Source organism: Uloborus diversus, chromosome 9 (assembly GCF_026930045.1).
Source record: "Uloborus diversus isolate 005 chromosome 9, Udiv.v.3.1, whole genome shotgun sequence".
In the NCBI taxonomy this organism is placed as follows: domain Eukaryota; kingdom Metazoa; phylum Arthropoda; class Arachnida; order Araneae; family Uloboridae; genus Uloborus; species Uloborus diversus.
In genome coordinates, this window is record NC_072739.1 from 51232639 (window position 1) to 51304727 (window position 72089).

General features: G+C 33.6%; 1 long non-coding RNA gene across 1 annotated transcript; it reads left to right on the top strand.

The window, feature by feature from the left end:
* The first annotated feature begins 29028 nt into the window (after positions 1-29028).
* On the top strand, positions 29029-50436 carry LOC129229609 (uncharacterized). The gene is made up of 3 exons (XR_008581109.1): positions 29029-29150; positions 36917-37004; positions 50321-50436. It is a non-coding gene; the product is annotated as an uncharacterized LOC129229609 (long non-coding RNA).
* The last annotated feature ends 21653 nt before the right edge of the window (positions 50437-72089 follow it).

Genomic DNA, 72089 nt, shown 5'->3' on the forward strand with positions numbered 1-72089 from the left:
TAAAACTCCAAATTGTGTGGCATTTTGTGCGCAACAGATGCCTATGCTCTTCGCCACCTAATATTGGTGAGGAGCATAACTTATGAATTAGGACTGCAAATGTCTGAAGTTGAAGCTGTCTCTTAATTGCTTTCTGGTAAATAATATATTTTATAACTTTATCAAATCTGATCTTCCATGTCTGATACAATTTAGAGGCTAAATTAAAATTTCAAAAGTTCTGTTTTGATTATGATAGTAAAAGTATAGTAGCGCTAACTATGCTTTTGAGTAAGAATCCCAGACAACTTTTTTAATTTAAAGATTAGAAAGACCTCCCTAAAAGCACCTGTCCTCTAGCAACATGGCAAAAAATAACCTTTTTTGCATGTATGAAATACTATATCAACAGTTTAATTGCTTATAATATTCTATACTTCAAACTGTGTGTTAAGAGACTGCAGAATGGAGAATTTAAAAATATGTTAAAGTTTAAAATTAAAAATAATAATAATAATAATAAATAAATATTATGAAAGAATAAAACCCTCGCAAATTTCTTTTCTTCAGATTATAAAGTATTTTCTAGAGATGTTTTAACAAAATGTTTAAATTACCCGATCCCATTTTAAAATATCCCTCATAACATGAAAAGTATTTTTTGTTTCTAAAAAACCTTAATTTAATAATTTTCCCCCCACAAAGTTGTTGAATTCTTAGCATAATACATTTATTGTTTTATAGATTTTCCATATTTTAATTGCCTTACACGCAAATATTCATTCAACATTGACTGATAAATAAAAAAAGATAAATTTATTTTCTCACAACATGCGACTAGCATTTTTTATTATCGCAGAAATGAAAATTGTCACTTTGAAAAATTTCATCAGGATGTAAAATCCGAATGGAATAAGATACTGAAATACAGTCGAACCTTCATTTATCGAACTTCCACATATCAAAATTTTCTATACATCGAAATCCCAGCAAATTTCTATGTTCATTACATAGAAAAATTGTGTCTGTATATCGAAATTTTTTTCGAGACATTCGTAGATTTTTTTTCAATTTTAGGCTGTTTGTCTCAAAAAAAAAAAATTAAAAATTAGGGAAGAATATTATGTTCACTGAAGGTTGCTACGGAACTGGAGTTGAGGGCTGTGTAAATAGGTCGCTGTTCCATTCTGGAGTTCTTAAATTCCCTCAAGTTTATTTCAAATCTAAGTCGTAACCAGTAACACTATAAAATCAGTTTCAAGTTATCCCTTTAATCTGTTGATTATCATTCCTCGTCTTTTTGGTTTCAGTACAAATCATCCAAGTTAAGTAGATTGATTTTTTACTTTCCTCTCGATTACACTGTCAAAATGAAACCCCCCTAATGTTGCGAATTAATTGCCGAAAAATGAAGATGTATGACGGCGCAAAAATGTATTTTCTGTTAATTTTTTAATTATCAACTTGCATTTAATCTGATGCTCGTATAAATTAGAAATTAGGTTTCATACACGAAAATTAACTTTAATTTTAGTGTTATAGGAGATTTGTACGACAAAATAAGATTGTTTCTATGTATCGAAATTTCTATATATCGAATTTTTTTCCGGCAATTTGCTACTTCGATATATGGAGGTCCGACTGTATATATATGGTTAGTTACAATAAAAGCATGGTTTTAAAAAATATGGCACTGTGGGTCACCTTTTTTATGTCATGCTGCAATTTGTTGATGGAAGATTATTTTAATAATTTAAATCTTAATACTCCTATTTGAATGTACTACTAAGAATTATAAGATCTTATTTTCGTTTCTTTTGTAACAGTTAAGTAAGCCTCTGTCTCTGACTAGTTCAAGAAATTAATTTAGGAAAGTAACAACAATTGATTTCCGAGGGTTACTACAGACATTTTGAGTTACTTTGTGATAACTGTCTGTTCCTGAAGAGATTACATGAGCACAATTTTCACTAGTGGAAATAAACTATACAGAATAATACATGAAAGCTATCTTACACATTAAAGCTTCCATTATCTTTGTTGCACATATGGGCTTCTTTCCTTTATTTCCAAGCCAGAAAAAATCTCTTGCAACTTCATCTGTAAGTAGTTTTCGCAATATGCGTCTAATAAAATTATCGTAGTTGGCACCACCAACACCTCCAAGTATTTTGATCTGAAAAATAAATATTGCATGAAATAAATACACTGCCTGAATATATGCTATAGTTATAGTTTACTAATGAGAAACTGAATACATTGAAAATAAAAATCTTTCTATGACGAGACTACAGAAAAATGCAGTAAATAAAAGTTTTACTTTAAATGAAAACAAAACAGCTGCAGTATTATCCCTACTGCAGCTGTATTTTGTCAATCTTGGCGATTTTATGCTTTTTCATTTTGTCAGCAAAACTTTTCATGATAACTGCTGTGCATGTATTTTTCTATGAGGGAGGAGTGGTTATGGATGGAACTATACAATGCTGATTAATAAAAATAATACGAATAAATATGGATGCCGCATGGGTTTCTTTCTGCTAGGATGGACAGCAGATGACAAAAAACATAGTATCTATGAATTTTGTGCAAATAAAATAAAAATAATAATATTTATTCATATGAAAACATCGGACTATATGTATTCAGTTATCGCATTAGTTATAAAAACTTCCGTGGTTCACCTGAAGCTCAGCTGCAAACTTATGGTTTTCAGTTCTAGAATCTCGCCTTTGAACTGTCGGTTCTCAATCTTGCACGCTGAACCATCGATACAAATATAGTTATATTAATAGTCAATTCATACATAGTCCACATAAGCATTGCTCATAACAACACCTCTGAATGCATGTCACATAACACCCTCTGCATGAATCTCAAAAACAGCAATCACTAGTCAGAATAGATTTTATAAATTTAGATTCTAGATGCTTATATTTGTAAACACTTTAATAACTTCAGAGCAGGGTTAGAAATAAGGATTCTTTTTTAAATAGGGCTTTCTATCTTTTTTCCCTAATTTTCTCTACTTCAGAGCCTTGATTTATATTCTATTATTTCCTATTCCTTTAGTTTTGTTCCAGTTTTTAAATTATTATATTATAACAACTTTTAAAATATTTTATTCCAACAATTGCATATTTTTATATAGTTTTACTACTTTCCAAATATTTTGTTCGAAATACTAGGATTTTGTATTCACGAGCGTTGCATGCTAAATATAGGTATGTGCGGGCTGAAATAGTATTTTGGAGAAGCAGTATACTAATTTTGCTTCAGAATAAAACATATTTGGTAATAGATTTAAAACTAGTGAAAAGATCGATAATCAGTACTTATTAAAAAAACTTGCTCAAAATTATGAACTAATGTAGACTTTTTAAACACAGCATGCATTCTTTTTTTAAAAAATACACAACATTACATGAACAAGTCACAAAAACTATTTATCAAGATAGTAACATTCTAAATTGGTCACAGTCAGCAATTTTTTTTTCTTTGGGGGTGGGGGGGGGAGGCAAATTAGAATTGCAAAATAGTTTTGGGAATAAGAAAACAAGGAGTGCCATTTATATAGTATATTTTAAAATAACTTACTAAATCTTCCATAGCATTTTTATCCTCTATTTTTTTTTCAATATCATCAATCGTTGACATGAGCAAAGAGAAACTGGTAGAACCATTATTTTCAAAATGACACTCGTCAAAAGTTGTATCTATATGAAATATGAAAAATGGTTTTATATTAAGTTACATACACACAAAATGTTGAAAATGATCAAAAGTTTGAAAACTAGAAACTTGAAAGTTTTTTTTTTTTTAAAGAAATTAGCAGCAAAAGTTATAATGGTAGAATTATTGAAAGTTAAATAGCGAACAACTTGACTTTTGATCATTTCTAAACAAATTCTTCTGTAAACAAAATAAATTTACATTAGAAATAAAAATATGCCTTTGATAGAAGGCAATCCAAAGAAAACATTAATACAAATTTCTTCTTAAAACAATATTTGATTTATGAAATAATGAAACACATTTTAAGTACCTACACAGGTATATTTTAACTATACATATATTCCTCATGTAACACGGTTAATTCGTTCCGTGTAGTATCGAAACCGTGTTATAAGACTTTTTTATAAATGGTTTTTTTACTCCTTTTTAAACCTAATTAATCATGTACATACTATAAATCATGTCGCGTGTTATACCGAAACTGTGTTATAAGAGACCTTAAAATTATGTAAATCAAGGAATGTGTATCGTGTTGTATCGAAACCAAATCATAAGGTGCAAATTTTATAATAGCTAAAATTTTGGATCAATACAATATACAAACGAACATTGGCAACCAGAACATACAAAGACCCACTGATTTAAAAATAAGAGTTGTTATAAACGATAAAACTTCATCCGCTTTTTTTTTTCTATACTAAGAACAAAATTTCTATAAGAAAAAAAAATCCGAGCTCTTCTGTAGCAATAAAGTTCGTCTGAGCAGCAACAGCAAAACAAAGTTTAAAATAAATAGAATTCGCAACTCCAGAGCTCAAATACGGTACCTTGCGGTGATTAATAATACTAAAGAAAAAGTTAAAACATTCCATTCCAAGTGTTTTCTTTGGGGAAAATTACTGGCTTCAGACAGTTTGTGGTGCAATGTAATTTCAGTGGAATAGAAAAGAAAGTTACCCACAAATACGATGAAAAATTACTGTCAGCCATTAAGCTTCAAAGCAAGTTATAAGTTACGGTATGCGTTTGTTTTACCTTTTTCATCCGCCAGTAGACAGTGGCTGCAGCGCTCCCTATAGTTCATTGGAGTTGCGAATCATTCGATTTATTTTATTTTTTATTTTGTTTCGGCTACATTTTTTATTTATCGTTTGCTAAATTAAGCTTTTTAATCCTGATGTTATTCGCAACTCCAATAAACTATAGGGGGCGCTGCAGCCTCTGTCTAATGGCGGATGAAAAAGGTAAAACAAACGCATGCTTAGGCGTAGAAAATGCTAATAAGCCTAGTAATTTCGTTCGTGTGTAAGATATTTTTGTTCCATTAAAAGACAAAACAATTTCTGTTGCTGAAAGCAATCTAAGACACATCAAATGCGTTGATAAATACTCATAACAAACTGCCTATGTTTACCAACAGACACACGTGGAACGCAATATGTTTTACCTTTTTCTTTAATTTTATAAATCACCGCAAAGTAGCTTATTCGAGCGCTGGAGTTGCGAATTTTCTTACAATGCATTGGAAACAAAATAATATTAACCTCTTTGCTTTTAGAACACTGATGAGAAAAATCAAGTATGTATTTAAAAGTTAGTGTTATACGGGGAAACCAAATTTTTCGTAAAAGTTTCATAAAAACAAAGTAAGAACTTATTACAGTTGTTATCATACATTTTTTAACAATGTAATGAACCAAAATTAAATTCCTTCTTTCAAAATTCGACATCAAAACCGTGTTGTAGAAGTACCGTGTTGTACAAGGGACACCTGTATAGCACAGAACCAATTACCCGTAAACAGTTAACTAGAATATTAAACCAATTACATTACAGGTATGATTCACATTGGCCCTGTTTATGCACACTCCGGCTTCACACCGGGTTGAAGCGAAAGGGGGATTGCAGCCGGATTGATGGGAAGACCCGTTTTTGTCAAATCGTGGATTCTCGCTTACATTCCCATCACTCCATGTGCGAATATCCTTTTTTTTTTGTGTGTGTGTCTTTTTTATAGTTAAATTGAGCATTAAAAAACACATTGCAGAACTTTTCTGAAAATAATTTGGGGCATAATCAGTTAATTACTTATCACAGCTACACTGTGAATAATATTATATTTCAATATGAATCCTATTATTTCATTCTTTTAATTACTTGAATTTCATAAATTTAATCAAAAATAGCTTGACAAATGCAACAGCTTTTACTAATTTCGACTGAGGATCAGCATTGTGAGAACTAGCATTAATCAGTCAATTGTGTAAAAATATGTCTGGATCTTCTAAATCCATTTCTAAATTAAAATTTTTGCCTTTTGTGATTGTCAATATCATGGCCTGTACTTAAAGGGTGTGTTTTTAGGAACCCTACACCCCAACATCCTCCAAAATTTTCACAACTATTCCGAAATATGCTTTTAATATACTTTTTTCTAAAAAAAATTGTTTCAAATTTATTTATTTTTATTAATTTATTTTATTTTGGTTTTCAATTTCATTTAAAAATAGAATTTTTATTGACGAAACACATGTACAGAACTTTATCACCAGGAATTACTTTTAATTGTACTTCTTGTGGGAAAAATCCGCCAATAATCCTTCAATGTAGGTGGAGGGAATTCGCTCCTGCATTGAACGCCGCTTGAAGCCGGGTTGGACGCATAAAACAGCCTTATTTCGCGAAACCGGGTTGACGCCGGGATGAATCTAGCTGCATAAACAAGCACTATAGCATGTGATGTGTGCCAAATATATATTTCAAATTTAGTCATTAAGTGCTATGTCAAGGAGTAACCAATTGTTTAGAATATGTTATAACATGACTATTTCCGATGGTTCAATACTGTAAAGATTTAAAAAAAACTATTACATACCATGAAAAGCATTCTTTTTACTTAGTAAGCTTTCTAGCAATTCACTATTTTCCCAGGCTAGGGCCTTTAGTATTTGAATCTCTCTCATAATAATCTTGAATTCTAAAAATAATTAAGCAATTTTAATAAAATTAAAATATTTAGACCTAGATTATAATTCTTCAGCTCTACCTGAAAATATCCACTGCTCACATAGTTAGTATACAAATAAAAGTGGCTAGTACAAAAAAGAAAAAACTGGCCACTTATTAATCAATATAATTTCCAATTCCATTACAATTTCTTTTTTCTTCCCCCACAACACACTTAGATGCCAACATGCCATCTTCAAAAAATCTTTCAATGGTGGCTATATTTCTACACTTTTTTGACCATTATAAAGCAAAGTATCAAAATTTGTAGTATTATAACATTTTCGAATGTTGATTCGAATGAAAGAGGAGACGAGTAGCACAGGGAGTAACAGAAGAGAATTTTTGCGCTTTACAGTGTCGTTCACATCACGCCTTTAGGGATTGCTCTCAAAAGTGCTGGAAGTAAAAGGAATTTCAACCGTTCGCACAATTCATCGTAAAATTAAAACCAAAAACAATCTTACAAGTTGGCAGCTATGCCACATTTTTCGCCGGAAAAAAAGAAGAAATCATAGCACAATTAATTACTAAGTTATATCAATCAACTTATTATAAGGATTTGAATTTAATAATGAAACTGAGTTACTGTATTATTCAATTCATTTTCATGTTGAATGTAAAATATAACTACATCATAAAATTGAATATTTTACTTGATAAAATGTTTTTCGCAGAAATAAATGCATAACACAAAAATAAGTTTCAAAAAATGAGGACCCAATAAATAATGAAATGTCTTTTATAACTCATTAAAAAGATAAATCAGAAGTTAATAATTTACTCATGTGAAAATTTCGTTTAAGGTAGGGATAAAATTATTCTTCCCTATTTAAATTAATATCTAACTTTTAGTTCACATTTCTGTTATTTTTTAGATGAGCCATTTTAACAAAAAGTGGCTAGTAGACAAACGGGTTAGTTAGCCATTGGGTCGACATTTATTTTACCTTTGCTAGCAGATGTATTTTGGTTTACTGCATTAGAAGAGCAGGTAGGCTGGTTAACAACATTGGAAAAAGAGGCAGGCATTTGCCCTGAAAAAAGGAATGGAGGTGGTGGTTTTGGTGGTGGCAGTTGTTGATTAATTTCATTTTGAGCTTCATCATCATCATCACTAGATGACTGTGGCACAGTGTGCATGGCATGTCGCTTTCTTTTTCCACGACCTTTTTCAACATCTAAATTAAGGTCAGATGTATTTTCCGCCTTGTTAATGTATTTTCTTGCTTGCTCAATTGTTGCTAAAAAATATTAAGAACTTTTAATTTAAATGCATGAAATGTTCAGTAACTAAATACAAAAAACCTGTCTGCAACGATCCTGTTGGGACCTAAAAAAAATATCGTAACAGACAGGTTATCGTTATAGACAGTTTGATTATTCATGCTAACATTTTGCTGGAGCCAAAAAAAAATTGTTATAGACAGATTATCGTTATAGACAGTATCGTTATACACAGGTTTCACTGTAGTCAGTGTTGTAATTAAGATACAGATAACAGGGTTTCCACTATTTTGAGAAAGAGTTTAGATTATTTAATGTCTTCCAGAGAAATCTAAAAAAATTTAGACCCTTACTTTTACTTGAGATGTAGTGCACACTATTTCAAGTAAAACCATCATTTTGAAATTGATAAGATGTCATTTAAAACCTGTCATATTAGAGATTTTAAAAGTATAAAATGTAGATACAAATTCAAACAGTTCACTGCTTCAGATTTTTTTTCTTATTTTAATTTATTAACAGTTAAAGTACATAGCAACATATTTTAACTTTTTATATGTGTCATACCTTATATCCCAGTGATCTACAAAACATATACAAGCAAAACCAAAAATAACTTAGCAATAAGCAAGGATCAAAAGGTCTAATCCTCCTAGAGGCATAGCATAACAGACTTTGCTAGCAGTGTCTTGGCTTCGGCTAATCTATTCTACTTAATTAAACAATTCCAAACCATTTTTTGATTTTGAGCTGCAAGACTTCTTGGAAACCCTGTGATATATTAAATGAATCACCATATGCAAAATAAAGTAAATTTAGGTTTACTGAATAACTAGAAAGCCGTCCGTCAAGGTATGACGGGTGAAATTTTGCTTCTATGTTCATTTGAACAGATTGATTGCCTGTTTGATGATTTTTTGGTAGTTTAAGTTAAATTCGCCTGTTTAACCCTAATTCTAGTGGATTATCCATTAACTCCAGTAGATAGCGGTCACTGTTGACCAATTTTTACGTTTCTTTATTGTCCCAAAACAGGGTTGGCTTTCTGCCGGCAGAAACTAGTTTTTGCCGTGCCAGTGGCAGAAACTAGTTATAACCGGTTAAAACCGGCAGAAACTGGCAAAAACTTAAAATTGTCTTAAAAAACTAAAGAAATTACTAAATGATATTTGTTTAGGTAAGCTAAAAATGAAACTTCATTTCATCATTGTAAAAAAATAAAATGTTATGCTAGTGCCCTTGATTTATTTCAGAAAGGGAACTTTTCGATTGCTAATGCTCGTAATATTTGGATTAATCTAACAAAGGACGAAAATCATATGGGTTCTTAGGATGGAAGAGTGACATACAGAATTAAACAGGCTGTTCGTAATTTGCTCGCAAATATGCTTCATCTAAATTGCTTGTGTTTGAAATTATTATGTGCTTCAAGAAGAAAGTGTCAAATTTTAATTGCCAATATTAATCTAGATTTTGTACCTAATATCACAGCTTTGCAAAACAAACTGGCCCAACTTCTTGAAACTCATTTTTCCAATCGAATTTTTACCACTACCCTAGTTACTACATGATAGACCAGTTGAATAAAGTATACAATTTGAAAGTTGCATGAATATTGCTTGTTTCTTGATGCATTGCCTGCTAGCTCTTCTGTTGAAAGAATATTCTAAAGTTTCTCATTCGTGCATAATAAATTGAGAAACTATTTAGATTTCTGCAACCAACTTTTCCAAAAAGCAACTGTAGGGTGAAAAAAAAAATTGATTTTGAACTGGGTTAATATTGTAAATTAAACTGTGCTTTTGTTAGCAATTATTTTTTTCCATGCATTTTCTACTGTCTGTCAATGGTGTTTTTTTTTTTTTTTCATTTTGATAGTTTTTGCCAGTTTCTGCCGAAAATGTGGCAGAAAGTGGTTTTTGCCATGCCGGTTTTAACCGGTTTCTACCAGTGATTTTAACCGCCCCGGCAGAAACTTGCCAACCCTGTTCCAAAATGATAGTCTGACCAGTAAAATAGTTAAGTCTCCGGATCGAGTTCAGCCCAGTGGCGGATACACCCGGCGGGCAACCGGGAATTTGCCCGGTGGGCCGGTCATGTTTCGGGCCGATCAGTTGCCCTGTCTACAAACAGTAATATGTAAATACCGCTACGTAAATTCTCTAGCTTCACTTCCTCTTTACGCATGGGCTCAAGCCCGCGGATGGAGGGTTCAAGGCCGTCGCTAAGGGGGCAGTGGGGGTGCTACATCAGCCCATGTTTTCAGAAATGGGGCCGCCAATTTCATTTTAGTAATGCAATAAAAAACAGATAAACAAGGGCAGTATTTAAAAGTTAAAATACTTTTGTCCATTTTTCAATTTCATGTATGAATTGCAATTCACATTTACTTTACTTATGAATGGCAATGTTATGAATTGTAGTTCATAACAATTGCGATTTAAAGTGACAAAAAGTATTTTTTCAATAAAACTTTAACAGAAAATGCAATCTTTAAACACAATTTGAAGCATTAAAAATTCTGTATTATAAAGATTATTTAAGTAAAAACCTCTTAAATGTGCGTTTCTAACTTTTTTTTTTTTTTTTTTTGCGAAAAATAAAATATTCAGTTTTTCTTCCTCAATATCCCTCGAAGGGTTCTAAAAAATGGTTGAAGACTCTTCAATTTAAAAATGATTATATAAAAAACAATGATTCTCATGGGCCGCCGACACAACGACCTTTTCTACCATTTACTTCTCCTATTTTTTAAAATGAAAAATATCCTGGAAATCAGAATTATGTATATAGAAAAATGCACAGGCCTCAGAAATATGGTTTAAATAGAAGAAAATATAGCGAGAGATATTGAAAATATTAAAATTAATAGTCACACCAGTAGTTCTAAGTGTTTGAATGTAAAAATCGTGTATGAATTGAAAATGGAAACAAAACTTTATCAAGAAGTGAAGAAGGAATGATATTTAAAATAAAATGTGAAAAAAAAAAAGACCAAAGATCATTAAGGTTATTTAAAGTCATCAAAACACCAGATCAGTTCAAGAAAAGTTTTTTTTACATGGGGCCGCAGATGGCTTGTATTTCAAGCAAATAAAAATACTAGGCTGGAAATTGAAAATTTTATTACGGAAAATCTAAATGTAAATGGTTTTGAAGAAGAACACTGTTGGAGGGTGTTTCATATTTTTTATCAATAAAATAAATAAAAGAAGATTGGGACGTAGTCAAAAGGGGGAGAGGGAGAGGGATCAAAAAGCTTATATCTTCCTTTTTAGTCACCAAAGCTTAACTAAAGTGAGTTTTTAAAACTTAGCTCTTTAAGGAATTCCTGGGAAAAACTCCCGAACCTCATTCCTTAGTTTAACGTCATTAAAGATGGCCTACAACAGCGTATTTAGGATTTCAGCTTCGAAAAACTTCGAGGAGAGTATTTCCGCCGCAATCGACCTAGAAACGTTCCCTCCCCATCATTAAAGAGCGACATAAATCAGTGTCGAAAAAGTTTTGGAGGCCCCTTAAGCATCTCCTTCCCATAATATCATCGAAGATCGTCTAAAATTACCTTTTTTGGACTTCAATCTCAAAAAAAAAAACAAAGAAAGAAAGAACCCCCCCCCCCCCCCAATCCTCATTTTTCCCATAACATCATGACAGAAGATTTTTTGATCTATTCCCAAAAATTAAATTAAAACCTCCCCTATCGATCTACTTCGTTTCTCACTTTCAGATTCTGTATCAGGTAAAAGTCCATGTCATGGTGTCATGGACTCACAGGTACACCAGACCTTTATATCTTCCACTATCCACTAATTTTAACTTTCCTCATTAAATATTACCCCTCTAATTTCTATTTCCGAAGTTTCGATTGTTTACCGGGTGAAACAATCGAATCCTCTCCTTCTTAGACAATTGCCCTCGATTCTCTCTTCTTAGTAACACTAAAAAAGATCGTTTATAACTCTGTTTTCGAATCTACAACATCGAAAAATTTCAAAGAAAGTCCCCCCCCCCCTCTCCCTTCGTCATCATCAGTAAAGCAAGTCAGAAATCTCGTTTTTAATGCTTCAATTTGGAAAAAAATTTCAAGAAGAGCCTCACCATAACTTCTCCTAAAATCATCGAAGGTCGGTAAAGTTTCGTTTTTGGAATTTAACTTTTGAATAACTGTCTATGTCCTAGTTTTTATCAAAAAAAAAAAAAAAAAAAAAGCTTACAATTACCTTTCTAAGATTTCAATTTCAAAAAAAATTCTTGGTGGATGTTGCTCGAATCTCTCCTTTCCCTAGCATCACCCAAACTCTTTTAAAACTGCGTTTTCAGAGCTAATATTTTGAAATTTTCCCGGACCACATCTTCCTAACATAGTTGAAGATAATATATAAATGAAAGTTCGGAGTTTCCCTTCCAAAAAAATGCCGGAAGAGGACCCTTGAGCCTCCGCTCTCCCTAACATCACCAGAGATAATCTAAAATTGCGTTTTTAGGATGGGGCCGCGACATCCCTTTATGCCAGGGCCGATTTCTTTAACCAATCCGCCACTGGTTCAGCCTTGTCATGATAAAGCATTTCCCTGCATGTTAAATATTACCAAAACATATTATCAAATTATCATACCGTGACGCGAGTTTCATTGTTGAAACACGCGGGTTACTTCCTTATCGGCTATTTTTTATATGAAGATTACTAATTTTCACATTGCCATTAAATGATAAGCTTTTAATATAATTTAAAAGATTTTTCAGCAGAAATTTAATGACTTGTAAAATTTAACATTAAAAAATATTATTTTAAATGATTAGATCAGGGTTCATTCTAGGCATTTTACATATGCTGGGCTGGGCCTCCCTTGCTTCCTTTTTATTACATAAAAAATTCAGCGTTTTGAAAATTTTTAATTAAACCCTTTTTTCCTTATGACCGTATAGCAAAAAGTGCCTTTTCTGCCCTTAACTCTAGAATAAACTTTGGTTAGATAATGTCAAAATTAAATTTATATAAATATAACAAATGATACATACCATAACTTTCTAATACCCGTACTTTGTAGACAGTCCAACTGGCATTTGGAAGTTCATGTGTTTGGAGAGCTTTATTTAACTTCGAATACTTATATGGTGGCCAGTAACATGTTCCTTTATCTAACCACGCAGAACTTACAATCTCGACTTCAGCAGTGTCAATAAACGTTACAATTGTAAATTCTGGCATATTCATTAAAGAAAGATAAATCCTAAGAGCAAATAAATGTAAAAATTGTGAAATGAAGGTGACAATTTTTCTTATATGGTGATTCCGCAGTATTTGTAAGCAAATGAATGTAAAAGTTGGGAAATGAAGCTGAAACTTTTGCTTATAGGGTGATTCCACAGTATTTGTAGTCTGATATATGTTTAAAAAAACTTTTCATGCAAATCAATGGTATTATACATCAACGAAAAAGGTAATTCGCTGTAGTTTAAGAATATGAAACACCAACAAAATTTAACCAATCTCTAAATTTTAAAATATATTGCGAAAATTATGTTTAAGAGTGGCGGACATGACAAACAGAAGATATGTTTTTTTTTTTTTTTTTTGTCATAACATTTAATCTAATTAAACATGACATATTCAAGCATAGTATTAGTATAATCGATGACAGAAAAATCTGCATGTTTAGCTTTTATTCTTTAATATATGGGGTGCATTCAAAAGAAAAAATTGTTTCAATACAAAATATTCAAATTTTTACTGCTGTGTTGCAGTTAATTAGTAATTAAAATTGTTCAACTTTTTGCTGAGTTATGGTTACTCAAAATTTGCAAATGTCATGTCCGCAACGCGCACTATACAGTGGAACCACTCTATGCAGAATTAAAAGACAAAAAGAAAATTGTTAATTAAAAGAATGAATCAAAGGAATTATTACAAAAGTATTTTGAAATGGAAGAACTACTGCTTTACCAACAATCGAATCTAAATTTATTTTTAACAAAACTGAAAATTCATTTGATTGGAAAATTCCCAAAAGCGATGAATTACAAGGATATGAATAAAAACTATTTAGTTTGAGGAATTTTTTCCCCAGTATAACTATTCTGTCATTATATTTAAAATCTTCAATTAGTATAATACTGCCGTCTTTTAATATACAACAATTATTTTGTTTTTCCTTTGTTAAAGTAAAATTTTGAAACTTTATTTGAATATTTCCTTTACATGATATTTCAACTAAAGGTTTGGTAGAAAACTTCCCATTAATTCCATTTTTTAATGCATCAATTTCTTCTAATCTCCGATGTAACTGTTGCAGGAGATTTTCACTTTTCCTTAACATGCGTTTTATTTTTTGCATGAAATTCTCAAAGGGAAAAGCACTAAACTTATCTAAAGCCCCAAATTGTAAGACATCATTTGACAGATGGATCAAACCATGTACATTGTAGGAAATTCTGTGTGCCCCATAAATAATAGAAAATGTATCAACAAAATAAATTAACAAAAGGTTAGCATATGAATTTAATGTTCGACACTTGGTTTCATGTGCTAATATATAAATAGCAACATGTAGTGCCATAAAGTTATCATAAACATTTTTTGGCAGAACATTTTTCAAGATTACTGGCCCAGTATACAAAATAATTTGCCTAAATTCCACTGCTTTGAATCGGTCCAGTTTCTTAAGTGATCTTGGTTTTCGCACAAATTCTGATGAAATATAAGGTTTTATGTTTTCTAATAAATGAGACATTTCATTTACTTTATTCGCTGGTAAACGATACTTCAAATCACCCTTCAACCAAAGATTAAACAATTTTCTAACAACACCTAAGCAAACAAGGTGCATATACTCAAATGGAATTTGGGCAACTAAATTAAAATTTGGAATCTCTGTCAAATTTGTTTTTTGTAAATGATACTCTTCAGTTATCATTTTTCTAAACATATCATCAGTGCGTAAACTCGATTTGGTTTCAGGAAAACACATTCGACAATGTAAATAGGAACCTTCTTGAATGAATTTCCCACAGCCATAATAACCTGTATGTCCTTTAGTACAGGTGGTAAAAGAACGAGCTGGTGCATCACAAATAATACCATTAAGTAATAAAGTAAACTTATCACCTTTAATTAAAATGCCTGTATTGATTAATTTAATCAGTTCAGTAACAAACTCTTTAAGAAACTCATTTGCGCTTACTGGTTTTTCATTGCTATTATATGATCCAATTATGAATACGTAATTCTGATTAGAAATCATAACAGATCCTAAAATTGGCCATAACTGGCTACCAGAACTTTTCGCTAGAGGAAGACCATCAATATTCACCAACAAATTTATATGCTTAGAGTCAAAACCCTTCTTTCCCTCTAATTTCTCAAATATTTTCTTTAGACCTTTCTCAAGACCAAAATGATAACACTTATTTTTTGTCAAAAGAGTTAACTTTGTATTCCGCGGAGTCTTTAATAGGGAGCGAGAATCACTCGGTAAAAAATCATGACAAGGATGTTCTTTTAATTCTTTCAGTAATTCATTCAATGCTTTATGGGGTATTAAATTACTCGTAGCCCATTCAGCAATATGATTTTTGAAATCGATATTACTGCGGGCGGTTACATCTCCTGTAGCGATTTTAGAATTTTCTTCCAAAAAATTATTTGAAGAAAAATCATCTTCTGATTCTGATGAACTAATTGGGGACGCTGAACTATCATCTAACTCTGATTCATACTGAGGCGAAAAATTAGAAGTAGTGCACTCAGTATTTATAGAAAAATCATCAGAAATAAAATCAAACTCGGCTCCTGAGTTATTGGGTGAACTTTCCTCAGATTCCTGAACCGAGTCGTAACAAAAGTTAATTTTGAAATTAACAGATTCATTCAGTTTGCGAATATAATGACGATTAGAAAACTTTCGTTTCACTTTAGGCATGTTAACACTCATATTTTTACATTCCTAGACAAAATAACAAATTTAATAAGCCATTTTCAAACGTATAAATATTACTAACAAAATTAACTTATTTAAAAAGAAATATATATGAAATGTGCACTTTGCAACAACTAAATTAAAGAATATTACCTTAGTAACAAGACAAAAGGAATAATTAACAGACTACACACGTCTTCGCACGACTCTCCCAACTCCAGTCAATTCTTCCGCCAGTGAACCAGTGTTGCCAGATGGCTAAATCCAGATTTCCCCACTTTCCTTCCAACTTTTCCCCAAAAAGCGATGTTTTCTATCAAAATTCCCCATATTCAAAAATCATTTTTCCCCTAATATTTTCATAAAGTGAATCAATCGACTTCCTATGATTTTTTTTTTTCTTGAAAATTTTTCCTCCCAAATAAGCAAGTTATTTCTCTAAAATTCCCCCAATATATTATTTTTTTCATTTTCGCTTTTTTTTTTTTTTTGGTTTTGAATAAAAGCAGGCGTCTGCATCAAGAAAGAACTTTTGCTCATACCGGATTTGATTGGATGGCCTTGGCCGACCGAGAGATAAGAAATAGCCGAATTTTTTTTTTATCAAACTCGCATTTACTACTTTTTGTAAAAATTTATCAAAGAACATTCTTCATCACACTCACTTATTTTTACCCGCTTCAAGTATCAACTAGTTTCTCACGCAGAATATTAATGCGAATTCCGTAACATATAATTTTCCACATAATGCGAAATGTGAATTTCATTAATTTGTGTAAATCTAGACCAATTTTCTGTGATACAAACAATGTAATTTTTACTGATTAAAAAAAAATCATATTTGAAAGGTCTTATTAACTTTCAAAATATAAGTTACAGATAATATGTATCATTAGCGCAGCCAGAAATACCTACAAGGGGGGGGGGGAGGTGATAAAAAACTCCTAGTGGAAAGGATTTTTTGATCAAAAATACCTTCTGGTTGAGTTTCTTTTATTTTTTGATCAAAAATACCTTCTGAAGGGGATTTTTTGATCAAAACCACCTTCTGGAAGGGAGGGGTTAATCAAAATACCTTTTGAAGGGGAACTTTTGATCACAAATACCTTCTAAAGGTGGTTTTTTGATTAAAACAGCTCTCTCATATGCATAAACTAATGTTATAGAATTTGCATTTATGTTAAAACCAATGTCTCTGGGGGGTGTTTTCACTCCCAAACCCCCCCCCCCCCCCTTCGCTGCGGCACTGATATGTATACATTGTCGAAAAGAAGTCAAAAAAATTAAATTGCAAAACTTTTTGCACATGTTTTAACTTGGTTGAAAATAGTAACATCTAATAGATATTGAAAATAGCTAAATCTATATTTGATCTAACATTTTACATCTATTAGATATTGAAAAAGTCTATGTCTAACTTTCGTCTAAGTTTAAACATCTAATAGATATCTATAATTAGTACAGGATATCCAGGACTTTTATTAGACATTCTTGAGACATTTTTCACTTTTTATAGATCAATTAGATCTAATTTAGATGTCTAATAGATATAAGTGGCTGTATGGGTTGCAGCTGTAGCAGCTGAGTCAGCCGCCTCATTGCCGGCAATGCCCACGTGGCCAAGGATCCAACAAATCCTGGACCCAGCAGTGATGGGCTTCTGTGCTGTTCACGGACGAGTCCAGATTTACATTGAATGGTGATTCAGGGCGTCTACTGATCTGTAGGGAACACCACACTAGATACCATTAATCCAACACTGTTGAAAGACACAGTTATTGAGGTGGTGAAATCATGCTTTGGGCAGGGATCTCTCTCGGTGGTTACACTGACCTGCATGTGTTCCATGGAGGAACTCTGACTGGTTTGATATTTCAAGATGACATTTTTGATCCATATGTCCACCCGTATGCTGGTGCTATTGGTAACGACTTCGTTCTGATGGATTATAATGCACGACCTCACCGAGCCCGGATTGTTGAGGAGTATCTTGAGGATCACGGTTTGGAACGAATGGAATGGCCAGCTCGATCTCCAGACCTGAATCCGATAGAACGTCTTTGGGACTATCTTGGCAGACAGGTTGCTGCTTTAAATTCTCCTCCAAGGTCGCTAAGAAGCTGGAACAAGGCTTACTCTGTGTCTGGTCTTCGCTTCCTATTCCGGTGTCCGACAACTTAATAAACATCATGGAAAATCGATGCCGCCAATGCATTCAAGTTAAGGAGACACATTCCTTATTAGAACCCATTTTTGTATTGTTTCTATGCCATTTTACTACCTAATAATGTGATGTTCTGTTTTCTTCAAAAATGGACTTTTCCGCAAAGATTGCTTTGGACGTTAAAAATCGTTTTTGCGATACACTTATACAAATTTCTATGACGCATCCAATAAAAAACTGTTTAATCCATATATCCTCCAAACATTTTTTGTTCCTACATTCATTCATTTGTAAATTAGACGCAAAAAACCGGTTGTACCTTAACTTTTTGAGGCCAGTGTATATAAATAAATAAACACATAAAACTATCTACATCACAAAAAAATACAAAAATGAAAATATCTCAAAGAAACTTCAAATTTCTTTTTAAATCAAAAGAAATTTTGTCAGTGTTCATTCACTAGTTTTTCGTAATTTTCTGTACCCAGTAACAGAACACCTTCTACCTGAAAAACTACGCATTCTGCATTAGCTGAAACAACTTAAATTCATAGTCTAAATATGCATACATAATTTATCTTTCGCAGAATAAAAAATTAAAATTTAGAAACACAATTAGTATTTATCAAAATGGTTGCATGCACGAAAGCAGCCTTATAATTTTGGCAGAGAAATAGAGTAATACATGAAACAGACCGCCGTACTATCTCTCTCTCATGAACCTTCTATAAAAAAATTTTCTGGAAAAAAATACATGACCAAAGTAACCAATCGGGTGTCCGATAGCTTAGAATATCAATAAAGAAAGCTGTTGTAATCAATTTATTTAGAAAAAATCTTGTGGAAGCTTATTTTTTAAAAAATATTAAGAGTTTACATTAAACACATCGCCAGCTCTGTCAATTCCAGCCGAGGACTTATGCAGTCGTGCTTATGCAGTTTCGTGATTATTAGCATTCAACAGCCATTTATAGGAGCGACTGAGCAGGAGGTGGAAAACTTCTTAAGGAAGCCAAGAGCGCCACACAAACTGGTAGCTAATACAGAATTAGCACTGACCAGCAGGGCCGCCGCTACCAGCAATGGGGCCCGGTACCAATTTTCATTCCGGGCCCCCCCCCATGACCCCCGCACCCCCATTCCTTTTTTTAACTGTCGCGCTTCATTTCCTTTCACTCACACACTTATTAACTTCAAAATGAGTAGTTTAAAATTGCATTCATATGTGATGTTCAATTGTTTAGTTGCCGATAGTTTTTTTTTTTTTAATTTTAATGTTAATTTAAAATTTAATCATCTTTTATAAAATATGTTTTCAAATACAGTAACTCCATGCGGTAAAAATTGGATAATTTGTCATGTTTGAGATAAGTGAAGTTACATGATTGTGAATTATGAATGTTCAGTAAGGCGAAGCCGGATGAACGAAGGGAAAAAAAAATCCGAATTACGAAATAAAAAGCTCTAGACGTAAAAATTAAAGCCGAACAATGGTACCGTAGCGTTGTATTATAAGTCGAAATATCATTGAAATAAATGCTGAATTTATTACCACACATACATATTACATTTGACTTAGATAATCCACAGTCAGGAGAAAGTATTGAGTTTCTAGAGTAAATATAAATTAATAATCGAAAATAACATATACATATAATCTCTCCGAACATGAGATTTTAAATTTATATTTAAATTAACTTACATACGTTTCCATAACTTTAACTTCTAACGAATATAGATATACCTGTCTGGATTACAGAATGGACATTTAGTGGGTTTTTTTTTTTTTTTTTTTTTTTTTTTTTTTGTCAGTAACATTCACTAAAATATTCTCACCCTACGTACTTTTTTTGTCGCAAACTCGTGTATGACTGAATTAAAATCCACTTGTGCTGCCAACTGGTGCTCAATGCGAAGAATAGCTAGCGAATTTAGTCTGTCTTGTCCAATTGCTGATCTAGTCCATGTTTTAATTCGATTTCCTAATTTACTAAATGCCCTTTCAGCTTGGGCGACAGTCAAGGGGAGAGTGCAGAATATGCGAAGGGCAATACATATGTTAGGAAATATTGTTTGAAGCTTTCTGTTGTAAATCTCATTCAAAAGCACTAGGGGAGAAAGTTCAGTTACTTCATTAAACACTGACGAATGAATGTTTCTAATGTGAATAATCTCATTTCCAAGTTGACTATTTAAGTCGATTGCATACTTTGATGACAAGCATGCAGACAGCTTTTGCACTTCTTCATCATCTAAGGACATATATTTCAGTATTGGTTTAAATAGAGAACAAATTTCTTTCATTTCTTCAAAACGAGTATTTATATCAATTATAATAAAGTCCAAAACTGTAAAAATTACTTCTGTTCGAAATTTATATTCACCGGGTAAGAGTTCAGTACTTTGATGCATTGCTTCTTCTTCAACTTCTGCTCCTTCGTCAAAAAATACTTTTCTCTTTTTTGTTCGTTTTTTTGAATTTGAAAATTCGATCTCCAAGTCCATGGCTTCAGAAACCAATTTTGTTTCTTGAAAAATTGCAGGCCAACCATCCCTTAACTTTTGGAGATCTTTATGGATATCATTTAGAAGGTTCAGTTCCACATCCAGGGAAATTCCACGTGTTTGGATAATCACGTTTCGTTCGTCAATACATGACAGCACTTTTAACCAGAAAGCTGACATAAGCATGCTCTCAAAAGAGCTAAAGTATTTTCTTAATGCTCGAGCTTCACTGAAGGCCTTCTCGGTTAATTGTAGTTCATCACACAAACGATCGAGAGCTTTCAATAATCCTGGACGGTGCAAGGAGATGGGTCGAACAGCGTCAATGCGAGAACTCCAGCGCGTTTCTGATAATGTCATGAGAGAAATTGGTATCTCTTCTAAAAGAATGGACCATCTGGAAGGACTGGCTGCAAAGAGTACAAATAATGCTTGCACAGAACCAAAGAATGTCATTATTCGAGGACACATCTTTGCAGCATTTACTCCAGTTAAATTTAACGAGTGGTCCCCACAAGGTGAAAATAGAGCAAGTGGGTTTTCGTTTAGAATTCGGCTCTTGACTCCTTTCACAGCGCCCTTCATATTCGACCCATTGTCGAATACTTGTCCCCTGCAATCCTCTAATGGAATCGCATGCTTTTTAAGGCAATTCAACAATTCCTGAGCAATATCAAATCCCGTTTTTTTTTGAGAAATTCAGAAATTCAATAAATCTCTCCTGAATTTCAAACAAATTCTTATCTGATGAGAAAGAAAGATACCTTAATATCAATACATTCTGTTCTTGATGACTTACATCTGGTGTTGCATCAGCTATGATAGCATAATAAATTGCCTTTTCACGTTCTGCAAGAATTAATTTCAAAACCTGATCACCACATAAGGAAATAAATTCATTTTGGCTCTGCCATGACAGATAATGCGTATGTTTTTTGCTTTCCCCACGTTCCTGTTCAAGTTTAATTTTGTTCAGATGATCTCTAGTTATTTCATCATAATGGCTTATCAATTCTAAACATCCTAAAAAGTTTCCGTTGCTCACATGCCCTATGTGGGAATTATCTCCTCTGAAGGGGAGACCTCGAGAAGCGAGATGAAGTGTAACATCAATTATTCTTTTAAGAATTGCTTTCCATCTTTCTGTCTCGCACATTATCAGAGTTTGGATGTTGCTGTCAATACCCTTCCCAGCCAGAGACTGCTCCAAAGATTTCCACGAAACATAGCAATTCTTATGTCCTGCACTTTCTTCATGTGAGGGAAATCGAGAATAACATTTTTTCCAAGGCACTTGAGCTGGTGAAAAACCACTTTTCTTCGCAAGACTGCTATTGCCTTTACTAGAAATGGAGTTTTTAAATAAAAAGCAGGGGAAACAGTAAAGTGCTTGATTCATAGAACTCCATACAAGCCAGTCTCGCTGCAATTCTTCTCTTTGGTTTGAGCTTTTGCTGTATAGAAGCTTCTTTTGAAACTGTTGCTTGTTTAGGTCTCGTGGAAACTTAACTGCAGACAGTTTATTAAAATTTGGAGCTCCAATTTTTATTATTTCTGAGCGAAGAGTATCATTTATAAAGTCCGGCCATTCTGCAGGATCACTCAGATTTGCATTGCTAGTTGAATCCAGTTGACTTATATTTTCACTTCTATTTTCATCAAATTTGGAGCCTAGAGAATCTTCTTGAGTTATTTCAATCGCTGATGTAATTGGTTCATTTGATTCCAGTTCAGTTGTTTCAGAAAATACTGGTTGCACTTCAGGATCGTTCAGATTTGCATTATTAGTTAAATCCAGCTGATTTACATTTTCTCCTCTACTTTCATTAATTTCGGAGCCCAGAGAATTTTCTTCAGTTATTTCAAACGCTGAAGTAGTTGGTTGATTTGATTCCAGTTCAGTTGTTCCAGAAAATAACGGTTGAACAGAAAAACAAGCAGAGGATTGAAAAAAATTAGTAATCTCTTGCCTGCCAATAGCACTTTTTTTTTCTTTTTCAGCTCGGAGCCTTTTCTTTTCAGCCCCTGATTTGTGTTTGTAGGACATTTTGACCAAGACCTGCAGTAAAACTTTCTCTAACACGTAAATTAAAACACGCGTCAAGCGAGATCGTAGATTACCGTGAAAACAAAATCAAAGCACATTCGAAATACTACGTCTTTCACGAATCGCAAGAAAATGAGATTTCGAACCGACTCTCCTTGCGGATTGCATTGTAACCGACAGCGCATTGCTAAACGCTGGCTTGCATTGTCTTATGGTTCTTGGAAGCAGTGGTTTCCCAGGCCGCTATCCGCCTACCCGTCGCGATGTCGCGACCATTGGTCGCATCAACATGTGCCGAGTGGACAAACAGCGTGCAGCTAGCCAAGGTAGATTCCTAGGCAACGCTGTTCGCGCGGAAAAATTGACTTAACGAGTTTTTGTAGCGGGAGAAGAAAAGTTTGCGTTGCAAAATTCCAGTGGTCAGGTTGATTTCAGCTTAGCGCTTCATGAACAAAAGCTTAATTTTTTTCGAGAAATTATTAACATTATTATTGGAAAAACTGTTTCATTACTTTACGGGCCCCCCCAGAGCTCCGGGCCCCGGTACTATAGGTCCGGTGTCCCCCCCCCCCAAACGGCGGCCCTGCTGACCAGACGAGTGACCGAAGCAATGGTTCGATACAATTCGAGGTCACTCGTCTGGTCAGTGCTAATTCTGTATTAGCTACCAGTTTATTTGGCAGTCTTGGCTTCCTTAAGATGTTTTCCACCTCCAGCTCAGTCACTCCTATGCCGGGCTGTTGAGTGCTAATAAGCACGAAACTGCAGTCCTCGACCGGAATTGACTGAGCCCTGGCTATAGGACGGTAACTTACTGAATATTAAGAGTTTGTTCATTCACTGGGTGGTGTTCAGCCACTGGTCGATCTACCCTAGTATGTAATTATGAAAGCCATAGCTTCATAACACGTAAGTTTTATTGAAGAATTCAGAAAATATTTCTTTGCAAATTTCAAAGCAGTTATTAATTTACATAAAATACACCGCCAGCTCAGTCATTTCCAGCCGAGGACTGCAGTTTCGTCCTTATTAGCACCCATCAGCCCGGCATAGGAAAGTGACCGAGCTGGAGATGGGAAACCTCTTAAGGAAGCCAAGAGTGCCAAACAAACTGGTAGCTAATATAGAATTAGCACAGACCAGACGAGTGACCGAAGCAATGGTTCGGTTCAACTCGAAGATTGAAGGCAAGGCATGGTATATTCAGTAAATTACCGCCCATTAGCTAGGGCTAAAGCAGAAATACATAAAATACACCGCCAGCTCAGTCATTTCCAGCCGAGGACTGCAGTTTCGTGCTTATTAGCACTCATCAGCCCGGCACACAGTGGAGTATTTGACTGAAAATCCTGGCCAAAACTAGTTGGAAATTTTCACTCTTCTGAAGGCAACAAACACCCTTGTGTGTGTTTGTGCGCTATACGGCGAAGCTATCCCACTTATAGACACGAAACTTGGTATACAAGTTGTCTGAAATGTCTGATGTTACAATTTGAAACTCGATTTTTAAAATTTGAATTAGAAATTTAAATATTTAATATTTTATCCACGGTTTAGACTTTTGCATGCTTACGACCGTAAAAACGATCCTAGTAAACATAGAAAAAAAACCCAGTGCATCAGTAGATAGGAAAAATAATTTTCTTCAAGATTATGGTTTGTTTGAAGTTCTAACGTAATTAAGCGAATTTCTAAGAATTTACAAAGGGAGGTCACTTTTTCGACTTTTTTCAATTATTCAATCAATGTTAACTAAAATTCTTGCATCCAATATTCTAATAATGTTATGGCTCTGAAACTTTTTAAGGAAATAATATAAACACCTTATCTTCATTTACAGCGAAAACGGTGAAGTTATTTTCTTTCACTGATTTATAATGAATTTTTTTTAATGATTTGAAATAAAAATTTTCAATAATTTTCACTCGATCCGAAATGGATGCCGCGATTGGCTCTTTGCCAATAATGCTTAGACAAGTGATAAGTAAACATGTTCGATGCGAATGGCAGTTTTCCTTTGAAGATATGTAATTAAGTGCACTGTTCGAGGGGAAAAAAAGCAAAAAGCAGTTAAAAAATCCTAGTATTCTGTACAAAACACTAATTTGAAACCAAAAAAACAATCAATTTTATTCTTTTCGTTTGGCTTCAATCATTAAAACCCTGAGTTAATCATGCACAAAAAGAATTAAAGACAAGAGTTTCGTGGTTACAAAGAACATTGAAAAAAAAAATAAATAAAATAAATGAACTAGGATATTATAACTGTAAAAACACTCGAAAATGGATATTCAAAAGCGCTTTGTTTTTGAATTGTATATATTGTACTCGTACCTTGGGTCGATACTTAATTTTGCATCGCGTGATGTGTCCCGCTAAAAATTGTGCGAACAAACTTGGAACTAAAATTTTATATAACTTTAATTTCACAATGAGTGGGTAAAATGTCTTAAATATGGATAGCTCGCTAGCGTAGGAACGTTAGGAGACAATTGAGGAGACAATTACAATTGTCTCCTAACGCTAGCAAGTGGGGGGGGGGGGGTATTTCCCCCCTTTTGCTACGTACAAGGGGGAAAAGACCCCCTCCCCCGGCACATTATTTGCAGCAATGATCTGAAAAAATATATTTATTTATTTATTTTATCTGAAATCTATCTCAATTTTAAGGAAGAGCAAATTTTCTTAGCGAGATCACAAAATAATTTAATTTATTAACTCATTAACGTACATGAGAAAATTAACATAACTGAACGCAAACACATGTTTTAGGGGTGCAATGAATCTCTTTAGCGATACATAAAGGTAAGCGTTTCGAAATTAATTGGATGATTTTCATTCCATAACTTACATCTTTACACATTGATGAAGCAGTTTCTCGTAACCATGAAACTCGTGTCTAAAATCTTATTGTTGTTTGTGAGCTCAAATATGTCGATCTTTTCATTCAGTAGTACTTATGATAACTTTTTTTTTCAAATTTATTAAATCTTTGTAGGTAAATTCAGTTTAAAAACATGACTTGTCACAAAAAGATCAGATTATGCACTTTTTTTTTTTAAAAAATCATTTAAAAAAAGGGCAGTTGTAGGCGGAAGATTTTTTTGCTGAAATTAGCACTAGAGACTTTGCCAAATACGATGCAACTTTCAAAACAGCCCGACCAAGCCCGACACCCATTTAAAAAACTTTCTCTAGTTATAAATTAAGGCGAAAAGCCTTTAAAAATCTCACATACCAAGTTTTCTTTATTTTTTTCACAGAAAGAAAATACAAATATTTACTTTCATTTATAATTAGCACTAAGCCCTGACATTTCTTTATACTGTAAAATTGGTTTGGTTCAATTCCATTCATTTAGAAAGCCACAAAAAAAAAATCTACATTGAAACGTAAAAATTAAGCTGAAACGTAACAAAAAAGCGAAAATTCTTATAGAAATCTCATCTTTCACCGAGGCTATGAGCAATTGTATGTGACTCAAGTTTCCAAAACAGGTGCCGATCGATGCACCAGTTAGTCAACTAACATAGAATAAATTTTCATGAAAATCGGGTAAATTTTTAATTTTGGATTTTTGGCCAGGATTTTCAGTCAAATACTCCACTGTGCGGCATAGGAAAGTGACCGAGCTGGAGATGGAAAACCTCTTCAGGAAGCCAACAGTGCCAAACAAACTGGTAGCTTGTGTAGAATTAGCACAGACCAGACGAGTGACCGAAGCAATGGTTCGGTTCAACTCGAAGATTGAAGGCAAGGCATGGTATATTCAGTAAATTACCGCCCATTAGCCAGGGCTAAAGCAGAAATACATAAAATACACCGCCAGCTCAGTCATTTCCAGCCGAGGACTGCAGTTTCGTGCTTATTAGCACTCATCAGCCCGGCATAGGAAAGTGACCGAGCTGGAGATGGAAAACCTCTTAAGGACGCCAAGAGTGCCAAACAAACTGGTAGCTAATATAGAATTAGTGCAGACCAGACGAGGTGACCGAAGCAATGGTTCAGTTCAACTCGAAAATTGAAGGCAAGACATGGTATATATTCAGTAAATTACCGCCCAATAGCCAGGGCTAAAGCAGAAATACATTGCCAGCTCAGTCGTTTCCAGCCCAGGACTGCAGTTTCGAGCTTATTAGCACTCATCAGCCTGGCATAGGAAAGTGACTGAGCTGGAGATGGAAAACCTCTTAAGGAAGCCAAGAGTGCCACACAAACTGGTAGCTAATACAGAATTAGCACAGACCAGACGAGTGACCGAAGCAATGGTTCAGTTCAACTCGAAGATTGAAGGCAAGGCATGGTATATCAGGGGCGTAGCTAAGGGGGGGGTTTGTGGGGACAAAACCCCCCCCCCCCCGAAACGTTAGTCTCAAAAAAAAAAAAAAAAAAAAAAGAGAGAAAAAGAAGAGAGAAGAGAAAGAAAAAAAAAGAAGAAAAGGAAAAAATTCCAAGCGATTAATATATATATATATACATATTATATATATATATATATATATATATATATATATATATATATATATATATAATATATATATATATATATATATATATATATATATATATATATATATATAGATAGATAGATAGATAGATAGATAGATAGATAGATATAAAAGAAGTAACCCCCCCCCGAAAGTCGGGTCTAGCTACGCCACTGTGGTATATTCAGTAAATTAGGGGACCCATTTGCCACGGCTAAAGCAGAAATACATGAAATACACCGCCAGCTCAGTCATTTCCAGCCTGCCTGCAGTTTTCGTGCTTAATAGCACTCATCATCCCGACATAGGAAAGTGACTGAACTGGAAATGGAAAACCTCTTAAGAAAGCCAAGAGCTAAACGCCCATAAATGGGCGGTAATTTACTGAATATATACCATGCCTTGCCTTCAATCTTCGAGCTGAGCCGAACCATTGCTTCGGTCACTCGTCTGGTCTGTGCTAATTCTATATTAGCTACCAGTTTGTTTTGTCACTGCATTAAAGTACTGAGTTTAAATTGCACCTGAGTTCTTGATTGAGTTTCAGGAATATCGATCCAGAGTAAGAGTTTTTGATCGGTTTCCAATAATCAGAGACTAGAAAGTGAAGAATCAAATGTCTTAAATTATAAATGCAATGTCAATCAGACAGTTGCATATCCTCTCCGTTTGTCCAAATTTCAATCCTGTTTGTTTTAAATTTTTCAATGTCCATCTTTGAAGGAACTGTTAGGGTACACCCCCTCCTCCGAAATTGTTCCCTTTCCATCAGAAGATTGGCTTTTTGTCTTGTCATTGTTTTGCTTACATTTTTTATATTACGCGAAATTGTTTCTCAGATATTTCTTTCGGCTCGTCACTCAAAATTTAAAACTTGGTTTACGTGTTTATTTTGACTAATTTTTTCAAAATTCTAGAAGTTTTATGTCCTTTTCTCCCTAATAAAACTCAGTTTTTTGACTTTTCTTTCCACTCTTAATAATCGCGGTTGACGCAGTGCTCTTTCGCCAAAAAATCTAATCAAACCAACCATTATCTGCACTTCAAAATAAACATAATGAGAAAAAAATAAAGCAAGCAAAAGTTAAAATTACCATTTCGAAAATGATTCTCTGTACTACTCGCAGTCACGAAAATGAACCGTGCTCATGTACCATTGCAAAAATGATAGATTTTTGCTCTTATAAAAAATTGTTCAAAACATCACGCTTTTCAAAAGGTTTCATTGCAACTTTCCCACATTTGAATTAAAAAGAAACCCCTAGAAATATGTCAGTTTTAGAGACTTCCATATTTCAGAAGTCCAGAATTTCCAAATTGTAGTATGGTAGTATGTGTGAAGGGAAAAATTAACCTTATGCCAATTTCCGTTCACCCCCCCCCCCGGTTGTTTCATGAAGTCGGCTCTGGTTGTAACAGCTCCCCCCCCCCCCCCCCGATACCATGGGCTAGCTACCCCACTTGTAAAAGAATACTTTTTTTTTTATCTACGCTTAATTTTGTAACATTTTGTTTTGTAAATGTAAGCAGAAAACACTAACGTTCTTTTTGTCATTTCGTTCCGTAAATAATTTGTTTTTTACGTTCATTAGTTAGCAAAAACCTTTCTATCTATATTTTGACCAATATATTAATCGTTGGTCAATCACTTATTTAAATAACCATCGACACTTGCATCTCATTTCGGATGACCCGTAGTGAAATATATGATACAGCACTACCTATGCTCTTCATCGGATCTTGATATTTAGGAAGAGTTCTAATATCTTCGCTGAGCAATATAAACCCGATTTTATCCATATTTTTTCTCTCAAATTAACATTCCAGACATGTAGGAGTGTAATTTTTTACCCACCAGTTTTTTTTCATTTAAAATTTTTTCCCGAGAAATCTGTGTCAATTATTACAACAAGCACTGTAACCGTTATTAGTTTCATGTGTGTTTTGAATAAGTGTGTACCTGGCTTAGATGCTTTGGCGCGTATTGTTATTGCTATATTTGATGATTATTATTGCACTTTAGCTCTATTATTTTTATCTGAATTATCTTGTTTAAACCGATAACCTGAGAAATAATTGAGGTAAGCGAATTTCAGCAAATTCCTTTTTAGCTTCTGAAATACTTCCGTTAATGTTTAGCTATTGCAAATGGACGAACGCGTTTTGCTTATCACGTATTCTAACAGAACGACCTTACTACGTTTGATTCTATTTGTAACGTTCTCCTCGAAGTTAACTTATTTTTTCCTTCATTTATTTATTTATAACGGTTATAAAAAAAAAGATCAATATTGGTGGGACCGTTCAGTGTTTATTTTGTAACATTTCAACACTCATTTTGAAGTAATTTTTAATTTTCTTTACAATAATTATTACTGTACTGCAGGTCCATTAGCAATGGAGAAACGAGTTGTTACATTGAAACATAAGATTTGCTAAATCTTAAATAGTAGAATATTTTATCAACAAAATGTTGAGTTTTTGTTCGACCACACTCGCCACCAGTGGCAAAACTAGAATAATTTTGTGGGATTGTTTTTAGTTCATAGCAAACATTATACACACACACACACACACACACACACATACATATATATATATATATATATATATATATATATATATATATATATATATATATATATATATATATATATATTACCATACTAGGATTGACAACATGGTTTTAGGCCAAGAGTTCCTGCGAGAAGAGAGTAAAGATCAAAGAAGTATTGCAGCAATATTTCTTAAATGTTTCATACGTTTGAAATATGCTTCAATACAGTGGTGCAGCAAGAGTGTTGAGGGTCAACCCCCGAGCCCTTGGTGAGATATAGGAGTCAATCCAGATTTATTTTTTGGTCCGCATTTTGTGGAAAGAAGGAAGTTTCTGAACTTGTTTCTTTTGTGAAAAAAGAGAACTATTTTGGGGTCTTTTTTTTCCACATCTTTTGTGAAAAAAATCCTGTCATACCATATACAGAGTTTCTCACCTTTTATCACCCTCAGATGGGCAAAAGCTTTTGAAAAAAAATTGGCCATTGGTGTAGTTTTTATCTGTGGTTTATTTGCGGATTGCTCGGGAACTGTTAAAAACTTCTGAAAAACACTACACAACGGTGAGGTTTTTTGTATTATAAAATATTAATAATTTAAAAAATCAAAAAAATAGTTTACATGGTTTTTAAAGAAGTTTCATTAAAATATTTAAATGTAAAGACAGTTAATTGTTGTAATAATTATATACAAGTAAATAAACATATCTGTGAGATCATAGGAAATTGTCTCAAATTCTTCTAAAATATTTAAATGCCATATAGCTGTTATCATCCCCCCCCCCCTCCTTTTTCTTTCTTTTTATTTTATTTCATTGAGTAATTGGACATTTTTGAATATGAACGGGCAAAAATATCTGAGGAATGGTTAATTTTTATGCAAATTGGTGCTGATTGGGAATCGTTAGAGCCTGTTTCGCAATCACAAATCCAATTGTGAAATCCCTTTGGACTAAAACAGCGGTACCTAGGGGCCACATCCTGCCCTCGAAGCTGCCTCATTTTTTTCTGAAAATTTCAGTCTTCAGAAAATTTTATTTGAGTCCACTATCGCCCATGGTGTGAAGTTCCTTAGATATGAATTTTGAATAGAGCATTGAATTCATGCTATAAAGCAGGGAAATTGAAAATTTTCAACATGGAAAGGTTTTTTGAGATAGTCGGGTTTGAGATTTTTACAGGTTCAACTGAAGGTAGTTTTTCTTTCTTTCTTTCTTTTTTTTTTTTTTTTTTTTTTTGTTGATTACTTTCCTAAGAAATTGATTCCTTAGAAAGAAAAATAAAAAGGAATTCCTTTGGCAAGGAAGAAAGCTAAGTAGTTATAAATTCACCATATATTTATTACTACTTAACATAATGTTTTTTTTTTCTTATTACTGTGTCATATTTAAATGAATATATGTAAAAAAATAAGTTTTTTATGTCTTACGCCATAATGTAATGTGTTATAAGATTTAAGAAAAAACTGAAAAACTACAATATTTTAAATTTATTATCCGATTGCTTTCTCTTACATTAAAATTACTTTGAATGTGATAACATTAGGTAATAAAAAAAAAATTTGAATTAATTTTGTATTGTGGTTTTGTATGGTAATTTTCATTCATTATATGAAAATATATTCATAATATAATATTTTCATCAATTATTGAACACATTTAAATTTGTTTACTAGTTTACTATTTGATTACTAGTTATGTAGCAATAAGTTCCCACCCCTAAGGCGAATTACATGCACTATAGCAGACAGTCTCTGAATGTGATAACCAGGTTGTCGGGTATATTGTATGTAGCTTTGGCTTAGGAGCAGCAACTTATTGCTAAATACCCAACCTTTGGCCTTCAATTCACAAGTCGAACCGTACCCATCCTGCAGATACTCGTTGATAGGATAAATTTACTTTATCCACCATGCACTAGTTATTTGTTTACTACTATTTGTTACCTATTCGGCTGCTGAAAGTATTCTGCTGAACCAAATATTTGTTTTGTGTGCCGAATATGCAGTTTACTGAATACCAACCAAATGTTCAGTGCATCTCTAGTTTTTACAAATGAAATTTTGTGATAGATCTAATTTTATGGCCTGAAATTTGAAGTGGTCGTATTTACGATATATAGAATTTGAAGGGTCGCAAAGAGGACTAAAGGAGACGTATTTGATATTATAAATTAACTTGAAAATGCAAGTTAACTTTTAAGTAAGTACCTAACTTTTATTTTATACATTTGGTAAAAAATATTTAATAGGTTTTCGGTGAAACTTCGATAAGTTGGACTTCGATGAGCTGAAAACTTCGACAAGCCAAAGTGATTATTTATTCTTGTCTACCTGTATGGAGAACTTGTTACTTATTTTTGAAATAAATTTCTTTTTTTTTTTCTTAATAACATGAGAACACATGGATAATTCAACAGAAAATATTGTGTGCTGACCTTAAAACTATGCTCTAATGAAGAAATGAAATGCAGTTTAATGTGCTTCAAGAAGGTTATGCTTGAGGAAAGAGAATTTGACTTTTTGAAAATAAATATTCACTTTGGCTTGTCAAAGTTGTCAGCTCACTGAAGTTTCACTGTAGCTGTATACGTTAATGTTTCTTTGTAAGCATACATAAGTTCATCTTTAATCATGATTGTACCTGGGAATTAAATTGAATAAAATGAGAAGTTTCTTTACTGAAGATATGCAATGTGACTCTGACTATGCAAAATGTGATGCTTTCGATATTTTTTGAATTTTTTTTTTTAGCCACGTGAAATTTTTTTCAGACACAAGGCACATGCAACGAGTCCATCTGTTGAAAAATACTAAACAAAAAATGGTTAAACAAACTTGCCAAAAAATGTCTATTTTGCACAGTGGCGCACACAGGAATTTTGCAAGGGGAGGGTCCAAGATCGAAAGCCTCAGTCTCATATAATATCCCCAATACGCCGTCAAACATATTGACTTGATTTTTTCGATTCTCGAGAACAAAAAACAGTAAAAAAATAAACTATTGAATAAACAATTAGTGTTATTTAATAAAATATACTTATATACGCATTAACTTTTCTTATAATTAAAAAATGGATTCAACAAATCAAATTCATTGTTGCAGAAGCACCATATGATTTAGAAGTTCATAGAATCTCATTTGGTGTAATCTGTAATTACAAAACTAAAACATGGTTTTTTAGTGTATTCATTTATAATCACCATTCTGCTTGTAATAGGCAATTTGTTATAGGAAAAGTGCACAATATTTTTAAAAAAATCTTTTATCATGAGGATTTTTTTTTTCACTTATTAGAACTGAAATTAATGTTACCTTTGTTCGAATTTATTTTACGTACAAAATACACAGAATCGTAATCAATCGGGTAAAAAAGCAAGCAGGGGGTCCGGACCTCCTGGACCCCTTCCTTGTGTGCGTCACTGATTTTGCACTTTTAACTTCCCCCTTTTTTTTTGAGCAATCACATTGCTTATTGTTCTCATTTGACTGTTTTGAATTCCTATGATTATATTTTCCCCCCACCTCCCTTTGCAGCCCCTACCGGCTCACAATGCTGCTCCTCCAGCGAAAGCAGTATCCAAGTTGCGTCCAGATCTTACACAGGCACATGCATACATACACATTTTTTTTTCTTTTTTTAGGTGATGATAAACTTTGCTCCTCCGTATATTTTCTGTTTAAAGTTAAAAATGTTTATATTTCCTGCATGTTTCAGCAGAAGTGACAACCTTTGTCACCTGCAATACTTCCACCAACGTTTCTTTGAAAAGCTTCCTATAACTAAAATGCTTCACACCTTCATTGCTAAGCCAGATTATCTTGACAATCTGCTAACTTGACATTTGTGAGAAAAAATTAGAGATTAAAACGGTAACAATCATTAACCGGCGACTGTATATTGGTGCTTAGATTTGTACTCAGTGTGGTGTTGATGCATCGGTTTAGAGAAAAAATCTAAACCAGTTAATGATGTGAGATGTACCCTTTTTTTTAGCTATATGTGCGAATGCAGTGGGATAGGGATCGCAAGTGCAATTCCTCTTAGCAGTCATATTAAGCGTGTTCAAACTAACGAGGTTTCATTGAATTCTGATAAAAGTGAAACTGTTTCTACACAAATATATTTACTTATTAGTAATTGAAGCAATCCTTTGAACATGTTCTGTGTTTGGTTTTACTTAGAAGTTTGCAAATTGTCTTTTGGACTGTTTCGTTTATCTTTTCTTTTTCTTTTGTTTTTTTAAACACAAATTGTGAAAGCTTTTTAAACATTGAAGTATGTTGACTTATTACCATGCTAGTAAGTAGCAAATATGCAGTGCTTATGTTTTTCAAATTAAAAAATTAACTTAGTTAAATGTACAGTTTATGTAAATTTTAGCCTCTATTATCAAATTTCAGAGTTTTTTCACAATTTTCAGTGGTTTTATTTAAAAAAAAAATTGATAATGAAAAACTGCCTTTAAGAACTTAGTAGTACTTTAAACACTTTAAGTTGCATTAAATTAGCTTATTTTCCTTGTTGCAGTAAGAGATTATCATATTTATTTTCATATAGTAATTATATGAATTAAACTAATAACTTTTAATCAATATTTGTACCATATTAGGTTTGCGTTATAAATTAAGGCATTATTTTACATTACAAATAAAATAAGCATCCATTTTACACAGGGTTGGCTTTTTGCCGGCAGAAACTGGTTTTTGCCCTGCCAGTTGCAGAAACTGGTTATAACCGGTAAAAACCGGCAGAAACTGGTAGAAACTGGCAAAAACTAGAAAATGTTTTTAATAGCTCTGGTAATTACTTAATGATAGGCAATTAAGTAAAATAAAAAATATAACTTCATTTCGTCATTGCAAAAAAAGTAATATAATAGTTATTTAATAATTATTGTAAAAATATGTTAAATAACAAGACTGACATTTCCAAAGCAAAGTAAAATTTATCATAGTTGAAATTACTATGTGTTAGAAATTTTAGCCTTGTAATGTTGTAAGTAACAAATTTTTCAGTTTGTTGTTTATAATTGTTTTGTTTGCATTTAATATAAAGTGTAATATATCAAATATTTAAATAAATACAGATTTTTTTTTATTCCATTAAACTCAAGAACTTGTTATTTTACACTTAATATAACTGAATAAAGCTGTTCTCAAAGAGCCCCCCCCCCCCCCCCCCCCGTCTTGATTTCTATGGAAAGTTAATAATCCAATTATATAAGTACTACCACAGTCTTCAACTTTGCTGTATGTAAGAAACAATGTAATTGGTTAGATTCACTGACTCATAAATGTAAAGAGTTTCATTGGTTGAAACAGTTCTACATATACATTTCGTCACCAATCAAGTAAAGCAGTTCTGTTTTTGTAAGCTGTTCTTCTATCAACCAAAAGAGCTTTATTTGTACAAAAAGATTTTGTTTTGAGTAGTTTTGCTCTATGCTGTGAAGCTTTTTTAATCATGAGTTCTAAAGGTGGTAGACCAATGGATCCTATATGGGGATATTTTAGTCAGAAAGAAATTAATAATAAATTAGTAGTTGAATGTAATAGCTGCAAAAAAAGCTTGTGAGTGCAAAACCCTACAGAATGAAAGAACATCATAAACAGTGTAATGGTGCTACTAGTGATGCATACCAGCAAGGTTCTGATTTTAACATACAAGTTACGATAGAATCAAGTGATAGTGATTTGGTGATTAACCCTTCAAGCGGCCGTGACGTAAAATTCCTTCACCCAGCGATGTATCGAAGAGCGGCCGTGTCGAAAAATTTCGCCATGAATATTCTTCCATAGAATTTTACGCCGCAGCTGTTCTCGAAGCAGAATATTCAAGACCAAATTTTTCGACACGGCCGCTCTTCAATACATCCCTGGATGAAGGAATTTTACGTCACGGCCGCTTGAAGGGTTAACAAGATTACTCCTCTTCCTAAAAAATCAGGACAAGAAAATGAGTCTACAGAAGTTGGACCTTCTAGAATTCAAAGTTCTCCAAGTAAATTTATTATGAAAACAAACTTAAAAGAAAAAGATGGTTTGGATGAGGCAATTGCCAAATGTTTTTACAGCTGTAACATACCTTTTTTTGGTGAGTGAAAATCCATCATTTATAAGCATGATTAACTTACTGAGACCAGGTTATAAACCTCCCAGAAGAAAACAGTTGGATGGAGATCTACTAGACAAAATATGTAGTCAGTTGCAACTACAACTTAAAAAGAAAATCAGTGGTAAAAAAGTTTTATTGATACAAGACGGATGGAGTAACATCCATAACGAACCCGTTGTTGCAAATTGTATTCACACTGGTTCTGAATGCATGTTTTATAATTCTATAAATACAGGAACTGAAAAATAAAAACCTGCAACTTACTGTGCTGATTTAGTGAAAAATGCAATAATAAAGCTTGAAATGAAATATGACTGCAAAGTATTGTCTTTAGTAACTCATAATGAACACAAGATGGAGTTAATGACGAAAATTATTGAAGAAGAAATGCCATCTGTTACAACTTATGGGTGTTCAACTCATTACTTAAATCTTCTTGGACTGGATATCACACCAGATTCTCTCATTAAACAAGTGGTTTCAGTCCAGAAATATTTCAGAAACAATCACAGGCAAGGAGCTTGGCTAAAGGAGTACCCAAAAGCTATGAAACCACATATACCTTGTAATACATATGAAAGTTTTGTGAATCTTGCTTGTTCTTTGATGATAATGCCAGCTTGTTCTGCTGGGATTGAAAGAATCTTCACAAATTTCTTCTTTGTGCACAACAAATTGAGAAATTGTTTAGGTTTAGAAACAGCGTCAAAACTTGTATTTTGTGACAGGCTGCTGCAGTGTGAAAACAATAAAATTTGATTTTGAATGGTGATAGTGTTGTAAATAAATTGTATTTGGGTTAATATTTAATTATTTTTCTTATACATTTTCTATTGTATGTCAGGAATTGCATTTATGTCATTTTTTGAGTTTCTGCCAGTTTCTGCCATAAATGTGACAGAAAGGGGTTTTTGCCATGTCGGTTTTAACCGGTTTCTACCGGTGGTTTTTACCGCCTTGGCAGAAACCTGCCAACCCTGATTTTACAAGGCATGATATTGATTATTATACTAAAGTTAGTCAGTTTTTGGTCAGTATTTTATCAAGTTAAGCAAGTAAAATCAGTATTTTTGACCATACAAACAGTTTTACCTCATGTGTATTTAGACATCAGTATTTTACTGCTTTGATTAACCTGAGCCATTTTGTGGATAATTCTTCTCCATTTCTTTTAGAATTGGTGATTCTGCTGCCATGTAGATGTTGTAGAATAACTTCTTTCACTTCAAATTTGCAAACTTGATGAAAAGAATTTCTTAAAAAGTATGTGATTTTACTTTAAAGAACTATGCGTATCATGTATCTTTTAACTAACCATTATAAAATAAATTAAATGGTGTTACGGCCTTCGGGTATTTAATAATGCAATATACCAGGCAGCCCGGTTATCACATCCAGAATTATTAGAAACCATTGTGTTTAATGTTTCACAGGCTTAACTACTATTTGACATATTATGTGTTAATTATACCTGGAAAAAATGGTTTTCTACATAATGCTATAGCAATGCATCGTGTGCAGTTTTACTCGCAATGTAACACTGATTTTTCCACCACTGTATATACGGTGGGTCTGCAGTGTCGAGGTAAACTGATTGTTATGTGAATTTAGCAGTTGGATTTTTTTTTTTTCTTTTATGCCTATTTTTTCCAATAGTGCTGTTTTTCTGGCAGGGATTGGGGACTGATGCCCAGACCCCTTTGAAACATAACACATACCTTGCTCTCCATCCTACAATATGGTGCGCATGCCTGAATCAAGTTTTAACATACCCAGTTTTTTTTATTGTACATCAATAAAAACATTTTGAATTTGTAGTAAAGCATTTATAAGACAGAAAATCAATTTAACAGCTTTATATCTGAATCAAGAAATATTTTAATATAAATCATCAAAAAATTAGTTTTAAATAAATAGTACGAAAAAAGCCATTGTTAAAAATCAAATAAATTACATAAAGGGAAAGATTGCTTCTACACAAATGGGGAAACAGCCAATTCTATTTTTCTACTTTGCTTTAGGCAATCCCTGTTGCAATAAAAGAAAATATTCTCTTTGCACTTGACTTAAAGCAGATTGTTTGCTGACTTTGATAACAATTCGTAATGATTTTATGATTGTCCAAATATGATGGTAGGAGTATGCTCTGGATATGATGGTAGGAGTAGCACCTACCGCGTGAAATAAATTTTGAGCTACGGTAAGAATGTGTGGTAATTTTCAATAAAATATGAAACAAAGTTCTGGAGGAAATATTTGAATAAAAAAATTACATGCCCAGCCAGGTATGTAAGAGTAAAAGATTCATGCCCGGGGCATGTCAGGTGCTATAATTTTCAAGCCCTGCAAGAGCAGTTTTTTTCAGAGCAGATTTATGTTAATATGTGTACAAGGACATACTGCATCCAAAGCATGATCCTGTGAATTCTTAAATTTTCTTCTGCCGGAAGGCTTATCAGAAGAAGAAATCGAGAATTTATCCGACTGCCCTGCATCCAGGAGACTCCAAAGCACCTACAGCTTTGATATTTAGTTCAAAAATACTTCGGACACTGGGGTTTTGCAACTAATTTTTTTAAGTTTAAACTTAACAATAATTGTAGGATGAAAGATTTATCCTGCATTCTTCCCCCATAACATTCTACACCATTTGAATGAAGCTATTTTTCTGCACAAGATTGTTTGTTCCAAATTTTTCAATTAGAACAGGAAAGTAAATCTACATCTCTAAAATGCTCTTAGCTCTGAATTCAAACCTGGAGCTAGAGCAATATGTTCAGGGTTGGCCGTTATATATCCGATATTTATTTTGAAAATATGATATTTTGATATTTTCGATGCTTATTTTTTTCAACTACTGTATTTCCATTATAAAACTATATTAATTGTAGTAATATTGTTTATTTATTATTGAAAATAACCAAAAAGTATATATTTTTATGATGTATTAGTACATCATTTATATAACAAAGTAATATAATATTCTTTTTTTATTTTATATTCATAACATTCTAAGTAATGTAACAATTTTAATTCTTATTAGAAGTGCCTGATTAAATATTAAACGTTAGTCAGAAAAATAAAAGAAAATCTCTTATGACTGTTCATCAACTAATGCATATTATTTATTTCTCAATCATGTAACTGTGCAAGTAAGGAAAAATTAGTAAACCACTTATACTAAATTAACTGTATTAAAATCAATGAAAATGTAAAATAAAATATTAGATATAAATAAGGAAAAAAACATTACTTTCGAGCCTACATATTGTAAAAATAATTTAAGAAAATAGAGTGATTAAAGATTCATTTAGTATTTTAAAGACTAGTTTGTGCTGATTGAAAAATATCAAAATATCAGATATAAATCAAAATATTTCAAACACTGAATATGTTACCATAGACCATGAATTTGCAACTGACTTTCTAGCATACAAATCTGCAGTTTTGCTGTGCTCTGTAGCCCTTATAGCACCTGTAGTTGTGAAAATTGGATCCCAGGGAGGGGTGCTCTTTTTGAAGTGTTTTTTTTTTAATGATTTTGTTATGCATACTTTCATAAATCTTTTTTCTTTGAGTGGAAGCAGGAGGTACATTGTTCTACTGGAATGAGTTCTTTACTTAAAATATATTTTCTCTGAAAGGGGAGTGGTAATTTCTTTTTGTTCTCATTGAAACTGGTGATTTAAAATGCCTAAGTATTTATTTTTAACTGTAATCAGGCCGGGATTACCCAATAGGCCAACCTAGACCCTGACCTAGGGGCGCAAGCCAAAAAGGGCACATACCATGGAGGAAAACAAAGGAGTGGCTCCTTGGGGAAAAAAAAGAAGAAAGCAGCGTGCTAGTATTTGGAGAATAAAAATCCAGCTAGAACAGACTGCAACCTTCCCACTGAGCAGGAAAAAAAGAAACAATTAGAAGAGAATGGGCGTAATGCTTCAGTCAAGGCCCCGTTACTGATTAAAATAGATAATTTTGCAGGGGCACCGACTCCGATGGTGCTGCGATGCTCCAGCACCGCCACTCCCCCCCCCCCCAAAAAAAAAATATTTTGGGAGGTGCCTGGCACCTCTGCCTACAAAAAGCAAAAAAATGAGGCCATACAAAAAGGGACGAATTTTTTAATATTAAGCTTAACAAAAAGAACAATTTATACTGTTGTGTTTTCGTTCTTACACTATTTGTATTTTTATTCTCGCTAATATTTTCTCTGCTTTATTTTATTTTTTTATTTGTAGAATTATTTTGTGGTAAAAAACTGAAGTAAAAGTTGATATTTTCCGCTAATTGTTTCTGTTTGAAAAACGGAAGCACATTTTCTTACAAAGTTACACTCTAAAAATTTGACCTTTACTTGGACCCCCCCCCCTTCCCCCACTTTTACTAACATCTTCAAAGTTTATCTGAGCTTGCTTTTTATGAAACGTCAATTTCAAAAAAGTTTCCGAGTGACTACGAGTCTCTCATTTTCCGAACATCATCGAAGTCTGTCAACAATTTTTTTTTTCCGGTTCTCAACTTCTAAACATCTGTGCAGGACTGTAGTCCTCAATCCCTATATCTTCACCCAGCACCATCAGATGCATTAGAAGTCCTACAAATGCATATTTAGAATTTTCATTTCAAAAATTGCACAGGGGAAAGCATTCATATCATAATAGATTGTCTAAAAAAAATTTAAGGCCTCAAGCCTGAAAATTTTCCAGGGAAGTGACCTTGACTTCAGTATCCTGTCCCCTCTTCCCCAACTCATTTAAAATCGCCTAAAAGCAGGACCTGAATTTAAAAACTAAAAAAAAAAATCCGGAGAGCCGCAGACATCGGTCTTTCTCCAACATTATCAAAATTGTCTAAAGTTTTGTTTTTAAGACTTAAAATTCGAAAAGTTTATGGAAGAGAGTTACCAAATTCCATCTTTTCTCCTGTCATTAAAGATGACTTACAATAAAGTATTTAGGTTTTGAATTTTGAAAACTTTCTGGGGGAGAATGTCTTAACCCCACCTATTTCCCTAACATCATAAAAGACGTCTTCGAATGTTTTGGTCTTTAATTTCAAATAAGTTTCTTGCTAAGGTCACCGATCGCACGCTCATCAAAAAAATATTCTCTAAAATTCTGGTTTAGGAACTCTATTTCTTCGTTCTCTCCCAGCATCATTTAAGTTTTCCAAAAATTTTGTTTTAGGACTTGAATTTCGAAAACGGAGGGGAGAGTTCTTTAATTCATCCCTTCCTATAACATCATCAAAGATGACCGTTACTTCGAGTTAAATCACGTTAAATGACCTAAAATTGAGTTTCTGGAGCTTCTATTTTGAAAAATTTCCGCGCAGCACCCGCGAATCCCCTCTCAGAACATCACCAAGGGAAAATGAAAAAGTAAAACCCATCATTCAGTTTTCAAATGGAGGAAGGGACGAGAAATTTTCACTTATCCCCCAGAAAGACCCAGGGGGGGGATACGATTTTAATACAGTTCGGAGGTAGAAGGGCGTAATCTCTATGCTTGGCCTAGGGTGTAGATAGACGTTAAATCCGACCCTGATTGTAATATACCCAGGGAAAAACAAAAAAAGTGTATTTACCTGATTATTTATTCTCTCAAATGCTCAATTTCCACAAAATAGAAAATACCCTATTTATTGAGCATGTAAAGAAAAAAAACTGTTGAACCTCTGACTATTTTTCAGTTTTCCTAAACGTTGGTCAGTTTTTCTGACTCCGCAGCGTTGCTAAAAACAAAATTCAAGACAATGAAAAATTAAGTTTAGATGAATATTATTTATTTATTTATTTTTATTTATTTATTTATTTATTTTTTTTTTTGAAGTTGAAAGAAAGTACAGATCTTTGGGAACTGTTGACACACGTAGCAATGTAACTGTAGAAAATGGATTTGCATTGAAAAAAAGATAGATTTTATAATTCTTGACTAAGCTGAGAACATGATGCTATATGCTTTAAAAGTGTAGTCTGAAATGTTTTTATTTCAAAAGATTTACTTCATTAAATAACAAGTATGAGATATCATGATCATGAAGAATTAGAGAAGCAGGAGAATGTGGAGGGTCAAAAAAATCCAAACTAGCAATAAAAATTTGCTTTATGCCAAGAAAAATGAAACTTATACGACTGTAATAGGGTTGCCACTCAATTTTGGGGAAAAAATTCCCTGTGTGGATACACAGTATTTCAAATGCACAAATACTGCAATTTGAATTCGAATATTTTTATCCTATAAGATTTCATCACAGGAAAAAAAAATATCCAAGTTAAGAACAAACATGTCCACTTACCTTATTACACTGTCATAAAAATTACATAAAATTTAAGGCATGTCAAAGAAAACATATTACTTTTAATCTTAAGACAAAAAATTTAATGAATCTCAAATGATCACAATCGAAAATTAAGTAAAATCAACAATCTTGTGTTTTGCCTAGTTCATATATCTCGGAATCAATTCTAGCAAGTTCTGCTGACTTTTCCGTCAGAAGTTTCATTTTTTTCTTTTCTAACAGTTTAATTTGAAATGCTGCTTTCCGTTTGTTCGACACTTTTTCTTTTTCTTCTTTCGCCAGATTTTTCTTCTTCTCTAAAGCACATGGTACCTCATTCATGCTAATTTGGTGAATTGAAGCAACTCTTTTGAAAGAGGGACATTGAATACTCCTCCATGAAAATGTATGGCATCATAAACTGTCCTCAGGCCAATCAAGGAATCTTCTTTTAAGTTTGCAACAAGTATATCCTTGTTGATACTAAAACCACTTTCAACGGTAGCATTACCATGAGACAATGTAAGTATGATTTTGACAACTTCCAAAAGGTCGAGGAATTCAGACAAAATAGTATGGTAAAAGTCATCCAATCGAGTTGCCTCATCAAATTTCTCCAGACTTTCTTTGTATTCCATCTTCACTTTCTCCAAAAAGACTTCAAACTGGATTTTGGCCCGTTCAGAACATGTAGATGAAATTTGTGCTTTGGAGAATAAAAGCTGAAGGAGACTTATCATTCTCTTCTCACAAAGCACAGCATTACTTTTTAACAAACATGGATTTAAACAAGATGTGGATTTCAATACTGCAAAATTCTTTGCCATGCGTTCGAATATCTTCTTCGCAGTATTCTTTACAAACAGAAAGCAGTCTGCCCGAAAATCTCTTTTCTGGGCTTCATTAGCTTCACTGCTATTTACGTATCTTCCAGCCACAATTCCAATGTCTGTATTCTTCCTTAATCTGAGATTGTTCGGATCATCAAGGTCTATTGAGCACAAACTCTCTAAGAATTTCGCATCCTCAATCACAGCACTTTTAACAATTTTCATCAACTGTTTCATCAAGATGAAAAGATCTTCATATAAGAAGGGTACCATTGGTTTAGTTGTTTGATATTTTTTAGGAATGGCTGTAGAATATTAGAAATGAAACAAAAAAAAACTTATCTTGGCTGGAACCAATTTATCTTGACAAGATGACACAATGTTGTCAAAAGTAACAGATGCAGGCAGAGATTTTTTGTTTACTTCTACATATTTTTTTACGTTTCCAAAAACTTTCAAAGCACGCTCACAAACACCAATATCTTCTACCCAAGGAATGGCACAAAATTTTAACGGAAATTCAGACGAACCAGTCAGTTCTATGTAATTTGCTCTTCTAGCAGGGCTATCTTTGAAAATTCCGTACATAGCCCTTAAGGTGGCGTCGATTTTCCATCCAGTAGATTTTTCTCCATGTTGTAATGCACCATGAAGTATGTGCAATCCACAAGTACCAAGGTCTAAAACATTGCAGTTGTTTTCAGATAAAAGTTCCCCCTTGACATGCTTTAAGAATTTTAAGTTCACGTTAGGTCCATCCATACTTATTTGCAAAAGCAACTTTGTCTAAATTAGATAGGGTCAGGTGGGGTAAAATGGGTCAATTTTTAGCTTTTTTCACATTCAAAGTTATATAGCAAAAAAACGACTCATTTTTTCTGATTTTTTAAAATTGAAATATGACATTACATTTTTGTAGGAGAGTTCTAAGTAACTTTAATAAAAATATTTTAAACATCAACTGGTGAAACTTACCTTTAAAAGCGTTGACCCATTTTACCCCCATCCTGGGGTAAAATGGGTCATTATGCAAAATGATGTCAAAAGACTATTCCATGACTATATTTATGATCACATACATTACATTAAAAAAAAAGTGATATTTTACATTTTCTGTTACACGACTAAATATTTATTTAAATCTTGAAGTAATATTGTTCACGGTTGTTGCAAAATGGCTCTTCTAATACTTTTACAACATCAGTCTTTTCAACAATATCTATGTCCTCTCTTTCAGGGAAAACATAAAAATTTCCAATTCGTGATTTTGTAAATATTTGATGTGTATTTTTTCGCTTTCAATTTGTGTAATTTGACCAATAAATCTTTTCACACTCTTTTTTTCCTTTATACTCTATCATTACCCATTTCCCAGGTAAAAGTTCATTTGCATTCTTAACTGGACCCGATTGACCTGCTGCAGATTGACATTTTTTCTGTTTATATTTTAACTGTGGCAGTTTCAAGTTTTCTTTTCTCTTTTTTATTCGAGCTTGTTCTTCATCATGAAGACGTTCAATCACAACAGGTTTGGTCAATACTTCTCCAGCTTTGTGTTGGACTCGTTTCCTTTTCTTCTTGGAATTTATAATAGCTGCTTTAGTGGAGCTTGATTGCATAGGTGACAGAGCTGTGAGGATAGCACACTTCAAATCTTTGAATGGTGACATCACTAGATTAATTGGTGCTTGGTCCTGCTTGTTTGAACTGGAAGGAAGCTCTGCATCAGCATGTAATGTAGCTGGTGTCACTGCTCGCAATGCTGTTGTATTCAAAGAAGTAGATGATACATCCAGTTCATCAGTAACTCTTTGGCTCAACACAATCCTCTCTTCTACTTTCATGTTAGGAGGAAACAATCCTGCACCTTTTGAACCCTTTCACAGCAAATTTTTCATGCAATCTTTCAAACAGCTGTTTCAGAAGATGAGGGAAAACAGCTTTTGAAACCTTTTGCAACCTTGCTTCCCGATACCACTGTTTTAAAATCAGTCTCCAAGATTTTTTTGCTGGAGCAAAAACTCCCACATCCAAGGGTTGTAAGGCATGAGAAGTATTTGGCGGTAGGCATAAAATGATGATTTGATTGTCTAGAGCTGTTTTAACTGTTTTGTACGTCAGGTGACTGCCATGACCATCAAAAAGTAGAAGAACGGGTTTTTCCGTATTTTGTGTATGTAACACAAAGTGCTCCATCCATGCTTCAAAAACTATATCTTCCATCCACCCTGATGCAGAACAGCCATAAAGAGCACCAGGCAGGCCACCTTTTGTCCATGAATCATATAAGTGTGTGCTTTTGTGCACTGTAGAAGGTGGCATATAGCTTCCACTTGCAGAAATGCAAAATAATACAGTGTACATCGCTTTCCCTGCATCGGGAGAAGTTAAATAGGCATTTCTACTCTCTTTTGAGATGAACACTTTGTTTGCTCTTGAATCTGTCGAAAGACCAACTTCATCTAGGTTAAAAATCCTGTGTGGATAATTAACTAAGTCGTTGTCTTCTAGCACTTTGGTGTAAGTTTGGAAAAAACTATTCACAACATCTGCAGACAAAGCTGCTGCTCTTGATTGCGTCAAGAGCTCTGGTTTTCATTTTGTCAGCTGATTGCTCCATCTCTTTTCAAAACCTCTTAGCCATTCAATTCCAAGCTTAAGATGACTTAGTTTGCTATTTAATAATGTATATTCTTGAGCAATATTTATAACATCTTGGCGATCAAATGGAAAGCCACAATCAGCAAGGAATTTTAAAGCAACTACAATGCAGTGTTCTTCATCTTGAGTCAAGACTGTACTCCGTCCCGAGCCCTTACAAGTAGAACGCTTGCAAACCCATCTTCTCAGAGTTTCAAATGATATGCTGTATTGTCTTGCAGCTACACGAATTGCTTTTCCCTTCTCTATGTCTTTCAATGCTATTTCTAAGCACGCTTTGTCATATACCACAGTTCTTTTCTTAATATAATTCCTGGGCATGTTTACTAAAAAAGCAAACAAAAAATACCTAAATTATAAAGAATCTTATAATTTATAAACTAATATTGTTAAAAAAAAATTTTTAAGCTGTATAATATTAATTTTAATAAGCATTGTTAGAATGAAGATGAGATTAAATATAATGTTGTTCATATAGAACAATTTTAAATTAATTTTGAAGAAAATAAATAGCAAGTATTGTTTAAAATTAATGTTATATAACAATTTAAAATTAAGAAAGTTAATTACAAATATTGTTTACATTAAATCAAACTTAATACTAGGTTCTTCCAAAAAAAAGTCAGCTAAGCCTAACTGTGACCCATTTTACCCCATCTAAAAGAATTTGATATAAAAAGGAAAATATGTAATATTTTTCTTACTTGATTGGCCAGAGATGTTCTGTAGAGCTTCTTTTATCAGAATATAATCCAATTTTTCTCTGTTTCTTTTTTGAATATATAGAAATTTTCTGAAGTTAGTACTGAAATTAGTTCTTCACATCACTATCCACAGCTTCTAAATAATTTTTCTTGTGTTGCCATTATTCATGAACTTAATTATTTTTTAAAGAAAAATGTTGCCAACAGTTCTAAAAATAATATTGAAAAAAATTGGTTGAAAAAAAAATAATTTTAATTTAATTACAGTGAGTTATTTATAAACTGACCCATTTTACCCCAAGACCCATTTTACCCCACCTGACCCTATCACTTCTTTAAAGCTGTCAAATAAGTCCTGGGCTGTCGTTCTCCTCAAAAATACTGAGCTCCAGTATCTTGAGACAACTCTATTTATCGATTCACACCAATATCGTATGATCAAGTCCATTTGGCATTTTTGGGAAATTGGGTTTAACGCTTAATCAAAGCACACAACAAACCTTTTGTTTTGCAGTGATTGCTGGAGTGATTGTTGAAAAAATGGTGCTAAACCAAAGCAAATAACATAAGACATTTGTGTTCGGCCAAAAGTGCACTTCTTTGCTATTTCACTGTCTGGAAACATTTGAGCAAATATTCCTGCTGCATCGTTGAATGCATTGAATGAAGAATGCGAAGCCACAAGTTTTAATGCCCACAAAACTTCAGCTTTAAAAGATTGCTCTTGCAGCATAAAGTTTGTGATAGGTGTGTTTTCAGGCACGGAGCTTGATGGTGTAGGACGAGATGTGTTAGATGCGGTATCTTCTGCTATTTTCGTGTTTGGAATGAAGTCCATAATTGTGGAGGATTTTGTCGGAGCTCCGCTGATTTTCTTATGTTTCTGGTTTTTAGAATGGCTCGTCAGCACTTGCTTCCCCATACTGCTCATGCTAAATACTTTTTTGCAAAGGGAGCAATAAGCCGCAAAAGGATTGTCTGGAACATCTTTTACCCATTCAGAAAAGGTAGGATTGATGGTTTTATCCATCCAATCCGCATTGAATGCTGATTTTGAGCACGTCATTTTTCAAAAAGAAATCACTCGTCAACTCATTGAAATAAAATTCACAAAGTAGAACTCATTACGTAAAATTAATCTCTAGCACCCGTAGCGTTCGCTACGGCCACAAAACAAAGTCAAATATTGCCACTCTCTCAGTTTAATCTTTTATCTCCTTGCTCACAGTTAATGTGGTCAAAAAATTCAAGCATGCACATTCACTTCCTAAGCCGTGCATCGCGCCGTCCAATCTCTACCCTGTGCTCCGATTCGCGCATGCTCTGATCAGTGCAACCAGGAAGTTTTGTGGGGAGAAATAGTAGAAAGACCGCTAGTGACGTTCACCAGATCCATTCAAAAGAATAGGGGAGCAAATAGAATAGAGGCAAGTGGTTGAAAGTCGCAAAAGGTCCGTGCATCGCGCGGTCCAATTACTCTGTGTTCCGATCCGCGCATGCTCTGTTTAGTGCAACCAGGAAGTTTTGTGAGAAGGGGAGAAATAGTAGAGAGACTGCGTGTGACGTTGGCCAGATCCATTCAAAAAAATAGGGGAGCACATACAGTGGCTCCCAAAAGTGTTCGTACACTTTGAAATTTTTTAGTAAAACGAAAATAACTCGAAACTGAATTCGAATATGAAGTCCAATATTTTTTCACATCATTCCTTTATCATTCTAAATACAACCTATTGGTTTTTTCAAAATATTGACGGATCTTCTTTTTGAAATGTGTCAGAAAACGAAGGTACAGAGAAATAACACGCCACAAAAGTCATCGTACACTCAAATATTTTCGAATAAATTCATGATTAAAATTATCATATGCCGTTTTATTAATATTTTTGCATTGTGTTGACCCTTTTAAGTCATTTGGCTTTAATTTTTTGTTTATTTATTCCTTAATATTGTGCTTATTAGTGTAAAATGGCTGGTATTTGTAAAAAACCGCAAACACCATTCAAAATTTGAATTTTTTCCCCACAGTTGTGGTAAATTGGTTTGAAATGTCTCTAAATTAGTTAATATATTTGTTTGTGTAGTAAAGTGCTTGATAAAATGCTTTAAGGAAAGGAATCGGACCGAAAACAAGGTAAGAAAAGGTCAACCGGCAAAGTTGACAAAGCATGATCAGAGATTTAAAGTTAAAAAATTTATGAAAAATACATGTTTGAGTACTGTAAACGTTTCTACAGAGTTAAATGAAACATATTACATTTAATTTTCTCCTAAAATTGTTCGCCAAGTTCTCTGATTAGCTGGATTAAATGGGACCTCTTCCCGCAGAAATTTTCTTGGTCGTGCGAAAAACAGAAAGCTTACGCTTTTCGTCGCAAAATCAATTATAAATAAGCTAAAAACGTTTTGGAATCACGTCTTACTTACAGAAAAAAATTAGTTCAACATTTTTGGTTAAATTGTTGTATAACTGTAAGTATAAGAAAAAATTAGGCACTTAATCTTAAGAACTTATTTGGATCAGTTAATCAGGACTGTGGAGGTGTTCTAGTGTGAGGGTGCATATCAGCATCAGGACTTGGTAGTTTGTAATTTTTTGATGAAATAATGAATCATGCTGTTCCTTTAAATATTTTTAAAACCAATTTTGAACTCTTAGCCAAAAATTTGGTTATTGAAACAACTTTGTTTTTTATCAAGATAACGATAAGAAGCACACGGTTTTCAACATTTGCGTCTAGTGCCACGAAAATTGTCAAAGTTTAGAAAATACCCCCTAAATCTCCAGATTTTAACTTAATGTAACGTATTTAGAGATATCTGGAGGCTAGATTACGAAAAAAGGGCTTTAAAACGAAAATAGAGCTAGAAATAGTAAGACTCGAAGTGTGGTAGAACACTTACTCAGAAATTACACAAAAAAAAAGAAGGAAAAAGAATGAAATCTATTCCCAGACGTTTAAAAGGTGTTATGAGTACTGTATGATATTGTACTAATTAATAACTTAATCAAGAGTTAGATTATTCAGTAATATATAGACATTTTATAAAGTGTACGAAGACTTTTGTGAGATAAAATTTCCGGCACTTTTTGGTTTTTGATTTTTAAAAAATTAAGTTTTAACATTTTTTAAAAACTTTTCATGTAGTTTTGTTAAAAATTGATCATAGATCTTATAATTAAATACCTATTCCGAAATATTAATTCTAACCAATTGATTGGGGACTATTTCGTTGAAAGTTGTAGGTGTACGAAGACTTTTGGGAGCCACTGTAGAATGAAGACTGGCGGTTGAAAGTTGCGTAAGAAACCGACTTATAGCGGTGCTTCCGCGCCGCGTTGTCGGAAATTTATTGGAATATTGCCAGCTTTCGAACAATTTTTTTTTTTTTTTTTTTGAAATTCCCTGTATTTTTCCGGTTTTTGAGCAAAATTTTGAAATTCCCTGCGTTTTCCCTGTTTTTTGGATGATTTCAAAATTCCCTGTGTTTTCCCGGTGGCGTAGCAACCCTGTGTAAGGTCAGCAGAAGTTACAAAAATCAATGTCCAAATGTATTACCAATATTTGGTAATAGTACTGAAAAAAAAATTCCAACTTTTATTTTTTTTTATTTTAAAATAAATATTAAAATGTCATTCATAAAAGCAAAAATTATTTAATGTTTCATTTGATATGCAGCTTTGATTTTATGTAAATAAATTTAGAAAGCATGATATTTGTCATTTTTTGTTTAAAAAAAATTGTGTTAATGTATTTTTCCTTATTTTTCCTTTTTTTTTCTAGTTCTTATACAATATCAGTATTTGCCTGCATATTTTAAGAAGAAAATTTTTTAATTTTTTTCCCCAACAGGCAATTTAATATTTTGAAAACTAAATGAAATTGTAAAGCAATTTTCAAGTGTTGGTGAGTGTAGCGGATGGAACCTGCTAGTTTTTAAAATTGTTTTTGGAGCATAAAAAAATAAAATATCTACAAGTTTAAAATTTTTGGATTAAATTAGTTATGATGAATCTAGTTTTATGCTGTTCTAAAATAGCATGCAAAAGATCTTTTTCTTTGCCAATACTTTTGTTTAATTATAAATTTTCATTTCATTGCAGTTATATCTTAAGCTGTTTTCAACTGCTGAGGAAGTACTTTTCTGAAAAGCATTGTAATGTTTATTGGCAAATTCAGCTATCAGCGCAACATGTGAAGATATCGACTTAAAATCCCCTGCTTTCTTAATTGGTAAGTTCTAATACTTAAAAAAAAACCTTACAAAAAATAATTATTGAAGGCTCTGTTTGTGATGTTTAACAGGAGAAAAAAAAATTGTTTTATAATAATTATCCACATAAAAATACAAATAAATACAAATGTGATGACCAGCAACAGGCTCTGGGCTCAGCAAGGTTGATCCTAGTCAGTTTATAAGTCCTCAATGAAGATCAATGGCTCTCTTAAAGCTATCCACCCCCTTGCTCATTACCCGCCTCTTCCGGTAAGCTATTCCATGTGCCCACGATCCTACTAACGAAGTAATTTTTCCTAATTTCCAGGTTAGCCTGAGATTTGAATAGCTTAAAACTGACCCCTCGTCCTGCTTTCCGTACAAAAATTTAACCCGTTAACATCTTTCATTTTGATAAATTTAAATAACTGAATCATGTCCCCTCTGACTCTCCTTTGCTCCAGGCTGTACATGTTAAGCCTATTAAGTCTGGTATCATAATCCAGATCTGAAAGTCCCCTTACTAATCTAGTTACCCTTCTTTGAACCCTTTCCAATACAAAAATATCTCTCTTCAGATAAAGCAACCAAAACTGAACGCCGTACTCCAAATGAGGTCTTACTAAACTCCTATATAAATGCAGAAGAACCTTCTTAGATTTGTTTGAAATAGATCTATTGATAAACCCAAGCATTTTGTTGACTTTGTTACTAGCAATGCTGCACTGTTGACTAAACTTGTCCTGATTTATTAAGATACCCAGATCCATAACATTTTCTACCTGATTGATGACTGAACCCTGTAAACGATATCTTGTACGCTTATTTCCATGACCTAAGTGTAGCACTTGACATTTCCCTACATTAACTGCCATACCCCATTTATCTGCCTACTTAGTAATATGATCTAAATCCTCTTGAAGATGTTTTACTTGTTTTTCATTTTCGACAATCCCCATAACTTTTACATAATCAGCAAAACAATTCATGCTTCCATAAATATTTTCATTGATGTCATTCATAAAGATAATAAACAAAAGAGGCCCTAACACTGATCCTTGAGGAACCCCCACTTAAATCATCACTCCATTTAGAATGATTTCCCTTCACAAATACTCTTTACTTCATTCCATGAGCCAATTTCTAACCAAAGTAAAGTTTTCCTCCTATTCCTGTTTCAGCTAATTTGCTGAGAAGAGCAACATGCAGTACCTTATCAAAAGCTTTTTGTACATCAATATAAACAACATCCACACACATTTTCTTATGTAAAGCCAAGGTAACCTTGTCATAGAAATGCAATAAATTAGTAGCACACAATTTACCTTCAGTGTAAATTTTTTTAATGAAATAATGACAACTGCAGTGTACTTCCATATTGTATGATTCATACTTAATTTTTGCCCTTAAAACAGGATGCTTTAGAATTTTAATCAAGAGTATGCTTGAAAAAAAAAACTTTTAATGGTCTTTGCTCATTACAAAAAACAGAAATGAATAGATTGAAAATAAGAATGTTACCTCAGATTTCAATTGACGTGCATGTAATAATACACTCAGCCAATCATTATCAGTATTTGAACCTAATCGAAGAATATTGACATATTGCGTTCTCTATTTCCGTCCATCTCTTACCAAGTTTTTCAGATAAAAAGTTTTGAGAATAGTCGAAACACTACTTAAAATTAGCTGAAAGTAGCTGACATAAGAAAAAACTGTATCCCCTTTTGATAATGTTAAAAGCTTCAGTTCTATACTCGCATTTGAATACTTTATAATACATTTCCCCCCTTTTTTTTTACCCACAAAATTTTAAGCATGACATAACTGTTACTTTGATAATTTTTCAATTTGCCAAGAGTGATTTATAAAAAAAAAGTCGATATTTGCCCAATATGGTAACCACTTTCTACGCACTGATCTGCTAATTGCATGGTTATGTTTATTTTGCATAAGTGGTTATGGTTAGTTTTTTCATTTTGTTACTACCGTATTTTATGGATGAAACGTCGCACTCGCAATAATGAGAGCAATGTACGAGAAACAGATCGTAAACGCCGCACCTGGCATAAGCGCCGCACCCATCGCAATCGCCGCGCTAATAATGATGATTGCAGAGTATGGCACTGATTCTTTAGACTGCTTACAAGGTAGCAAAAATAGGAAAAACAATTAAAAAATCATTTATAATCATTAAAAACATTTACAGCGCTTATGGAAAAGGTAAAATGGAAAGAGCAACAATGGAAAAACATAAAAGGTAAACAAATAGACGAGAAAAGTCAGTTGCCAGATACAAAAAAAATGTTAAGTTCGTGAGTTGTAGTTTTTTTAAGTGGTTAGCTCCACTACAACACGCTTTTTAAAGCGGGTGGCATCCTTTTAATTAAAAACTACTTTAGTTAAATCCCTTGAAATTGCTTGATTTGACATCAGAATGGAAGAGTGAGAGAAGTTCATCTTCCAATTCTGCATCATTTTTATGCGATTCTTCGTCATACGGAATAGTTTCGACGATCTCTGGCACATTTTCACAAAAGATTTCTGCTTGTGCGAAAGCTCCTTTTATAGTGTTAGGCGACACTTCTTTCCAAGCAAGCAATACCCATTTCACCACTTCTTCATATTACGCTCGCTTAAGATTGCCTGCTTTTGTGTACGAAGCATTTGAGGCCATCCCAAGTTTCCCCTTGCTTCCATACATGGCATTTAAAGCTGCGGTTGACGGTTAAATCCAGGTTCTGTACAAGCTTCGTTAATCCACCTTGAATAACAGCAAGAGAAGCAGATGCCTGTTTTGGGTGCTCTTTAACCGAATCCGAAAAATGAGCTCGCATCGAATCAAAAATAAGGAGGCCCCTGCATTCGAAAAAACATCGTTTTCGTTTCTGCCACACTTCCGTTATCCAATGCAACATTATGCTTTCACACATCCAGCCTTTTTCGTTGCACTGGATAACCACATCCTTCGGAATCGTCTTTCGCCTGAAAATAAATGTTGCAAACAACAGAAAAACTGAATCAACTATGCATTTTTCTCAAATATTTCTTAACTTAGATCTTTAAAAAGGCAGTATTTGAAAAAGGAAAATAAGATCGCCTAAAATATGAACAACACAAGAGCTTAGCATAAATGTAAACAAATTACGGTAGAAGTAGAAGTTAATAATAGGTAAACTGGGTAAAATCATGGAGTACAGAAATCTTGGAGTACTCTTTTCTGTCCCAAAGAAGCATATTGCGAAATAAAACAAACAGAACCATTTCAAAACACAAAAATATGAATGCAGAAACCTAACACGCTTATTTGTTGATATTTCGGAGGGCATTTAAATCACCTGTCATTATTTTCAAATCCTCATATAACTTTTGAAATAATCATTGTAGATTCATGTGTTTTTTTTGCATGTTGTTCAGAATTAAGCATGGAAAATTAGTATGACAAAATGGAAAATTTGGTTTTTAGTCAATTTTCACTATTTTCAAAGTCCACCATCCTCTTAAAAAAAATTTCAAATTTATTTTTGAAAAATGTACCCTAAATCAATGTTAAATATCTTACAACTATTTCCTGAAAATTATTAGGTTATTTGCATTAAATCTTTTATTATGGAGCTTAAAAGACATCCAAGAAGGCATCACTGAAATGACAGTTTGTCACTGGAATAACTGTTATCATTGAAATGACACCAACAGCATTATAGGACTTACTAATAACATAGGAACGTATCAGAAAAATTGTCAAAATATTGTGAAGGAAATGGAAAGAAAGCATATTGAGAGCAACCAATTTTATTACATTAAAATACATGTAATTTACTCTAGTTAAGCATTGAATGTTTGAAAAGCAGTGGTATATCTTAATATGACAAGATGCCTTGAAACATGGCGATGGAACAGGATAAAAAAGAAGAGACGGTTAACAACACAACATCTTTATTAGGACATGACGAACAACAATTACAACAGTTAGAAAACCTCCATTGCGGTTACAGTTATGCAGTGTTGCCAAAACACAGATAATAACTTGTATACTAATTGCTCCATAGAGCGATACATTGCAATACCTTCCTCTACAAATTCATTCGTACCACTGGCTTTATTTGACGTTTAGGGCGTTCATTCACATTTAATTTTACCGGTGATGGAATAGGCTTAACAGTCTCATTATTACAATCAATTTCGTCAGATTCCACCTCATTTGGCTCTAATCCTTTTTCATCAATCTTAATTTTAGGTTTTTCCGGCTCTATATTAGCCCCTTTACTAATTGGTAAATGTCCATTGGCATGCTTACTAAAATCCACCAAATCACACTTAATATCGCAAATACCATCCTTGTTTGTACTGTTATCAGCAACTTCAATTTCACTTTTGTCGATAATTATTTGGTTTAAATGCCTTTTCCAAATTAGATCCTCCTTTATTAATTTACACATGTAAATCCTATCTCCTAGTACTTCATCTATTGTGCAATGAACCCAACCCTTTTTATTTGGATTTCGATAATCCCTGCAAAGTACTCTATCCCCCTCTTTGAAAATTTCATCTCTTGAACCTCTGCTTACCACCATACCTGATTTATTTCCTTCCTTTAATAAATCCAATCTAGTTCTAACTTTATTTTTGAAAATTAAACTAGTGGGCGTTACACCTGTAGTTACATGAACTGAATTTCTATAGTGAAAAAGATATCTGTTCATTAACGTTTCCAAACTTACACCCTTATTTGATGGTGTTTTTAACAATTTACTCAAGCTACGCTTGAAATTCTTGACGGCATTTTCTGCAAATCCATTAGTAGCAGGATGAAATGGTGGTGATGTTAAAAACTTGATTCCATTCATATACAGAAAATTTATGAATTTCCCCGATTCAAAATATCTCCTGTTGTCAGTTTCAACAACTTTTGGTAACCCAAAGCGCGCAAAACACTCTCTGAACTTTTCAATACAAGCATCAGCTTCCATACTACTCATGATAAAAGTTTCAACCCACTTAGAATATGAATCAACAATAAGTAAAATCATTTTACCTCCAATAGGTCCCAAAAAATCAGCATGAATTTTTTCAAAAAAGTAACTAGCTCTGTTTCCTGGAATAATTTTACTTTTCTGAGGCTCTGGCTTAGATTCCGAGCAAACACTGCAACTGTTGACACAGTCCTCTATATCTGAATCTAAGCCTGGCCACCAAAAATAAGCTCTAGCATTACTTTTCATTTTTACAATACCTTCATGAGTACTATGGAGCTCCCTTAGAAGTTGTTTTCTACATTTGGTTGGCACTACTACTCTGTACCCCCACATTATTACACCTTGATCCACAGAAAACTCATCTTTTCGACCACAATACTTCTTAACATCCTCATCCATAACTTTTTGTGGAAAACCATAGGTTATATAATTGAACAATTTTCCGAGAACTGGGTCTTTCCTTGTTTCCGATCTGATTTTGAATAGGTCAACAGGGATATAATTTTCTATAAAATGAACATAATCATATTCCTCAACTGTTACAGAATTTCCAGAAACAGGATACCTTGATAATGCATCTGCCTGAATATTTGAATTTCCTTTTATGTACCGTAAATTATAATTAAAACCAGATAAAAACAAAGACCAACGCTGAAGACGACCTGCTACCATTGGAGGTAAAGTGCGGTTTTCCCCAAAAAGTGCCAGCAATGGCTTATGATCGCTTACTAGCTCGAATTTTACCCCTATCAAATACTGATACAATCTTTGACAAGCCCAATAAATTGCTAAAGCTTCTTTGTGTATCATTGAATAATTTTTCTCTGCCGGGTTAAAAACTCTGGATATAAAACAGATTGGTCGCTCAGTTTTATCTTCTAGTACATGTGACAAAACTGCCCCTATACCATTTTGGCTTGCATCACATGCTAACCTCAATGGTTTCGACCTATCAAAATGAATCAGAACCTGATCTGATGCTAGTTCTTTTTTTGCATCATCAAAGGCTTTTTGACATGCATCAGTCCATTTAAATTCTGCATCCTTTTGCAATAAATCATACAGTGGTTTCATTTTCGATGCAAGATTTTTAATGAACTTTGAGTAATAATTAATCATTCCCGTGAACACTCTAACATCTTTTACAGATTTAGGACATGGGAAATCTATGATACCCTTAACTTTCGTATCATCTTTTGTTAGACCATTTTTACTGATGGTATGTCCCAAATATTTGATATTTTCTTTGAAAAATTCACATTTTCTTAAATTAACCCGAAACCCTGCGCTTTGTAATCTACCCAAAACTGCCTCCAAATTTTTAAAATGTTCCTTTTTATTTCTCCCAGTTACTAAAATGTCATCTAGGAAGTTTACTGTGCCTTCTAGGCCTTGTAGGGTTTTTTCAAGTATCCTTTGAAAAATGGCACATGCTGGTTTAGTTCCATACGGTAAACGATTTACTGAATAAATACCATAAGGTGTGCTCCAAGCGAGCAACCGTTTTGTTTCCTCGTCTAATATCAATTGGTTGTATGCATTGGACAAATCTAATTTACTGAAACTTTGCCCTCCCTGTAACGCTGCAAAAAGTTCCTCTATCCTTGGCAAAGGGTGATTATCATCTTTCAAATATTTGTTTACTATTATTTTGTAATTTGCACATACTCATATGTCTTTGCCATTAGCTTTCATTACAGGAACCAAAGGTGTCCCCAATTGAGAATTGTCTATCCTAGAAATGACCCCCTTTCTCTCTAAATTTTCTAATTCTGACTTGACTTTTTCTTTAAATGCAAAAGGGATTGGTCGTGGTTTATGAAAAACAGGCCTTACATCATTTTCAACTTCTAAATGTATTTTCTCCCCATTATATGCACCCAATTCCTCATTAAACACTTCTGCGTAATTGGATAACACTGATTGCAATTCCAAATTTTTTTCTACTGAAATTGTGTTTACATTGGTACTACCAACAACAATATTTAGACCAAAATCATTTAACACATTGCGTCCTAACAACAATTTTTCAGATTGCTTAACAATGATTACATCTACATTTTTTGAAATGCCATTAATCTCCATCGGAACATTAATTTGTCTCTCTGGTGTTAATATTTGTCCACCATATGACTTTAACTTAACATTTGTACGTTCCAGTACAAAATTTCTCAAATTTCTTTTATAAAAAGACAAAGGAATGCATGTAACCCCTGCACCAGTATCAACCTCCATTTTAACATTTTTAGCCCCTATCTTAATGTCTAACAACAAAGGGTTTACACAGTTAACTTCTACACTAAACATATCAACATACTGTACTTCAACATCATCATTCACAGAATTTACACTAACATTAAATTTACACACTTTTGCCAGGTGGCCTTTACGTTTGCAATTCCTACATTTGAAATCTTTATACTTACATTTTCGAAAATCATGATTACCTTGGCCACAATGATAACATTTAACATCACTATGAACATTCACCTTCTTTATTCCTGGCGATGACGCAATTTTCCCTTTCGGCGGCTTTGTTTTCGCTTGCACCTTGTTGATCTCCACCTGCCGAGTCTCCTGCAGTAAAATTTCTTTACTCTGGGCAATGTCCAACAAATTTGACAGTGATGTGGTTAACCTTTCCTCACACAGACGATCCAAAATCCTACCGGGTCTCATTCCCGCCACGAACTTGTCCTTGACTCGTTCTTCTAAATGTGCACCGAATTCACAGTCAGCTGCTTGCCTTTTCACTTTGACGTACCATTCGCGAACCGATTCTGTTTGCGACTGTCGCAATGAATCGAAAACGATTCGTTTACGGTATACCGAAATAGCCGGTTTGAACTGCCCTGTCAGAAGCGTTTTCAATTCTTCAAAACTTTTCTGGGCTGGCGTATCAGGATCACACAGATTCTTCAAGATTTTGTAGACCGCTTCACTTATCGTTGTAAGCAAAACAGGAACTCTACGGTCTTCTTCCACCTTGTTTGCCAGAAAATATTGCTCCAGGCGTTCAACGAAAATGTTCCAATCATCACTTATATTAAATTGGCTGATCGATGCTACGATTCCTGCATTCACCACCGTTACAGGCGTGCTTGTCGGCCCCGTCGTTGTCATTGTGCCGAGTCCAAAATTAAATCAATTGGAACTTTTTTCCAAAAATAACGTTCAGCATTCCAGCACTTTATCCTCGTCGCCAATTTGGTATATCTTAATATGACAAGATGCCTTGAAACATGGCGATGGAACAGGATAAAAAAGAAGAGACGGTTAACAACACAACATCTTTATTAGGACATGACGAACAACAATTACAACAGTTAGAAAACCTCCATTGCGGTTACAGTTATGCAGTGTTGCCAAAACACAGATAATAACTTGTATACTAATTGCTCCATAGAGCGATACATTGCAAGCAGTTTGAACTATTTTAAAATCCTTTTCCTGCATTGTAAAGTAACATGTTGATGCAGGTTCTGGAGAACTCGAAATTTTACACAAGATATGAGGAACTTGAATTTCCTGCACATCCTCTTTCTCTGGCCATGCAAACTTGTTTCTCCCACATATTGTCATAAATGACGTTTGCAAAATATTGTCCTTTATATTTTCAATGACACCTTAAACAAAGACAAAAAAAAATACTGAAACTTTGTGTTTATTGTATTTTAATATTGTCCGTTTACAAGTGAAACACACTAAGTCAAAAAACATGGTTTTGAGTAAATGCCGATTAAAGATTTTTTTTGCTTTGTCTACTTTGATACTGCGATTATTTTGTCAAAAAAGTTAAAGCACTGGCATTTTCTTCAAAATCATCGAACAGTCTTCATTCTCATAAGTTTATTTTTTTATATTACACTAACGATAATGTGACCAGATTTTTCAAGCTAAAAATCGGGACACATGACGGGGAAGGGGGGGGGTTAGGGTGGTTCAAAAAAATGCCTAATTTTTTTTTTAAATCTGCAGATCTTAACCCTAAATACTTGTACACATGACAAAAGAAGCCCCCATATAAAATTTCAGCTCATTTGAAGTACATTTAGAGGTAGCTCAAAAGCTTAGAAGTTTGTGATTTTACATTTAATGTAAATAAATGACAAAAAATCATTGACGCTATGCCTTTATTTATATTCTTCATTGAAAAACTATGAATTGTCTATAATTTATTCATATTTCTTATTTGTATCATAAAACACAAGGAAAAAAGCCAACACAAGGCTCTAGGTCTAAAGAGTAAACATATCTGTAAATACTAATTAAAAAGTTGAATTTGAAGCAAGTGTTGCTTTTTTAGTGTCCTTAAATTTTTTTCTGTGTGATTCTACAACTTGAAGTAAAAACTTTTTGCTCTTCATCTTTAGTGATTAGTTGGTTGTACTCTGAAATGAGAGCCACGCCCCTTTCTGCACAATCATTTACTGTCTTTAAGCATTTCACTTTCTTTTCACCATCACACTAAGAATCAAATTTCTTCCACTCCAAAGGTGACGAATGTAAAAAATCGTCTTGTATATGCAATGCTTTAAATATTAGCCAAGAGTTTTCGTTAACAAAACTATGCAGTGATTTTTCATGAACTTTTCCAATATCTTTTTCACTTAATCTTTTTGAAGCATCTGTTACATCTTCTATGTTATGTTTATCTATTTTAAACATCTCGTTAACCATTAAAACCTTATCTTCCGCGCTTACATTACAGCTGAATAGGCTGAGCATTACTAAGTCACCGTTTAAGTACCACAAGTGCCTCTTCAACCCATTGCTTGCAGCTTTTGAGATTTCTTTGCATTCATTTTTCACCAAATTTAAATGTTTCAAAAATTCTAAGTCGATAAAAGGTGCATCAGCTGCGTTAGAGCAGCAAAACCAGGCTTTCATGTATAAGTGTGTGCTAAAATCATTAAATCGTTTCAACCCATTAGCTTCTTTTGGTGTGAGCACGAAACATGTATATTTTTAAACAGTAAATAACTTTGGACATCCACCGTGCATGATGGAATGCTCCTGGTGCTGCAAATTTTACAGATTTAATAAGTTCACAGATTTTGCCTCACAATCGGTGGGGAACTTCTGCCCAACCGTTGTGCGACGTCGCATTGTTAGGTTATACCTTTTCATAAAACGGTAACACCATGTCGCTCCTCCACTGAAATTTTCTATGTCCATCTCCTAAGCGATGCTGTGGGCCTTCACACGTTTTTTGACAGTAGAAACAGGATGGCCTTGCTCCTTCTCATTTAGTAAGTAACAGTTTAGCCGCTCCTCCAGTAGCGGCCATGCGGCTTTTCCATGCTGATCGGACCTCCATCTTTTATTTGAAGAAAGAATCTTCTCCTTATTTTTCCTCATTAAAAACAGGATGGCCTTGCTCTCTCTCATCTAGTACGTAACGGTTTAGCCACTTCTCCAGTAACAGCCATGCAGCTTTCCCATCCCGGTCGGATCTCCATCTTTTATTTGAAGAAAGAAGCTTCTCCTTATTGATCCCTGATTTTTCCTCCACAGCCTTACATTAGGTTCGTCAACTCTCAAAAGGCTAGCTGCCTTTCTATTTCCAACTTCTTCGGCTTTTTGAATTGCCGGAAGTTTAAAATTGGCCGTGTAACTAGCATGTTTCGTCGCCATTTTGATGAATTCCCAATCACAAATTCGCAAGTAGAAGGTAGGAAAGCCGAATCGAAGGGGTAAGAACGAATATTCTCTTTCCATCTCGCCACTGGCGCATGCGCATACGAGACGACCGAAAAAGCTGTCTTAAATTTTTTTGGACTTGTGCTGCCATCTGCGATTCCCTAAGGAAAGTTTTGTCACTGCGTGCAAATGGAAAAAAAATACATATCGTATAATCCGCAGCCGGAGAGTTGAATCTTTTTTGATAGATAATCTGCGGATTGTAAGCCAGAAAATACAGAAGTATAAAATATATTTCAACATCAGAAACCAACCCAAGTCCCCTTGGTGTGTTTCGCTTGTACAAACTAATAGCCTAAAGTACTTAATGTGATTACAAAACTTTGAAATATAAAAGAAAAGAATAAACTATGACTTAATACATTTCACCTGTCAAAAGAACTGATTTCTATAATCAAGAAAAGCTAAGAATCCAAAAATCAATTATATTTGACTTAGTGGGTTTCACTTGTAACCCCATATGTTCTCTATCATGTATTTGAATTACTTTTTGACTCTTACCTGGATACCACGCAGCTTAAAAAATTTCTGCAATGTAACATTAAAGTTGTCACTAATCATATCTTTCAAATATTATTACGAAGATTAATTAAATTAGAAATGAAATAAACATTAATTATTCTCACCAGTGTGTAATTGAATTTTAGAAAAAAAAAACATATATAGGTATATAGCAATAATAATAAAAAGGATACCATTGTCATCATTAAGCTGGTACAGTATGGCTGCATCAGAGAAATGCTGAAAAACAGCTAGGCATTTCCAGCAGAATAATTCTCTGCTAAACAATTTCTCTGATGGTTTGTCCCATTTTAACTGGTACATTTTTGAAATATTAGGTATTTCAACCACATTATTAGGTAGTTCTTTTTTCATATCTTGAACTTTATCTGCTGTTAGAAATAAAACTTCAACTTTACTTGAATGAAAGATTGGACAAAGTCCTCAGCAAAAGCAATATCATTGCCATGCAGAATGTACGAATTGACAGTTCTCTTAAGAGAACCACTGATACCATCCATAGCACCCTTTCCGTGTCCACTACAACTAAAGTTCCATGAAACTTCAACCAATTTCGGGGAAAAAAATGGAACCAGTTTCACCATTAAATATATGTTATACCGATTACCGTATTGTCCTTTAGGACCATTTGAAAAAAAAATGGACTTTTTGGATCGAGTTTTTTTTTAATTCAGAAAAAATTCAGGTCATATTTGCCCATATAGCTTGGGCTTGGTGCAATAGGTTTTTTTTATACAGTGCAGAAGCTTTTAGCATCAAGTTGGTTTCCAGCATTTCTGTATAAAATTACTGTGTGGAGCGAGAGTTGTTTTTCAGAAGCACCAAAATGCATTGATTATACTTGTTTGTTAAGTTTACATTCGTAATTTTCAGAAAAATTTTCAAAATAAAACCTCAGTTTGGTTCAGGCATTCCTTTCATCCTTTTCAAGTCTTTCTCAAACTTGAGCACTTCAACTTTTAATTTTTCAGTTACTTCTCCTATCGTGGAAGACTTTTCCACTTCAGCCATTTTTGTTATGATTTTCAAGTTCCCTTATATATGTATATTTTTTCCTTTATTGTTTGCCATACAAAATATTTCATGTTCTATTTTAAATCTGTAGTTAAATTCAATTCCTATTCTAAATTTAAATTAAATAGGCAATCTGGCTTCTTGTCTTTAATAATTTTTAGATAGTGAAGTTTAAATGTTATAAATTGCATGGTTTCGTGTTTGATGCAGGAACAAGTTTTTTTGTCCCTCATTTTCGGTGGAACCACCCAAAAAGGTTTCATCCTGCAGAATGTTGTGTAAAATATATATATATTTTTTCATTAATGAACTTTTCATGAATGTCTTTTACAGACTTTGTTAGGATTCTCTTATGCACCTTTTCTTTTGACCTAGTAATATTGTCCCTTTTGCATGGGGACATTCTGCTGTTTTCATCATCTTCAAAACTTTTCCTAATTTACTTTTGGTAATATTCGGAGATTGACTTGTGGTGGCTTTTGTCTTTCATAAGTTAAATTTTCCGCATCAGAATTTGTTCCTCTACAAGAGAGGAAAGACTTTTAAATTAAAAAAACGATATTTCTTTAGAATTTTTTTTCTACAGATCACTCTATGAATCAACTACTTTTCTCTCTGGGTAGAACGTTTTATTTTAAAATTTTCTTTCAGTTGTTCTGTCAATACTTCGTCAAAAAGTAATTTTTTCCTTAGTGTGCGTGAAATCTTCTGCCCTTTCAAGAGATTTTTGACCCTGCTGCGTGGTGTTAAAAAAGCAGACAATGCTCCTTTCAATCTCAACCAGCATTGCTTATTACAGAGTAGTTTAAGCGTGTGCACTTATAACTATATGTATGTAAAGTTATTCAATGCGTTACGCAATAATCCAGGTTCGAAACATGAGGGAAGTGGAGTAACCGTGACGTGTCGAGACATGATGTGAAATATAGGTGTGGCACATGATTTTTGGTTAATATTCCCTTTTTTATTATGGTGATAAACCAAATATATTTTACAGGTGAATGTTTCAATTACAGTCCGTAGAATCTACATTAGAGTATAAACAATTCATGCTCGATATTTGTAAACACGCATTGTCATTATACTATACTTCATCACCAGAGTCAAAAGGATGTGTGGAGGTGGAGCACACAAAAGGAAAGAACATTCTTACCCGTTATGATTCCAAAATTAATTATTCCACATGGATCACCATAGCAGTCTGCCAGGTGATCGTTACATCATGGCACGTTAGGTATCCTACGTATCATGACACCGCATTCATGAACGGTTACACTAGGCTAATTGGGTAACGAACACAAACGTATTCCGGAGCCACGAAACGTCAATCCGATCTTTTCAGACTTCTGCAAAAAAAAGGGTGCCAATTAGGTGTTAAACAAAGGCTTTAAATACGACAACATGGCAACCATACGCAACCTCCACAGTACTAAGCGGAAGAACCGGTCTGGAGCTGTAACAAGCAGAACTCCATTCCAATTCAAGAGACTGCGCCAAACGCTTGCCAAGGAGAAACGGCGCCAAGGACATGAAAGTTTAACAGAAACATACTCCCCAAACAAAGAATGACATAATAAAAACATATCCGGGAAAAGTGGAATAATTGCCCATGCAACAAGAATGATAAAATAATACACTGGCACAAGTTACAATGACAGGCATGTATAGAAACCATTAAATAATGCCTAAAAACACAAATGTTCTAAGCACGCAGTGTATGACATAAAATAAAGATTAAGCGCATATATTGCACGCAATTTATACATGTACATTGATTAACACATTCATAAACAGTTAACAAACATTATACCATCATATTTATGTACCGTAATTTCCGAAAGAAACACTGCATTGGTGTAATCGCCGCACCCCCCAAAAAGTATCGGGGGCGGGAGAGAAAAATGCTCAGAATTGCTGCATCACCGTAATCGCCATGGCTAAAATTGCTGTGAACCATGTTATTATTAAGACATTTTAGACAATATAAAAACTAAAAAAAACACGCTTTTGCAACAAAATGATGTAAAAAGTAGTAATAAATAAGTTTTGGATGATAAGTACGTATACATATTAAACAAAAAAAATCGACAACCTACCTTTTCATCCATAAGTTAATCAGAACTAAGCAAAAACTGCATGAAACAGGGAAATATCGAAAGAAAACATTTATTACATATAAAGCAATCAATAAATCATAAAATGAATACAAAACTATAAATAAATATTAATCATAATTGTTAAAATCCTTCAAAGTTGGATTCTTCACTGTCAGTCACAAAAAGATAACTACAGAACAGTTCATCATCAATGTCACAATCATCTACATCCTAATTACTTTCATACCATCGTTTTGAACACTTGATGAGGACGAGCTTTTGTCATAAATTCCTGCCACGGTAAAACCCGACAGGATTGCTGATACTTTCACAGCGTTCCAGGCATTGTTTACTGTTGGGGAGAATTTCTGATCTAATAATATCTCCCCAATGTTTCCTTTGATACTAGCAGAGTGAGTTCTGAAATAAGACTAACAAACTATTTCTAACTTTCATGACGTTTATTTAAACAATAATGTAAATAGTTAAAACCCGCTGTAAATGATAAAAATAAATACTAAGAACATAATCTCTCCACATGCTACTTTTGCACGAGATAACTAATACTACAATACAAACTGCATGACTATTGGGGCAAGCGGTACGAACAAGCAAGTTCGAATACCGATTTAGCGACCGTCTACAACGACGAGAGATGATCAAAGAGAGCGAACATAAGCCGCGAGCAGTTTAAATATCCCCCAGGTCATTAGCATATCCGAGTCACATGAACGGACTCTCATCACTGCTATCGTTAAGAACACGTGCCATCAGATTCCTTCTAGAAACATCCATGTGACGTCATCCACTATGACTTTCCCGCCACAGGTGGACAAAAGTGAAACAAACATTCGGTCGATTCGACCAATGTGAATAAGTGTTGATAAGAATCTTTTACCCCAGTCATGCAGAATGTTTGGTAATACATTATAAGTAAGGAAAAACATTCTTTTACAATTGGTGTTGTGAGGTGATGAGATAGGATTATTTACTGTTGTTATTAACAGGCATTTATGCCTAACATTTACCCATTGGGCAACTTCCTCATGCATTGCGGAGCGCATCTTCCCTCTTTTCGTGAAAGTATGGAGGCCGTCGCTCATCTATTTCTTCCAATGCTTTCGAATTTTACCCTTGAAAGCTTTGTTCACTGAAATATCTAGACGTTGCAGAATTTTCGTCAACCTGCCAGGGATTATGCCTAAACTTGTTGAAAGCTTCTTGCAATGGTTTTTAACAGAATCCATTATGTGGGAGCGCATTGAGTCTATTATTAGCAACCCCTGGGGTTGAAAAAAAGAACCTTTCCTGCGCTGATAAACTCTTTCAAGCCACCGGTACATGATGTCTTCACACATCCATCCTTTCTCGTTTGCGCAGATCTCTACACCGGAAGGGAAATTCCCTTTTGGAAGAGTCTTCCACTTGAAAATGAGGAGCGGCTTTTACTTTTTGCCGCTGCACAAGCTAAGACGCATGTTTTTGAAGACCGTTTTCTCGTGACCTGTAGTCGTTACGGACACCGTTTTGTATCCCTGTTCAATACACAGTCTTATTGAGTGGACAGTCAAAGGTAAGAGGTACTTCATCCATGTTAAACACTTTTGAGGGAAGAAGTTGATTTCCCTCAATTTTTTCATGCACATACCTCAAGAAAGTTTCTTTCTTCACTTCCCAATCGCTTGGCAGCTTTTGTTCAACAGTAGTTTTAGTTCGCACTGAAATTCTTTTTCGTCTCATGAATCAGTAACACCAGCACGGTCCCCCAACAAAATTTTCAATGTTCATCTCGTGAGCTGAGACCTTCACGTGTAATCGTATTCTTATCATAGAGACAGGCAATCCATCTTCTCATTATCCATGTTTCCAGTGCATCTTCCAATGCAGGCCACTTGACAGTACCATTTCTTTTCGCCCTTTTTAATTTTGGCATGCTCTCCAAATCTTTTTTCTCCGCTCACCACCGACGAATGCAACGCTCGTCAACTTCGAATTCTCGTGAGGCAGCTCTATTTCCAATAACTTCCGCTCGGGAAACAACACTTAAGTTAAAGTTTGCGGTGTAGCTTTTGTAGCGCTTGGGAGCCATAATTTAATCGAAAGCAAGAGCAAGAAAAAATAGAAAGGAAGAAGCACGTTGCACTTGAGGAAAAAACTATACCTAGACAAGTTCAACAAGTTTCCACAGTGTTGCCAGATTCATCAGAACAAAGTTTCCAGAAAATTAGTGCAAGGCATATACAACGTTGTGAGTTAAATAATTTTTAAAAAATAAATGTTCATTTTTGAACATTGTTTTTCAGTATAAAAAATCCTTAAGATCATTTGTTTCCAAACTGGAAATAGAAAATGATCTTCAAATTTGGGAAGGAGAAATCGCAAGTCTTGTGCAGCAGCACAACACTCATATTTCCACACTTTTTTAATTTTTTTTTTTAAATTTTTCTTTTTTTGCCAAATTGTAATAAGCCTTTGCTCGGCTTTTTTTCTGCCAGATTTCTGGCGTAAGGTGCTAAGGTATCTATATTTCTCTCTAGCAATGGTGATAAGGAATTTATAATTTCTGTTTTTTTTTCTATATTTAGAAGTTGCGTTCTTCCATATTTTTCTTTGCTTGAGCTTTTCTCTTCGGGACCTTTCTGCAATTGGTTGAATTAATCCGAGCTCCTTTTTCTTCGATATTGCTCTCTAGCTTTTACTCTCACTAAAGTGTGTGAACAATTTATGCTTTTTCCTAAAATTCCAGTTTTGTTTACAAGTTTCCAGTTTAATAAAATTTTATATTGTTTAACAGGGGCAGGGTTATGCCAATGATTTGAGTGAGCTGCTTCTTCCAAGTGGAATAGCACAAAAATTAATAGTTTTATGGAGGTCCCCCCTCCCCTTCTAAGATCTATACCAAGTATTTCTTTTTATTATTCATCAATCATTTCATTAGGTGGCTCTGCTAGGCTATATTTCCGGAGATTTACAGTGTATTTAATACCTCATAGAATTCACTTATATTTAAAAGCCACAATAATAAGAGTAAAATAACTTTGCTGTTTAAATTAATAGAATAATCTAGTTCTTAAACAAAATAATTACTTTAAAAAAAAAATATATATATATATATATATGATGTAAAATTATATGCACCAATGTGTAATTATTATTTTTTTTTTACATTTATGAAATTCTAAAGCTAATGATTCTATTTTAGTTAAATGATTAATTCATAATAGTAAATGTATTAGAGTAATATACTAATATTATTACACCATAACAATAAATTTATGTATGTAGAATCAGTTTATTTTTCATTTCGTCCAGTTTCTTCTGGCGTCCCGGAGTTTACAGTTAAAGCGCATTTACAGTTCTAACACTGAATCCCATTGCTTTTTATTTATTTACTGGAAAGTCGCCTGTCAAGATATAACGGGTGGAAATTGCTTCCCTTCTTCTATATTTTAATGCAGCAATTGCCTGCTAGGTGATATTTTGATATTTGAAATAATAACTCCAGTGGATTAGCCCTAAACTCCAGTAGGTAGTGTTCGTTGTTCACCACTTTTTTGCTTCTTCATTCTCTTGAAAATTAGTCTTACCAGTAAAACAGTTACAGTGCCGGATTGAGTTCAGCCTTGTCACAATAAAGCCATTCCCTTGGTATGTTAAACATTACCAAAACACATTATCATATTATCATGCCATAGCGTAAGTTACATTGTTGAAACACGCTCGTTACTCGATCCTCAGCTATTATACATATGAGAATCTGCAACACGAAATAATTCATCACCGGTTGCAAGCTGAGAAAGTTCTTTGCAGAAAATATAATTATTTTGAAGGTCGTCCTCATTAGTAAGAATGGTGCACTTTTTGTGTCTGTTGATTCATCAGCTTGCACTAAAAATTTTCCTGATATGTAGTTTATCAACCTATGTTTTCCTATTGTCACTCATCATGTCATTAATTTTTTCGCCTGGTAGCATCATCTGGAACTGGCAGTCTGACCACCTCATGAGAACCTATCGTTCACCGTACAAAAAATAAATTTTTCACCATTGGTATGCAGTTTTCAATGTAATTTAACAATTAACTGAACTAGCAACATTATATCTGATCTCTTACGCATGCAAAATACATTTTGTTTTTCCTTTTTCTATGACTCCAAAACCACCGCGGCACATCAAGGATTTGTTGCGGCACTCCAGTGTGCCGAGGCACACCGGTTGAGAAGCACTGCCCTATGATTGAAAATAAATTTTGAATTGTTTTAATAATTATGGAAACTGTCTTAAGTTATTTCACTAACTTCTTATGGCTCTGAAATGATTTTCATGTATTCAAGGAATATTTTTTAAATTCTTAGCACGGGCAGCTCCATGTAGGTACAGCTAGTTATAAACAAAATAATACAATGCTACAAATTGCTTTACACTCAAAACAAAATGAATGAACACAACATGTTAGCTAGTATCCCAATAAATAAGTGCTATTACCAATCTTAAAAAAAAAACCTTGTTACAGTTAATTATTTTTTACTGGAGTATTACAATCTACTTGTTTTTTTTTTATTTCATCATTATGTATTATTTAATGTATGAATTTCTATGCTGTTTCCTCACACTCAACTTGCATTTATTACAGGGCATTGCCATTTTAAAGACTTTCGCTTACCTGATCCCTTATAAACTGTAAGATTTTTTATCTATTTTTACAATTTATTGTTGATTTGGTTCATTTAAAGTTTACTCTTCAAGCTTGTGTTGATTAAAATGCAGCTATTGATGTCGTAAAGTAGGTCCAGCATAGCGTTCAACATTGAGAAAAATAGCTGATTTCTGTTAAGTTGGGCCTGCTAAACAGAAATATCGTCGCCTCTGAGCAACAGTAAGACATCTTAGCATTATTTCTGGGATTAGGTGTCTTAGTGTTGCTATGAGGTGACAATATATAAATACCATTTCAAAATTATGAAAAATTTATTTCCATAAATGGCTAAAAACTGATATTTTTGAATCTGATCTAAACATGTTTGCCTACTTATATTTTGAATCTTAATGCAAATATAGTTATAATATACACTAATACATACATTGAGGAGAAATATCACAGGTTTTATCACTGAGTAGAAAAGTAAGCCATATGTTAGAAAAGAAAATAATGAAAAATTAACCTTTCCTCATGTGAATAGTGAAATCCTCTTGAATTAGATCCCAATATTTTTGCATTCCATTTTCCTTAGTAACGTACATCTATACCTTTAACATCTTGATGAAAGTGTTCACCCTGATCATTACTCGTTGTTGCAAGGTTACGAGGGAAAGAATAGAAGTGAGAATGCAAGAAACGTACTTTCAATGACATTCTGAACATTGTTTCATATTTTTGAAATACATTTTTCACTAAAAATTTCACATTTTAAGTTTTATGGCTGACTGTAAATACTTGAGTTACCAATCCTTCAGGGTCAACCAAGCCCTTAGTTCGTTTTGGGTGATATTTTCACCAATGTCATTGTTCTTCATAAGCGTTCTTATTTGTGGGCCAAGAAAAATGCCTTCTTTTAATTTAGTAACACTTAATTTCGGAAAAATATTTTTCAAGTGCAAAAATACTTTCTCTATTTTACTCATAGGTTCGAGAAATTCTTTGGCAAACCAAGTTTTATGTGTAAAGGTGGAAGAATCTTTTTCTTGAGAAATAGGTGGTAAGTTAGAAAATAAAGTGTTGTCACCTCAAAAACTTACAGTAATTCCATTGAAATAAAATATTCCATCAAAAATACTTGTTGCAGATGATATTTTTCACAGTATATACTAATAGGTTATTTTATACTTCTAATTATTGAAATATATATGGAATTAAATTTTTTTATCACATAAGTGAGGGTGGGTGAAAATGTTATAGAGGCTATCATTGTGAAATGTGATGTGATAGAAACCATATTATTTGGTAATTTTGGTTACAATTAAATAAGCAACTCAATACACGTGTAGTATTCATGTTAGAGAAATCGTGTCATGCAGTGATAATTGAAAAACTATGAAACCATAAAATTAAAGTGAATTTCATATTTCTCAAATTAAAATGAGCTTAGTTGTAATGCTTAGGAAAATTAAATGAGCTTAAATGTGAACCAATAGATTTTTTTTTACTATTCAAAATTAAACCTTTAAATATCATATTATAAAATAAACTACCCAATTTTTTTTTAATGTCCTTACACTTATATTTTACCCAATGAAAATCAGAAATGTACCTTAAAAATTTTTCATGGGTCTTTTCACATCATCATTTTTCATGGGTATTATGAATAAAAGTAGAAAAATATATTGTCAAAATTGAGGATCTTCGGAAATCTAGTTTTTGTATGGAATTGATCGCTGCTGTGGATTTGGTTTCAGTATATTTCGCTCTTGCAAAAAGGATTTCCCTCCTTGGAATAGTGGCAAGGCTTATTTTCATGCATTGAAAAAAAAAAAAAACTAGCTGTGTCTTTCAGGGCCCGATTAACCTCTGAAGTTAGGGGAAGCTCATACTCGTTTCAGGGCCCCCCTTGCTCATCGGGCCCCCCCCCCCCCCCACACACACACACTTTTGCTCCATAAATTTTCCAAAATTATACACACTAAAGCAAAACTGATCAACGACACAAATATTATTCTCACTATGCACCCCGAGAAACCCATTACACATTATTTACAACAGTGCTCAGGCAAAATTCATATTAAAATCAATCTCGAGTGAAATAATGGGTTAAGCTTTTAGCAGTCTGGTTCATTTGTTTTAAAAAATTAATGCATACAAAAAATATTTCCACTAATTAACCGCAAAGAAAATTTAAAGAGTTGGAAATGATCAGCCTTCTGCATTTCAGTTTAAACCTTCAACAACATTAATATTGCCATATTTATTGCTTTAAAGATCTTTGTTTATACTTATATAAATAAACAATAAATATTATATATATAATGCAAAAAAACTCACAGATTACATAGGTTTTTTTCTTGTTTTTCGATTTGCAAAATCTTCAATAATGTCGTCAAAATTTAATCTATTGGTGACATCACTTTCGATAGCTAAAAGAGCAAGACCACTTAATTTGCTTTGTGAAAGTGATGACCTTAAACGATTCTTAATTCGCTTTAAGGCCGAAAAGGAACGCTCACCAGAGCAGTTTGTTATGGGTATTGATAGAATTATTCGTAAAGCAGTCTCTACATTTGGAAACGTATGTTCAATATTTAAGGATCTGATTATTTTAAGCTTATCAGCAAGTTTTAAATGACTCGTAAACTTGTGAAACTGCAGGAATTCATCAGCAAACTCTTCTTCAATGTCATCTGAATATGTACTT